General features: G+C 48.4%; 3 protein-coding genes and 1 non-coding gene across 4 annotated transcripts; 1 reads left to right on the top strand and 3 right to left on the bottom strand.

Annotated features, from left to right (window-relative positions):
* Positions 1-18,082: 18,082 nt before the first annotated feature.
* Positions 18,083-53,551, top strand: LOC135815995 (uncharacterized). Its single transcript, XM_065329351.1, has 28 exons — positions 18,083-18,444; positions 19,003-19,193; positions 19,547-19,749; positions 20,114-20,229; positions 20,799-20,857; positions 21,281-21,377; positions 21,809-21,931; positions 22,628-22,711; positions 35,052-35,240; positions 35,799-35,943; positions 36,394-36,515; positions 37,181-37,321; positions 38,065-38,159; positions 38,461-38,543; positions 39,057-39,109; positions 39,439-39,558; positions 39,964-40,066; positions 40,294-40,337; positions 40,998-41,070; positions 43,214-43,311; positions 44,214-44,296; positions 44,445-44,514; positions 45,679-45,813; positions 46,051-46,188; positions 51,060-51,131; positions 51,549-51,627; positions 52,275-52,354; positions 52,831-53,551. The coding sequence occupies exons 1-28, from the start codon at positions 18,232-18,234 to the stop codon at positions 52,948-52,950; spliced, it is 3,129 nt and encodes a 1,042-aa protein (XP_065185423.1). The 5' UTR covers positions 18,083-18,231; the 3' UTR covers positions 52,951-53,551.
* Positions 23,305-23,376, bottom strand: Trnae-cuc (transfer RNA glutamic acid (anticodon CUC)). The gene has a single exon. It is a non-coding gene; the product is annotated as a tRNA-Glu (tRNA).
* LOC135813327 (uncharacterized) lies at positions 47,500-48,915 on the bottom strand. Its single transcript, XM_065326427.1, has 3 exons — positions 48,528-48,915; positions 47,973-48,263; positions 47,500-47,825 (listed from the first exon to the last, which is right to left on the bottom strand). The coding sequence occupies exons 1-3, from the start codon at positions 48,643-48,645 to the stop codon at positions 47,500-47,502; spliced, it is 735 nt and encodes a 244-aa protein (XP_065182499.1). The 5' UTR covers positions 48,646-48,915.
* Positions 53,552-54,710: 1,159 nt separating the features above from the next.
* LOC135815994 (mucin-5AC-like) lies at positions 54,711-58,954 on the bottom strand. Its single transcript, XM_065329350.1, has one exon. It carries the CDS (start codon positions 57,384-57,386, stop codon positions 55,449-55,451), a length of 1,938 nt encoding a protein of 645 aa, XP_065185422.1. The 5' UTR covers positions 57,387-58,954; the 3' UTR covers positions 54,711-55,448.
* Between the last annotated feature and the right edge of the window lie 13,135 nt (positions 58,955-72,089).

Raw genomic sequence — 72,089 nt, 5'->3', positions numbered from 1 at the left:
CTAGTGAGGGAATGCTGCAATGGAATAGGCCAGCATATGAATAATGAAGGCGGTTACATTGAACATAGGTGACATTGGTCTAGAAATGATGGGCCAATTCTCTTCCGCAAATAGACGCGCTGCAACCACGGAGGCACGTGATTGACCACCTCTGCAAAACAAATGCAATTTTGTAGCGCAGCTGCGCCATCACTACAGCGTACTGGAGGTCACTATGCTTGTTAACCACCAGCTGGACAATGTTCTTCAATGCACGGGAGCATTCCGTGCCACATATGCCGTTTGTCGAAAATACGAGTGGAGTAAATGACCCCCTCTCGACATCGATTACACGCTGAAGATAGGTACAGGTTCCTGCACGAGTACGAGGCCAGTACCGCGGAATCCAGCCCGCGCCGCGATAGCGGCAAGGGCTGGATGAACAGCGGTACTGGCCGAGTATGAGTGACTGGAACGTGTTTCCCGTGTGCACCCAAGCCAAATAAAGAGATACATGACAGACACACCTGCATTGTGTTTTGTGATTGTTTTCTGGTACAGTTTTTTGTAGTAGTCCATAGTGCTTTTTTTCTCGCGCGGCCATTGACATTGTCGACTGGGCATCGGGCATTCTGGCTGTTCTGTTCCTACGGATTTTTCCCACTACACGTCTTGATCGGAAACCTCGGCAAATTGCGCGGATCCTGCAGGTTGCTGAGCATTGCGCGCTTTGGTTGAGGCTCATCCGGCTCGTCCAAGATCTCCTTCGCGAGCGACTCCGCAATAAAAGTTTCAGTCTCTTCCTCAACTTTTCGGAGGAGCTCATTCGCATCGCCAATATCGTTCAACAAAGGGGCTTCTTTTCTCCCAGTTCCAGATCAAATGTTGGAGCGCCATGATGACAGTTGTGGTTGCAAACAGTCGCTCTTCTGCTTTAGTTATTTTATTAGTAACCAATGAAACTTGAAAGACCTTGAAGTAGAGTCAGTCCAGTGGCTACTGCCCGGCGACGGCCAGTTGAATCCGTTCCTGCCCGTCGTCAAGTGACGACGAGCAGTGGAATCCGTTCCTGCCCGTCGTCACTTGACGACGGGCAGTGGAATCCGTTCCTGCCCGTCGTCACTTGACGACGGGCAGTGGAATCCGTTCCTGCCCGTCGTCACTTGACGACGGGCAGTGGATCCAGTTCCATCACCTTTGAGCAGGCAGGACCGCGCTTTCCAGCCCGCGCTGTTTGATCTGTCATTGGTCAACTCCAAGGCGACAATCACGTGACATACGGGAAGCCCGCTTCTTCTCATGTTCATTCCGGGAAATCTATGCAAGGACTTCTTGTCGCGACAGCAAGGACGCCGAGGGGTGAGTAACCCTCACATCAAAGACTGCATCTTGCTGTGGCGACCAAAAGTCCCTTGCACGGATATCCAAGCGAGCCTCTGCAGCGCGATTAGCGGTAGCGCTGTGAAGTTGTTCACCATCCGGGATATCCAACGGCAAAAGCGGTGGCTCCATTGCAACATCCGGGATATCCAACGGCAAAAGCGGTGGCTCCATTGCAACATCCGGGATAGCAGAAGTCACCTCCAAAACACATCACGCAACTCATTTGTGTCGCAGACTTGGGTAGCCCCCCCCCTGTAGGGCATGCCAATGAAATTGAAGCTAGCACTTGTAGTAAGGTGCGACAGCAGTACAGCTGTCTAGAACTAGGGCAGGACTACCAGGAAGTGTAAAATACGTCAAATACGTTTTATTGAATGGAAACAAGGAAAACGGCAGGGCACAAGTTATGCGTTAAAGTTCACCAACTAAACCAAGTTTTGAACAGTCATACGTGCACAGGGTAGCACCACACTGACAAGGAGTACTGAGACATTCCACGGCAAGGAAGTGAGCTTAAGCACTGCTCGATAGCGCTAACCAACGGATTTCCAACTTGGAAGGTTCATGGATACTAGTGATAATTCCAAAGAGGGAAAGGTGAGCGTCATCAAGCCGTGGAATGTCTCAGTACTCCTTGTCAGTCTGGTGCTACCTTGTGCACGTCAGGCTGTTCAAAATCTGGTTTAGTTGGTGGACTCTAACGCAAAACTTGTGCCCTGCCGTTTTCCTTCTTATGTCCGCCTGGATTATTGTTTGTTGCTGTCTCCGTGTCGCCTACATGTTAAAAAAAAAGGATTATCTCTTTCCCTCAAAAAACCAGTTAATATTATCTCTGATAATATTCTTAAAATAGGTTACCGTGGGCTTGTGGCAGGTTCCCAGTATAATGTATCCTCGAGTTCATTGCCATATTTGTTCATGGCACTACATTCAGGTGCATTTCAATTGTACAAAGTAGCAGCAAACGAGCCTTCTGCCACTCTGTGTGACAATTGTGCATGTACATGAAGGACTATGGCGAGTCTTTGAAGTGGAATATTTCAAGTCATGCAGGCCGGCGGCCATGGCAAGCAAGGGCACGCATTGTATGGGCTGACAGAAATACGACAATGGCCGTAAATGTGCATGTACAATCACAACAGACTACTGCAATAAGTTCACTAAGCACTGAGCAGTAACAGTAACATTCCTGGTCTGACAAAATGGAGCTGATCATACTCTGGTGATGTCTGCGAACGAGGAATCCGTCTTATCTCTGTACTGTATCTTGCATTGCCTTTTTGAGACTGACACGTTGACAAGAACTTGAAGAACGTTGGTTTAACTCGCAAGTTTTGGAAAGTTCTTCTTGTCAACCGTTCAGATGTTTATAAACAAAAATGTCCAGGGGGACTGGGAAGGAGCATGGCTAAATATGTACATGTAGGCGTGTACAGGTACATGTACATGCTCCACTATCAGTGGCTGTTATGAACCCTGCAAGATTCTCTAAATTGTCAGGATCGTACGACCACACGGCACGAGGACAACTCTTTTCCTTTACACAGTATATTTCACTTCATCTGATAATTAAAAAATGAACACTAATAACACCAGCTATTTATAGCATGCAAAAACAGCGTACATGCAAAACATAAGCAGATAAAACTGGACATAACAGCGTATACAGCAAAACGCACACAAAGCATATAGCGTATGCCATGCAGCAACATCAGCGGTACGGCGGAGTCGAAATACAACCTTTCAACGAATACAATGCCATAAGCGCGAAGGCCTTTCCCAATTGAGAACTGGTGGTTTACAACATTCTCCCCACCAAAGGGCTTCTCACCGCCGTACAACAATGCACACAAGTCAAAAACGATCCGGGGCTCTGACTACGCGCCCAGAACGCGTTATCTCCTGCTGCCGTGGTGGTGGTAACGGTGCTGACGGTTCATACGCTGGCTGCTGAGGGACGATAGCAGGTTGAGCGGTATCTGCAAGCCTAGGAGCCACGTCCTGTGACGATACTTCTAACGGCACTAACCTTTGGATCGGCCTCAACAGGGTACTGGTACTCAACTTAACCTTGGCAACACGACGCTTACCATCTCGACCAGGGAATAACTCGATGATCCGTCCCAAACGCCAGAACTGTTTGCGCTTGGTATCATCGAGAACAAAGACAACATCACCCACAGCTAAAGGGCGCGACATGGTCTGTTGGTGTTTGTTCAGCTGACTTAGGTACTCCACCTCCCAACGATTCTTGACATGCTCCAGTGTCCGACTGAGGTAACGCAATCTCGATGACATCTGCGCAGCGTCCAGGGTACCTGCTGGCTTCTCTGACGACATCCAGATGTCACCCATCATCATTGCAGGGGTTACTGGTGGCTCATCCAGGCTATCAGACACATAAGTTAGCGGACGACTATTCACCACTGCTTCAACCTCATACAAGAGGGTCTCAAGCTCCTGGACCTTCAGAAACGCTGTTCCCATTACCTTTTTCAAGGCACTCTTCACTGTACCAACCATTCGCTCATAGAAGCCTCCATGCCATGGTGCAGCTGGAGGATTGAACATCCATGGCACACCCAGTTTGTCAGATGCCGCCTTGAACGTTGTAGCGTTGTCAGACCTGATTCGAGACGGCAAACTACGTCTCGCGACAAACTTCCGAAATGCCATCAAGAATGACTCGGTACTTAAACTATCGACCACCTCCAAGTGAACTGCTCTGGTGGTGGCACACACAAACAATGCTATCCATACCTTCGGAGATGACTCACCACGGCGCACGTACAACGGACCAGCATAGTCGATGCCGGTAGTTGCGAACGGCCTCTCGTGAACAACTCGGTCTTCCGGCAGCGGCGGGCAGACTTCTGAGGCAGCCTTAGCCTTGTAGCGGCGGCATGTAACACATCGCTGAGTAATGTTGCGTAGCGCCCGTCGACCACCGATAATCCAGAATTTCTGACGGATGAACGACAAGACTCCTTCCACACCTTGGTGCATCCTTTCAACATGCATTTTCTCCAACAGCAACTCGGTCAGATGATGTTTGCCTAACAGGACTGGGTGCTTGGCTCCATACGCCAACTCGCTGTGCTGAAGTCGTCCCCCGGCTCTGAGCACTCCATGCTCATCCAGAAACGGTGCAAGCTGATACACCTTCGACCCAGGCTTCACTGGTTGACCTTGCTTGATCAGCTCAAGATCCTCAGCGAAACATGCGGCTTGAACGATGCGGTACAATACGTTGTCTGCTGCAAAATAGAATTCAGCACGAGGCTCAGTGTGCTTCCACTGCAACATCCGAGTCACCATGCCCTGTGCCCTCGACCATTTACTGAATCGGAGCCACCATTCCTTATCAGATTCTCGACTACAGGTGGTGGCTGACACTCGTACTTCTACACTGGACTCATCTGTAGCTGCGGTTGAGGATGCGGTGGGCCAGTCATTGGGCTCCGTGATCCAGGTTGGTCCGCCCCTCCAGAACGGACTACGGATCTGCTGTGCACTACTCCCACGCGACGGTAAATCTGCTGGGTTGTGAAGGCCTGGGCAATGGTTCCACACAATGCCGACCTTCTTCGATATCTCTTGGACTTGACTGACGCGGTTAGCCACAAATGTTTTCCATTTGTACGATGGATTACTGATCCAATGAACGGTAGTGAGACTGTCAGTCCAGCCATAGACTTGCGTGACGGTCACACGCAGCTCCTTCACCACAAACTCAGCGTAGCGAGCCGCTAGACATACTGCTTGTAACTCAAGGCGGGCTAACGTGGGTGGAGACACGGGTACCACTTTGGCCTTGGCAAATACCAAGTGCGACTGTCCATTGACGACTGCATACAAACAACATCCAAACGCTTTCTCACTGGCGTCGCCGAAGGCATGAAGCGCAATAGGCGTGTCAAGATTGCAGCAAATCCAACGTGGTATGTCAATGCTCACCACTTCGGCCAACTCTCCCCACCATTGCGCGCATGCGGCTGCGATGCCATCAGGCAACTTATCATCCCAGTCGCCTCCGACTTTCCAGGCTTGCTGTAGCAGTATCTTTCCGGGCACAACTGCCGGTGCTGCTAGACCTAGCGGATCAAACACTGACGCAACACACTTGAGGAGGGATCGCCGGGTCCAAACAGACGGCCTATCGGACTCGCTTAGCGCTGCTATGCTGAGCAAGTCATCACTGGTTTTCCATTTCAGACCGAGAACTTTATCTCCGGCCTCTGGATCGCACGGGATTTCGTTGCCTCGCCACTTGCGTAACTCCATGCCAGCATCCGTAAGCACACGCACGCTGAACTCTTGCATCTCCTTAGCTTCCGAGGCATTTGAGACACTAGAGACCAAATCGTCAACGTAGAAACTCGTGAGCAAGAGATCAATACGATCTCGCTCTTTGGGTGCAGACAACGCCCGTAGCTCCTTCAAGTGATGCTGAATCACCGCAGTAAGCATGTATGGCGAGCAGTTTACGCCAAATGGCAGTTTCGTTAGCCTCCAGGTTAACAGTTCATTGCTGTCGCTTCGACCGGGCCACAAGAAACGCAGGTACGGACGGTCTTCGGGATTAACCGCGACCATGAAGAAAGCCTTGCGGATGTCCGCTTGCAGCGCGCTCTTATATTCACGGAACCGTAATAGCATACCTGCGAGACTCGGCAATAGCGACGGTCCAGGGTCAACCATGTCGTTCAACGACTTGCCATCTGGCGCCGTCGCCGAGGCATTGAACACCACTCTTAACTTCGTGGTTGCAGCGTGCTCGCGGAACACACCATGATGCGGTACATAGTACCCGGCATCGCTCTCACATGGCTCCAGCTCAATTGCTCCAAGCTCGCGGTACTCCCTGATCAGCACATCATCATAGAGCGCACGCTTCCCATTCCTCTTCAGCTTTTCAAGAAGCCGCGTTGCGATGACTCTAGCTTGAGCAAAGTTATCCGTTGGCCGACGCTCATTTCGCCACAAGAGACCCACTTGGTACCCGCTGCCCTGGCGACATAGCGGGAAAGATGGCAGGTGCTGATGTTGTTCTGGAGGTTCATCCAACTGCCATAGTTTGTCGATGTGGGCTGTGACACATGACACGGTCACCGGCTGACTGTTTCGACTTGGTGCAGACGCTGGACCAGATAATACATTACCTATCTCTGTGTTCCACACCGTCTCACCATTAACTTCCTTCTTGCTGTGCAGTACCGCGTTGATATAGTCTGCACCAATCAGCATATGTATTTCGTCTGATGTCCCTTGTTGAGGCTTGTCACTCAGCTCTACTCCCCAACTGTGCCACTGCGCAATGGTCTGCGGACTTGCGCACTTCAGGTCCAGCTCAAGCGTTGGTTTCACGAACGCGCGTACCCGAATGCTAGCGGAGCTACCCTGGATCGTGATGGCGTACTTATCCATGCGCTGTTGGGTTGGTTCCGCGCCGAACGGCTTCACCTCTACATTTTCAACCCCAACGTGTTCTGCATCGATTGCTGACACCAACGCTGCAGTCACGAATGACGCCTCAGCACCCGAGTCCAGGAACACGCGAACCTTCGCGTTTCGAGTTCTTCCCTCAACTCGTGCCACTCCGGTCATCAGCCGCACACTTGGCGAGTGTAGACAGCACGACCCAACATTCTTCTCCGTAACTATCTCAGTCGGTTTCTCCCGGCTGTAACCTGCTCTATCCAACACATCATGTATTAGCAGGTGGTGTTTCCTCTGGCATTTCGTGCATCTCGAGCCTGACCGACATTCTCTGGCCATATGGCCATACTTAAGGCAGTTCCAGCAGAGTCTCTCTCGCTGCAGAAAACCCTTTCTCCCTTCCTGTGGCAGCGACTTTAGCTGCTTCTCTGCATCTGCGACCGATATCGCCATGCACTGTGCCGACGCCGTGGGCCTTGGCACGGATCGTTCTACTGGCTTCCTGGCAGTATCACCCTGTCGTCCGTGCGCGACCTGGTAAGACGCGCCGTGCTCCTGTACCTGGCGCAGTGACATCCCGTAGCACTGCCGTTCGACCAGGTACGTCTTCATCTCAGGTCCGCATTGCTCCAAGATTACCTGCTTTGCCATTGCTTGCAGCACCGGGGACATTTTTCCTATATCGGCGCTATACTTGGTGTCCACCTCGCCATCTTCTGTCATAGCGAGTGTGGCCCACACCTCTACCTCTCGGCAAACACGGACAACGTATTGATGAAACGACTCATCTGACCGCTGCTTGCCTGTCAGCAATGTCTTCCACGCTTTATCCGGAGTCTTTCCGAGCGAGGCAAGCAACTCTCGTTTTGCTTCCTCGTAATTATTGCATCCAATACATATCCTCTCCGCTTTGCTACCCGCTAGCGCAATGCGCAGTCGCAGCAGCCATTCGCTTTCTTCGAACTCGTTCTTGGAACAGATGTCCTCGAACAGGTCAAGATAACGCTCCAATGGCTGCGTTCCATCATATGAGGGGATTTTCATCACCGGTTGACGCCCACCGCTGTGACTGGGAGATTCCTCTGTACCTCCCATCGTGGCTTTACCCTCACCCTCCTGCGCATTGGCGATGCGCTCGTTAATCTCCTTTAGTGTTTTGGCAAACTCGGTGCGGAGCGCCTCCTCTCGCCGTCTGGCACTGCGCTCCTCACGCTCCGCGTACTGTTGGAGCCTCTGCTCCACATGTACCTTCAACAACTCGCCTTCTAATCCTAACCGCTCTCCATTGTCGATAAAGCTGGCTTCCAAATTGTTCCATAGTTCCTCTGCCATGCTCGCTCCTATCCTGGCGTGGTCGCCAAATGTTATGAACCCTGCAAGATTCTCTAAATTGTCAGGATCGTACGACCACACGGCACGAGGACAACTCTTTTCCTTTACACAGTATATTTCACTTCATCTGATAATTAAAAAATGAACACTAATAACACCAGCTATTTATAGCATGCAAAAACAGCGTACATGCAAAACATAAGCAGATAAAACTGGACATAACAGCGTATACAGCAAAACGCACACAACGCATATAGCGTATGCCATGCAGCAACATCAGCGGTACGGCGGAGTCGAAATACAACCTTTCAACGAATACAATGCCATAAGCGCGAAGGCCTTTCCCAATTGAGAACTGGTGGTTTACAACAGTGGCTGTCATACAAACCCCACTGACATGCTACAGTACCAGGGTAACTTCTTTCAAAGGCAAAGACGTTTTAAAGGGGAAGTTAAGGCAAAAATAAAAAATTTCACCAGTTGTAGTCTTCGGGGTGCTGAGTCGAATGGTCGTGGTCCGAGGAAGCTGAGACGCTCCCTTCCTACTTGAATCCCAATCGAACTCGCGCACTTCCACCGAAACTGGGTGACTGCGCCCTACTAGATGGGGATTTGTATGCAAAATGTCACTAAAAGCGCCATTTCGTTCTTATAAAAGCACGGATGACCGCGATTGGCCCATATGTTGTAGACTTTTGGACGCTGAGTCGACTGGTTTTGGTCCGAAAAGGCTGCGATACAGCGTTCCTCCTTTATTCCCAATCGAACATGCTTGAACAAGCGGTCACGTGCTCCTGGGTGCCCAAATCACCTGGTCACCACGCCAGCAGGCGACAACTTTCACACCAAGGTTCAACTCGAGTTCAACTCGAGTGACAGGACTGCACCCAAAAAAGGTCAAACAAGCTAGTAAGTTGTACCCTGCAGGCACGGTGACCAGGTGACTGGCGTACGCAGGAGCACGTGACCGCTTGTTCAAGCATGTTCGATTGGGAATAAAGGAGGAACGCTGCATCGCAGCCTTTTCGGACCTAGACCAGTCGACGCAGCGTCCAAAAGACTACAACATATGAGCCAATCGCGGTCATCCGTGCTTTTATAAGAACGAAATGGCGCTTTTAGTGACATTTTGCATACAAATCCCCATGTTATGAACCCTCTAAGATTCTCTAAATTGTCAGGATCGTACGACCACACGGCACGAGGACAACTGTTTTCCTTTACACAGTATATTTCACTTCATCTGATAATTAACAATGAACACTAATAACACCAGCTATTTATAGCATGCAAAAACAGCGTACATGCAAAACATAAGCATATAAAACTGGACATAACAGCGTATACAGCAAAAACACACACAGCGCATATAGCGTATGCCATGCAGCAACATCAGCGGTACGGCGGAGTCGAAAGACAACATTGCGACGAATACAACGCCATAAGCGCGAAGGCCTTTCCCAATTGAGAACTGGTGGTTTGCAACATTCTCCCCACCAAAGGGCTTCTCACCGCCGTACAACAATGCACACAAGTCAAAAACGATCCGGGGCTCTCACTACGCGCCCAGAACGCGTCATCTCCTGCTGCCGTGGTGGTGGTAACGGTGCTGACGGTTCATACGCTGGCTGCTGAGGGACGATAACAGGTTGAGCGGTATCTGCAAGCCCAGGAGCCACGTCCTGTGACGATACTTCTAACGGCACTAACCTTTGGATCGGCCTCAACAGGGTACTGGTACTCAACTTAACCTTGGCAACACGACGCTTACCATCTCGACCAGGGAATAACTCGATGATCCGTCCCAAACGCCAGAACTGTTTGCGCTTGGTATCATCGAGAACAAAGACAACATCACCCACAGCTAAAGGGCGCGACATGGTCTGTTGGTGTTTGTTCAGCTGACTTAGGTACTCCACCTCCCAACGATTCTTGACATGCTCCAGTGTCCGACTGAGGTAACGCAATCTCGATGACATCTGCGCAGCGTCCAGGGCACCTGCTGGCTTCTCTGACGACATCCAGATGTCACCCATCATCATTGCAGGGGTTACTGGTGGCTCATCCAGGCTATCAGACACATAAGTTAGCGGACGACTATTCACCACTGCTTCAACCTCATACAAGAGGGTCTCAAGCTCCTGGACCTTCAGAAACGCTGTTCCCATTACCTTTTTCAAGGCACTCTTCACTGTACCAACCATTCTCTCATAGAAGCCTCCATGCCATGGTGCAGCTGGAGGATTGAACATCCATGGCACACTCAGTTTGTCAGATGCCGCCTTGAACGTTGTAGCGTTGTCAGACCTGATCCGAGACGGCAAACTACGTCTCGCGACAAACTTCCGAAATGCTATCAAGAATGACTCAGTACTTAAACTATCGACCACCTCCAAGTGAACTGCTCTGGTGGTGGCACACACAAACAATGCTATCCATACCTTCGGAGATGACTCACCACGGCGCACGTACAACGGACCAGCATAGTCGATGCCGGTAGTTGCGAACGGCCTCTCGTGAACAACTCGGTCTTCCGGCAGCGGCGGGCAGACTTCTGAGGCAGCCTTAGCCTTGTAGCGGCGGCATGTAACACATCGCTGAGTCATGTTGCGTAGCGCCCGTCGACCACCGATAATCCAGAATTTCTGACGGATGAACGACAAGACTCCTTCTACACCTTGGTGCATCCTTTCAACATGCATTTTCTCCAACAGCAACTCGGTCAGATGATGTTTGCCTAACAGGACTGGGTGCTTGGCTCCATACGCCAACTCGCTGTGCTGAAGTCGTCCCCCGGCTCTGAGCACTCCATGCTCATCCAGAATAGGCCTTGACGGATTATGCTAGCATAATTTTTCGCATAATTCCTACCAAAATCGAATAATCGCATAATTCGAGGCAAATTGCATACAAATTGCATAAATAATGGAATAATCCGCCTGTTTGCATCAAATTCCATAGAGTTGTACATGTTCTACAAGTACAAGTACAAGTAGATGCACTAGGAAGTCATACATGTAGGTTTACGACTCCCTTGATAACATGTCCAGTCCACTACAATCAGTGCCGGTCGTAGCTACAATTGTAGGTCGGACGGTGCATAGACCCCGTTGAACTTTTGATACTACAGTACAACGCCCTATACAAAAATCCCTGTTATTTTGCACAGAACCATCATTATACATGTACATTAGCAGCATATGTGAGCATAATGCGGCATAATATGATAACTTTTAGCATAAAAATAGCATAATTCTGCAATTTTTTCAGCAATGCGAAAAGCATAATTTCACGAAAATATTAGCATAATCCGTCAAGGCCTAATCCAGAAACGGTGCAAGCTGATACACCTTCGACCCAGGCTTCACTGGTTGACCTTGCTTGATCAGCTCAAGATCCTCAGCGAAACATGCGGCTTGAACGATGCGGCACAATACGTTGTCTGCTGCAAAATAGAGTTCAGCACGAGGCTCAATGTGCTTCCACTGCAACATCCGAGTCACCATGCCCTGTGCCCTCGACCATTTACTGAATCGGAGCCACCATTCCTTATCAGATTCTCGACTACAGGTGGTGGCTGACACTCGTACTTCTACACTGGACTCATCTGTAGCTGCAGTTGAGGATGCGGTGGGCCAGTCATTGGGCTCCGTGATCCAGGTTGGTCCGCCCCTCCAGAACGGACTACGGATCTGCTGTGCACTACTCCCACGCGACGGTAAATCTGCTGGGTTGTGAAGGCCTGGACAATGGTTCCACACAATGCCGACCTTCTTCGATATCTCTTGGACTTGACTGACGCGGTTAGCCACAAATGTTTTCCATTTGTACGATGGATTACTGATCCAATGAACGGTAGTGAGACTGTCAGTCCAGCCATAGACTTGCGTGACGGTCACACGCAGCTCCTTCACCACAAACTCAGCGTAGCGAGCCGCTAGACATACTGCTTGTAACTCAAGGCGGGCTAACGTGGGTGGAGACACGGGTACCACTTTGGCCTTGGCAAATACCAAGTGCGACTGTCCATTGACGACTGCATACAAACAACATCCAAACGCTTTCTCACTGGCATCGGCGAAGGCATGAAGCGCAATCGGCGTGTCAAGATTGCAGCAAATCCAACGTGGTATGTCAATGCTCACCACTTCGGCCAACTCTCCCCACCATTGCGCGCATGCGGCTGCGATGCCATCAGGCAACTTATCATCCCAGTCGCCTCCGACTTTCCAGGCTTGCTGTAGCAGTATCTTTCCGGGCACAACTGCCGGTGCTGCTAGACCTAGCGGATCAAACACTGACGAAACACACTTGAGGAGGGATCGCCGGGTCCAAACAGACGGCCTATCGGACTCGCCTAGCGCTGCTATGCTGAGCAAGTCATCACTGGTTTTCCATTTCAGACCGAGAACTTTATCTCCGGCCTCTGGATCGCACGGGATTTCGTTGCCTCGCCACTTGCGTAACTCCATGCCAGCATCCGTAAGCACACGCACGCTGAACTCTTGCATCTCCTTAGCTTCCGAGGCATTTGAGACACTAGAGACCAAATCGTCAACGTAGAAACTCGTGAGCAAGAGATCAATACGATCTCGCTCTTTGGGTGCAGACAACGCCCGTAGCTCCTTCAAGTGATGCTGAATCACCGCAGTAAGCATGTATGGCGAGCAGTTTACGCCAAATGGCAGTTTCGTTAGCCTCCAGGTTAACAGTTCATCGCTGTCGCTTCGACCGGGCCACAAGAAACGCAGGTACGGACGGTCTTCGGGATTAACCGCGACCATGAAGAAAGCCTTGCGGATGTCCGCTTGCAGCGCGCTCTTATATTCACGGAACCGTAATAGCATACCTGCGAGACTCGGCAATAGCGACGGTCCAGGGTCAACCATGTCGTTCAACGACTTGCCATCTGGCGCCGTCGCCGAGGCATTGAACACCACTCTTAACTTCGTGGTTGCAGCGTGCTCGCGGAACACACCATGATGCGGTACATAGTACCCGGCATCGCTCTCACATGGCTCCAGCTCAATTGCTCCAAGCTCGCGGTACTCCCTGATCAGCACATCATCATAGAGCGCACGCTTCCCATTCCTCTTCAGCTTTTCAAGAAGCCGCGTTGCGATGACTCTAGCTTGAGCAAAGTTATCCGTTGGCCGACGCTCATTTCGCCACAAGAGACCCACTTGGTACCCGCTGCCCTGGCGACATAGCGGGAAAGATGGCAGGTGCTGATGTTGTTCTGGAGGTTCATCCAACTGCCATAGTTTGTCGATGTGGGCTGTGACACATGACACGGTCACCGGCTGACTGTTTCGACTTGGTGCAGACGCTGGACCAGATAATACATTACCTATCTCTGTGTTCCACACCGTCTCACCATTAACTTCCTTCTTGCTGTGCAGTACCGCGTTGATATAGTCTGCACCAATCAGCATATGTATTTCGTCTGATGTCCCTTGTTGAGGCTTGTCACTCAGCTCTACTCCCCAACTGTGCCACTGCGCAATGGTCTGCGGACTTGCGCACTTCAGGTCCAGCTCAAGCGTTGGTTTCTCGAACGCGCGTACCCGAATGCTAGCGGAGCTACCCTGGATCGTGATGGCGTACTTATCCATGCGCTGTTGGGTTGGTTCCGCGCCGAACGGCTTCACCTCTACATTTTCAACCCCAACGTGTTCTGCATCGATTGCTGACACCAACGCTGCAGTCACGAATGACGCCTCAGCACCCGAGTCCAGGAACACGCGAACCTTCGCGTTTCGAGTTCTTCCCTCAACTCGTGCCACTCCGGTCATCAGCCGCACACTTGGCGAGTGTAGACAGCACGACCCAACATTCTTCTCCGTAACTATCTCAGTCGGTTTCTCCCGGCTGTAACCTGCTCTATCCAACACATCATGTATTAGCAGGTGGTGTTTCCTCTGGCATTTCGTGCATCTCGAGCCTGACCGACATTCTCTGGCCATATGGCCATACTTAAGGCAGTTCCAGCAGAGTCTCTCTCGCTGCAGAAAACCCTTTCTCCCTTCCTGTGGCAGCGACTTTAGCTGCTTCTCTGCATCTGCGACCGATATCGCCATGCACTGTGCCGACGCCGTGGGCCTTGGCACGGATCGTTCTACTGGCTTCCTGGCAGTATCACCCTGTCGTCCGTGCGCGACCTGGTAAGACGCGCCGTGCTCCTGTACCTGGCGCAGTGACATCCCGTAGCACTGCCGTTCGACCAGGTACGTCTTCATCTCAGGTCCGCATTGCTCCAAGATTACCTGCTTTGCCATTGCTTGCAGCACCGGGGACATTTTTCCTATATCGGCGCTATACTTGGTGTCCACCTCGCCATCTTCTGTCATAGCGAGTGTGGCCCACACCTCTACCTCTCGGCAAACACGGACAACGTATTGATGAAACGACTCATCTGACCGCTGCTTGCCTGTCAGCAATGTCTTCCACGCTTTATCCGGAGTCTTTCCGAGCGAGGCAAGCAACTCTCGCTTTGCTTCCTCGTAATTGTTGCATCCAATACATATCCTCTCCGCTTTGCTACCCGCTAGCGCAATGCGCAGTCGCAGCAGCCATTCGCTTTCTTCGAACTCGTTCTTGGAACAGATGTCCTCGAACAGGTCAAGATAACGCTCCAATGGCTGCGTTCCATCATATGAGGGGATTTTCATCACCGGTTGACGCCCACCGCTGTGACTGGGAGATTCCTCTGTACCTCCCATCGTGGCTTTACCCTCACCCTCCTGCGCATTGGCGATGCGCTCGTTAATCTCCTTTAGTGTTTTGGCAAACTCGGTGCGGAGCGCCTCCTCTCGCCGTCTGGCACTGCGCTCCTCACGCTCCGCGTACTGTTGGAGCCTCTGCTCCACATGTACCTTCAACAACTCGCCTTCTAATCCTAACCGCTCTCCATTGTCGATAAAGCTGGCTTCCAAATTGTTCCATAGTTCCTCTGCCATGCTCGCTCCTATCCTGGCGTGGTCGCCAAATGTTATGAACCCTCTAAGATTCTCTAAATTGTCAGGATCGTACGACCACACGGCACGAGGACAACTGGTTTCCTTTACACAGTATATTTCACTTCATCTGATAATTAACAATGAACACTAATAACACCAGCTCTTTATAGCATGCAAAAACAGCGTACATGCAAAACATAAGCATATAAAACTGGACATAACAGCGTATACAGCAAAAACACACACAGCGCATATAGCGTATGCCATGCAGCAACATCAGCGGTACGGCGGAGTCGAAAGACAACATTGCGACGAATACAACGCCATAAGCGCGAAGGCCTTTCCCAATTGAGAACTGGTGGTTTGCAACACCCCATCTAGTAGGGCGCAGTCACCCAGTTTCGGTGGAAGTGCGCGAGTTCGATTGGGATTCAAGTAGGAAGGGAGCGTCTCAGGTTCCTCGGACCACGAGTCCACGACCATTCGACTCAGCACCCCGAAGACTACAACTGGTGAAATTTTTATTTTTGCCTTAACTTCCCCTTTAATAGTTACCTGCCAATACTTCATGCACTGTATGTGCATCATGCCTTCAGAGGGGGGGGGGGGCATTAATTGCCTTTATTTATTTATTTATTACAACATCTCAAGACTCAGTGGAAACACCGGCCAATGTTAAAGGGGAAGTTAAGGCAAAAATTAAAATTTCACCAGTTGTAGTCTTCGGGGTGCTGAGTCGAATGGTCGTGGTCCGAGGAAGCTGAAACGCTCCCTTCCTACTTGAATCCCAATCGAACTCGCGCACTTCCACCGAAACTGGGTGACTGCGCCCTACGAGATGGGGATTTGTATGCAAAATGTCACTAAAAGCGCCATTTCGTTCTTATAAAAGCACGGATGACCGCGATTGGCCCATATGTTGTAGTCTTTTGGACGCTGAGTCGACTGGTTTTGGTCCGAAAAGGCTGCGATGCAGCGTTCCTCCCTTATTCCCAATCGAACATGGTTGAACAAGCGGTCACGTGCTCCTGCGTACACCAGTCACCTGGTCACCGTGCCTGCAGGGTACAACTTACAGCCTGTTTTGACCTTTTTTGGGTGCAGTCCTGTCACTCGAGTTGAACCTTGGTGTGAAAGTTGTCGCCTGCTGGCGTGGTGACCAGGTGATTTTGGCACCCAGGAGCACGTGACCGCTTCTTCAACCATGTTCGATTGGGAATAAGGGAGGAACGCTGCATCGCAGCCTTTTCGGACCAAAACCAGTCGATTCAGCGTCCAAAAGACTACAACATATGGGCCAATCGCGGTCATCCGTGCTTTTATAAGAACGAAATGGCGCTTTTAGTGACATTTTGCATACAAATCCCCATCTCGTAGGGCGCAGTCACCCAGTTTCGGTGGAAGTGCGCGAGTTCGATTGGGATTCAAGTAGGAAGGGAGCGTCTCAGCTTTCTCGGACCAAGACCATTCGACTCAGCACCCCGAAGACTACAACTGGTGAAATTTTAATTTTTGCCTTAACTTCCCCTTTAAGAGAGTGGGTGATTGCCAATAAAATCATATTTCACGGTTCGCGTGAGACTCGGCCAAAGGCCCAGTTTTCCGCATCCGCAGGAACGCCACCACCCTCTTGGATCAAGGCGCAGATGCAGCTCCTAAGCGGTGGGAGGTGAGTAGATCAGACCCACCACAAAGTGGTCAAAGACCGAAATCCCATTTACTGCATCCATGTTTCCCTCGTGCCAGGCCACGAGTTCCCAATTAACTGTGGGTCGCAGCACGGCTGGAAAAAATCCTTCCGCTTCTTTTTTAGGACTTGAACCTGGTACCCTCTGTTTCTCAATCATGGTCTTAGACCATCCCACCATGCCTGCCTGCCAACCACGGCGATAAATAAAAGTAAGGGGAGGGAAAAGAAAGAGTAGCAAAATGAACAGCAACAACAACTCCGTAAAGAAAGATAATGTCAAATAAAAACAGTGAAAAACATAGAGACGCAAAGGACATGTGAATAATGCCTTCGGGGGGGGGGGGGGGGGGGGGGGTACATGTAGATGTAAACAGTCTTGGTGCTATGTAAATCTACTAGCAAGTACTGAGTATTTAGGGCTGACCAAAGCTAGCTCATCCACCACGCTCATTCACTTTCCTGGTGTCGAGATCAGGCTAGTCATCGCAAGGCCAGTGACAACGTCAACGGTGCAGGCTGCCAGTGGGCTCCACACAATGATATTACGGCATGATGCATGTCCTAGACCTCTACATATGTCATGCTATGTATGGAAATAAGTCAGGTGTAACTCCACAACTACTTACAAAGACTGAGAGAGAAAGAGAGAGAGAGAGAGAGAGAGAGAGAGAGAGAGAGACTTCAAGTTGGTGTTCCAGTACTTCTTAGTTCTACTGGGTCATCAAGGTCATGCATGGTGTGATGACCAAGTGCTACGAAATCTATGGATAGACATCCAGTAGTCTGCCAGTAGAAGCCAGGGTGTTTACACCAAGACCAGGGTTCAAAGGTTATACGCCCCTAGTCATGTCGAGGTCGCAACAGAGTCAGTCATGCATGACACCATGCATGTAAACTTCCGGATCATGGCCATCAGGTCTCGTGTTACGATGGCATGATCCAGAAGTAACCCACCAAACTCCTTGCCTGAAGTAACTTAGTTTCTTGCGTGGACTTGGTAGTAGATGTACTGTACGACTCTCTGCTGTACAGGCATGTAGACCTACACTATTTGTACTGGTTATGTGTCTCCTCTTTGCTATCTCTGCGAAAATGGTGTGCTTAGCCAATTGGTGAAATACATACCCTTTTGAGACGGTTTTGACACATTGTACTGGCAGTTGTAGTTCTACATCACGCGAGTCTGTGATGACTCCTGTCAAAGTAAATGACCCTGGTTCGAAATCTTCCATCCCTCTGCTGTCACGAAGAAGCAGACAACAAAATACCAAAGAAATCGTCACTTACTTCGACTGACTCTATCACCTTTTTTTATAATCTTCTTCTGCTATTGTCGTCCCTTCCTCGCCAGCGTTGGATCTAGTCAACATTCAGGACATTGGATCCTTCGAGCGTGTGCCGCAGAGGCAATAACCGTTGGCAACTGTGGCCATTCCCATCCGCGCAGTGATGCGTCCTGGGGTCAGTGTCCGACCAGCATGGCTGGCGAGCATGTTGCCATTGTTGGTGATGGCTCTATGGCTCGACGGCCACTGCAGCGTGCAGGCTAGCGCTCTGCACATGGAAAAGCTGCAGGAGAGCGCACAGGAACTGGGTGGGGGCGGTGGTGTGGCGAAGACGGTGTGCTGCGGACACGAAGACCATCGCTTCGCCTGCATGGAGGTACGATGGCTGTACGAGCACAGTGGAGTTTGTTTGAACTTTGACTTGACTCGGGAGCAATCATTGAATTCATTGGGCTATATTCTTGCCTGCTGTTATGTTCTGGGATGAATATGGGCTGCGGTGGATATGTGGTGAAATTAATTTGTAGTGCGATAGTCGAATCACAAGAGTGCCATTGAGTCAATCTTCAATCTAGAGCTGACAACTGGACGTGAACATGGTGTCAAAGAGTGACCAATGGTAGAACCACATGATTACAATCGTCCAATTCAATACAGGGACCCGCGTTCACCCATTCCTTTGCATGTACATGTACAGGATTGCATGTACATGTGCCACATTGCCATGTTCAGTCATTCAGTCACCACATACAGTAACAGTACTATCAGAGAGATTAGTGTGATGCTGTGGTATCTCCCCAGTACCCAATGCAAACGGCGTGTGTGTTCATTCTCACCCGGGCGGTGTTCTGGTGGTGGTGCTGCTGCTGCTGTTGTTGTTGCTGCTGTTGACCAATTGTTGCTGCTGCTGCTCTCACCGCGTCTGTTGTGGCAGATGGTTCGATATCTATACCTAAGCAGTGGATACTTACCTGGTCTAGAGATGATGTCATCAGGTGTGGATGATGACATCATAGGTCTGGGACTGGGAGATGTGAGGAGCCGTGAGGACAGTGTCTGGGCAATGCCTGAGCTATGTAAGCATGATGCTGTTGTGCTGCTGGACAAGACTCATCCATACGTCAAGTAAGAGCACTGGTGTTTGTGTGCCATTGTGTGCACATGTATATGTGGGGGGGGGGGTGCGGGCGCGTGTGCGGGCGTGTATTTGTGTGAGAAGGAGGAACTGCATTGATCAACACATGATCTGAATGAAACCACGAGCGTATACATGTACCTGGAGTGGACACACTTCTACATCACCTCACCTGTCATTGCCATCGTTGTCCCTTCTCTCATAACAAAATTGCTTTCATAGCAGCACCCTTATCTAGCAAAGCGAGACATAAGTCTGTGTGTGTGTGTGTGTTTGTGTGTGTGTGTGTGTGTGTGTGTGTGTGTGTGTGTGTGTGTGTGTGTGTGTGCATGTGTGTTTGCAGGCACCTAGAAGATGTGCGAGACGATATCAAGGGACTGGGAAAGGAGTCACACCACACACGTCGGACACAATGGGCACAGCTAGAAGACCACCACGAGCCAGGTTCAAATGACATCTTGACTGTGATCGGTGGTGGCCATGAGGGTGTTAAGCATGGAGCTTATGAACTGCTGGAGCGATACGGTGTTCATTTCAGAATTGAAGGTGATCAACAAGTGTTTGCACGGCCATTCAATGTTTTTATAACAAACATTCTGATGTACAGTGAAACCTGCCCTGACCGGACACCCTTGATGAAGCGGAAACCGTCCTGATATGACAGGACTCCGCTGGATCCATGGTGGCATGGATGCAAGTTTGATGCACAGCACTTTGGTGCATGACAATTTGTCCAGTCAATACAGGATTCCGCTTGTTACAGGGTCCGGAAACACATGTTTTACGGCACCAGTACAAGGCAAGAGAAATCATGCCTTTGACCGAGACATCATTACTGGCCAGAGTATTCTGCGAAAGGCTTTCCGAGCAGGCAGTTGTGTGTGATGTGCTCTGTGCCTGTGACCTGCAGGTGACATTCTGCCAAGCAGAACAAGCTGGAGTCGACAGCCGCATCAGCTGCTGAATGTTAGAACGACTGGCACGCCAACATTCGACATTCGCGGTCTCCAGCCCTTCCATGACTTTGTATGTGCCATGTCTACAGCAGTGCAGTAGAGGAATACACTCATACCTCGGTTGTCCGGACTCCAAAGTAGTAGTTACGGCCACTTCGGTCTACCGGGCACCCTTCGGGCGAGTTTCAGTGGAAACATTACTACTCTTCTGTCACTTTTTGTGGAAACAGTGACGTCATATACCATATCTATGGCCTTTCCCAATCAAAATGTATGTGATTTGGAGTTACGGACTTTTCAAAGTTACGGGCAGTGCCCGGTCCCGGATCGCCCGGATAAACAAGATATCAGTGTAGGTGTTTTCAGCTGTTTTGCATCATTCCCAATCCATGTTTATAGTAGCTGATACCCTATACACTGAGTGCCTTTCAAATGTTGCCGCCCCAATGTTGGTCAGTCAAACCATGTACTTTACTGTGGTGTTGCCTAGTTTGGAGGTGGGGGGGGGGGGGGGGGGGATCACCCAACAATGCTACAAATGTCTGGTGTCTATACATGATGGCAGAGCCGCTGAGCTCCTACCTAGTGGTTCAGTTCATTAATGTATTCTGTTCTTCTGCGTATGATGATGGTGTGCAGCCGGAAGGTCCGGACTGGTGGGGTGAAAGCATGTACAAGGCAATCTTCTCTCAGCTCAGGTAAGGACAATCCAATACCGGCCAATTTGGTGTGTTGCCTTCTCCCCCCCCCCCCCCCCCCCCCACACACACAAACACACACACACACAAACACACACACACACACTACCCGAGGAGTGATCTTCAGTCGATACTGCGTATCTTCGTTTAGCTGACTTAATTATGACATTCGGAGTTTCAGCGAACTTCTCCTCTGTCCTTGCTCTATGGAGCTCCATCCAGTTGCGACAAGAATTCATATCACAGTTGAGAGACGTTCCGCCGTGTGGTTCTTTTTCACCTTACCGGGTTAAAGCCCTCTCTTGAAGCCCTCTGGGAAGCCTTCTGTTGAAAACAGCCTCCCTTGAAGGACTAGGCTGTTGAGGTTAGATCAGGAAGCCCTGTTCCACTAACTGGCTGTTGTCTTGTGTTGTGCATCTGCAGCAAGATGAGAATGAACTTCTTAGGCCTTCACACCTACCCTTACTCAACCACACCGGGAACAGGCAGGGATGAACCAACAGTGTGGGTTGGCCTCAAGGTAAGAATCGGTGCCTGGAGTGGGTTGTTTTCACAATGCACCTCACTACCTGGAATGGGTTGCTTTCACAATGCATCTCGCTACCTACGACGGAGCCAGACAACAGAGTAGGAGGCGGATACTGTTTTGTATTCTAAGTTAGTACATGTTGACAAGCATTACATGCTCAAAAGTATTACATGATTGACCAAGATCCAACCAGAACCGTGATGTAGAAACGTGGTAGAAATCTGCCAGTACTTGACGTGTTTTGCTACGCCTGGTTGCCAGGAAAGTACATGTTTGATCTTCTTTCGTAGCACTCCTGCGCGTACGTTGAAGCGCTCACATTCATGGTCTTTCGCTTTCCATGTGATGTACTTGCAAGTGACCTCAAACATATTCCTATCAGTGTGGTGTAATCAATCGGCTGCCTTTCGCTCCTCTAACAGGAAGATGTCAATGAAGATGGAACTGTAAAAGCAAGCTACCCAACCAGCTATGCCAACACAATGAGAAACCAATGGGGAGACTCATCCCTGCCAACCGGGAACTATCACTATGGAGCCAAGGATGTGAGTTACTCAACTCTGAGACTCTCTACTGCCTCGTATGTGTACATGTCGAGTGGTGGTTGTAACTTGTAAGTGAAATCCAGCCTCAGTGACTACAGCAGAGCCACGTTTGCGGCGTTAGGGTTGCTCAGCCCCTGGGCTGTTATAACCACGAGGCTGGATTTCATCATCAGCTCACCGCTACTGTACTGCACCGTGAGGTGTGCTTGATGGAAAGAATTCACATGTGTTGTGTGGAAGTCAGCCAGTCGGACTAACCTTTCCTCATCCATAGGAATACCATCACCCTCCAGGATAAAAAAAAACAGATGCAGCTCCTAAGCAGTGGGTGGCCCCTGGTGTATGATGCTTTTGAACGGTCCCTTCAAGTATACCCATACTTAAAGAGGGTAATTTCCCTTATTAATTTTGAGTCACGGGACGGCAGTTACGTTTCAGCTTCAAGTTATTCTTCATGACAAGTTTTTGCTACACTGAAGAATGGTTTCACCTGCCTGAGCAACAACACTTCAAAGCATGGTCCATCACTATCAGTGTGCAATCAAGTGGATATGTTCTTATTGCACAGCATTCCTTACCATTGCTCTTGACAATCAAAGAAAGAGTGCTGAAAATACATCTTGAATGGATGCCACTGAAGATGCTCTTGATGTATCTACTGCTCTATTCTGTTTTCATTGCCTCTTCCATGGACAGATGTATCAAACTGATTGCTTTGGCAGTGAAGTTCAGGTTGGAAACTGCCCAATACCCAACACAACAGAAGGCAACAATGAAGTGGTAAGTGCGCAGCATCTCAGAGTGTAAAGCCTGCTTGCTCTGTAGCAACTTTGCTCACTGAAACAACCCCAAAAAGAATACTTTAAAAAAATGTAAAACAATATATATTGTAAATAAGTGATGCGGCGACAATAGTTTTAGAATTGCAATAAACAGAACGAGCTGAACAGTCATTTCACAAAGGCTTTATTGTGTGTACTTTCTTTGCTGGCCTTATCCTTGCTGAACGGTTGCCGTCAGCTTTTGCAGCGACTTTGAAAACGTCCAATTGATCTCGGAACAGGACCTGAATTGAATGGCTGGTGTTTGTCACTTGGGCTTCTCATTGCATCTTAGAAAACTTACTTTTGCCTTCAGAATTATTGATATGCGTTCCTGGTTTTGGAAATACGGCCCTGGCAAACTGAGTTTCTAAGAACTCTGCTTGTAAAAAGTAAGTTTGCTGAGGCATGAAACACAACTCCTGACCACCAGTCGGTAAAAGCATTGACGCCAGGAAACAAACTCTGCCATGAGGCTGACAGACCGGCATGGCACACTCCGTCTGCTTCATGCACTCTTCTTTCTTCTGTGGGTAGAAAAAAAAAGAAATGTTCCCACACCGGGAATCGAACCCGGGCCGCGGCGGTGAGAGCGCCGAATCCTAACCACTAGACCATATGGGACTCACAGTAATCAAAGCAGCAAACTGCATAGGTAAGGCACTACAAAACCGGCAAGAAAACCCCTGTGGAATCCATTGGCGGTAATTGGTTGGTTTGGTTTGGTTGGTATTATTTCAGTTCGTTGCCTCAACAGTACTGTTACGGAGGTAGCCTCAATTGAAGTATTATTCGTTCTCGTTCTGCTTTTTTGAATGTTGCTGAACAGTTTTCCTCTCCATGCTCTGCTAAATCGTTGCCTGTACGCGCCACGTCTAGCGCCTTGTTTCTACGCTAGCACTTAGCACCTTATTCGTCATCACGCGCTCTTCTTACATCTAGCGCCTTGTTTCTACGCTAGCACTTAGCACCTTATTCGTCATCACGCGCTCTTCTTATCTACATGCATGTGCTAAGTGTTGGTGTAGAGGCAGGGTGTTAGATGTGGCCGTCGCTCTTGCTATATGAGTTCATCGGAGCGTAGGCACAGTTGTTGTTTTCCAGAGTTCTGCTTGTGATGGTATTCTTCTGAATGGTCATCGAAGTAAATCTGAGTATGGTTCAAGACAGTTAGTTGCCTTTCGAGAATATCTCTGGGTTTATGAGCCACATTATTTGGTAGCAGAGGATGGTTTGAATGTTAACCATGGCGGAAACAAAGAGTTCTTTGTCAGTGGCAAGTGACGAGAGTCTGCAAGGAACGGACCAAGTCGGGGCGGACGTAGGTTTGGCGGACGAACAGCAGGTCCCCCGTAGTGGCGGTTCAAGCAGCATTCAGCAGTCAGAGTGAAGGATTTTGGAGTTTCCGATATTGATGACGAAGAACAAGAATATGATGATGAAGAACCGGCGTTCAGCGAAGAATGCCTGAGAACGATGAAGATCAATGCCAAGGCCAATTTCACCAACATTCGAAGACGTTTGCTGACTCGGATAGTGAACGGGGAGGGGATTGGTGATGACGACCTTGGATATCTGGAACACGCGTACTCTGGTGCAGCAGGCGTCGTGGGCGATCTCCTGGGACTGTGCTCTGGAGACGGAGACTTGTCGAAACGGAGGAAGCTGGTTGCGGAGCTGGAAGAGCTTGAGGAGAAGTACAGCGCAGCTGTGAACAGAGCACTGGAAGAAGCCACGTACAGCGCTAGTGTTGGTGGGCGGTTTGGAGCTGGTCATGGTTTGGGATACAGCCAGTACTCGACGGCGAGGTACTCAGCTCCAATGATGACGCCAGATCACTTGACGGAGGTGGGTGCGGAGCGGTCTGACTTTGGCCAGTTGGGGGCCAGGTCAATGCTGTACTCTGGGTCTGCTGGATCTGGGCTGGTGGAATCTGGCATGAAGACTTCTCCTAGTAGCCTAAGTGCCTTGGCCTTTCATGAGAGTCAAGGTGTCACAAGTCCACTCCGGGTTCCAACACCATCTACTGCCAGTACCTCTAGTGCTGATCAGACCAGCAATGGCAGTGCATCAGCGCCAGTGACCGGTTCCGGTGGTAGCAGTGTGTCAGTGGCCAGTGCTAATGATGGTACTGCCAGTAGTACTATGCCAGGCGCAGTCAGTCAGCCAACCAAGAGGAGCAGCGTCAGCAACACCACACTGGGAACGGCCCAGCTGACCAAGAAGTCTGTTCAGTTTAGTCAGAGCCACCAGTCCACTGCCAGCACTCAGTCCAGATTGAGACCAGCAGTGAGTGTGTTATTACCCCCTAGAACGGTCCCTGCAGCTGGAGGTGCAGCTGGAAGTGCATCAACGGTCGTCCCCGCTGTGACAGTCCCCAACACATCCATGGCTCCCCAACCGACTGGGTCCTCGAGCAGCCATATGTATCAGCCTCCACTGACGGGTGAACGACCACTAGCAGCCGACATCGGGCCATGGGCGAGTATGAAGAAAATCACAATACCCACATTCGATGGCGATAAACGGCGCTTCGAGTCCTGGTGGGCAGCGTTTTCCACCTGTGTGGACAAGGCACCGCTAACCGCGGAATGCAAGATGCTTCGACTAAGACAGTATGTCCAGGGTGAGCCGTTGAAAGCCATCGACCGATTCGGGTACACCATCGCTGCGTATGATGCAGCCAAGGCCCTATTGCACCGAAAATATGGCGGAGAGAGGCGCCGAGTTGCCATCCATCTGGAAGAAATTGAGGCCCTCAAACCCGTGCGGAAGGAGCACCCGAGAGACCTGGAGCGGTTCTCGGAACTGCTGGCAGTCGCTGTCATTAACTTGAAGGACTCGGGCCGAGCTACTGAGCTGGCGGCCGGAACCTTCTACCTGACTCTTCTCAAGAAGCTGGATGAGCAGCTGATCACCCGCTACCACCGGTGGCGGCATGAACAAGCTAAGGCTGAGTCGGTAGAGGAGCTGCTTGAGTACTGTACCCAGGAAGCAGAGTTCATGGTCTCCGCTGCGGAGACGAAAGCTGGCTTGATTCCCGTGAGTAAGGCAGAGCCGTCACAGCCAACAAAGGTCCACCGGTCGCCTCGACCAAGCACGTTCGTGACCAGCAGCCAGCCGGCAGCCAAATCACAAAAGTGCATCGTGTGCCAAGGTGAACACAAGCTGTGGCAGTGCCTATCCTTCAAAGCTGCGACAGTGAACAAGCGATGGCGCATTGCCAAGGATTCAGGTGTGTGTTTCCGCTGCCTGGATGTCGGCCACAATGGATGCGACTGCACGCGGAGTCGGCCATGTGGTTTGGACGGGTGCACGAAGCTCCATCATCGCTTTCTGCACGCCACACAGAGCAGAGGCCCTGTGTTTAGCAGCGTGACACGCCCGTCCACACAGGCACCAGCAGCGAACTCTGTCTCAGGGCGTCGGGCAGGACGCGCTATGCCAAACACAGCTAGCACCCAACAGTCGTCCAGCCAAACAGAGCAGCAGACATTCTGCTCCGTCGTCACGGAGGGTTCTCCGTCCACGGAAGAGGAGTGCTACGCCTCCCAGAGCACCCACGTGACCATCAGCCTGAGGACGATACCGGTCACCATCAAGCACGGCGACACAAGCATTCACGTCAATGCACTGTTGGACGATGGCAGCACCATGAGCTACATCAGTGAGGGCGTAGCACACGAACTTGGTCTGCACGGGGAGTTGCAGAGCATCACGGTCAACACGTTGGACGGAACACCGAGTACATTTCAGTCGGTGCATGTGTCTTGCAGCGTAGCAAGTGTCAACGGCATGTTCAGCACAGACCTCCATGCTTGGACAGTGCGGCACCCAACAGGACGCCTGAAGCCAGTCAACTGGCACCGCGGCGCATCGACATGGCCACATCTCAAAGGGATACGTTTCCCTCCCACCGCCAAGCCTGATCGAGTCAACGTTCTGCTCGGCCTGGACTGTGTCGCAGCGCACCAGTCCTTGCACGAGGTGACTGGTAAGCCGGGTGAACCAGTCGCACGGCTCACCCCGCTAGGATGGACCTGTGTGGGGCCGGTACGGGCGAGCCCAGGCAGTTCGCGTATGGGGCATGCGTACCATGCGCAGCTGCAGCTCGGCGGCAATGAGATCAGTCAGCTACTGCGTCGCTTCTGGGACGTCGAGGAGCTAGCCGTACCCGACTTGCCACACTTGTCACCGGCGGAGGAGAAACTGCTCACAAAGACACGGGAATCCCTGGCGTTCAGCGACGGTCGATATCATGTGGGCCTTCCGTGGAAGACAACACCACCGGTCCTGCCCGACAACTTCGCCATGGCACGCAAACGACTGATTGGCACCGAGCGGAAGCTGCTCCTAACGGACGGTCTGGGTACCAAGTACAGCGCCATCATCCAAGAGTACTTGGCAAAGGGCTATATCCGCCGTGTGCCGAAGGAGGAACCACGACCACACAGCATCTGGTACCTGCCTCACTTTCCGGTGGTCCGTCTGGACAAGCAGACAACGAAAGTGAGGATTGTGTTTGATGGGTCGGCGCAGTTCCAAGGCGTCGGAGTGAACGACTTCCTCAACAAGGGGCCGAAGCTGCAACGGGACATCTGCGACGTGCTCCTGCGGTTCCGCAAGCATCCTGTTGCTATTGCCTGTGACATCAAGCAGATGTACCTGCAGATTGGTGTGCACAAATCCGACCGGCCATACCAACGATTCCTATGGCGCAACTGTGATTCCGATGCGCAGCCTGCAGTGTATGAGTTCCAGCGTGTGGTATTCGGACTCGCCTCATCACCATTCCTCGCTCAGTTCGTCTCCCAGGAGCATGCGAGGGTGCTCACCAGTACGGATGAACGTGCGGCTGAAGCAGTCAACAAGTCCACATACATGGACGACACGCTTGATTCCGTGCCAACCGTCGCTGATGGCATCGCACTCTACAAGTCTCTTGTGAAGGTGTGGGAGTCGGCCGGCATGCACCCGACGAAGTGGCTCTCAAACTCGACCGAGCTTCTGGCAGTGATACCTGAGTCAGAACATGGACGCTCCATCGACCTGTCACCAGGGGAGCTGCCAAGAGTGAAGACGCTAGGCATCTCGTGGTCCGCTGCTAGCGACGCTTTCAGTTTTGCCATCCCACCGGATTCCGGCCAGGAGTTCAGCAAGCGGAGAGTGCTACAACGGGTAGCATCCGTCTTTGACCCGCTGGGTCTGCTGGCGCCGTACATCATTCGAGGCAAGATGCTCATCCAGGAACTGTGGCTGCGAGGCTCGACCTGGGACGACCCACTGGAGCCCTCTGTGGACAAGCTGGTGAAGGAGTGGATTGCTGATGCGCGGGATCTGCAGACGCTACGCATTCCAAGACCACTCATGGCAGCTGACGGTGTGTCGTCGCTGCACGTATTCGCAGATGCCTCCGAGAAGGCAATGGGTGCTGTCGCCTACATCATTTCCAAGGACCCCAGTGGAGCTACATGCCGGCTGGTTGCAGCTAAGTCTAAAGTCGCCCCGCTGGAAGCGGTGAGCATCCCACGACTAGAGTTGATAGCTGCCGTCATGGCAGCCCGTTTGGCAGCCGTCGTCAGCCTTGCTCTCGAGATGCAGGATATCTATCTGTGGTCTGACAGCATGAACGTCCTCTGGTGGATCCATGGTCACAGTCGGCAGTTCAAGACATTCGTGGCCAATCGCGTCTCTGAGATTCGTCGTCTCACACAGCCAGAGCAATGGCGGCATGTGACCACTGACCAGAACCCCGCAGATCTGGTCTCTCGTGGGTGTACTGCAGCAGTGCTGACATCATCGGACCTATGGTGGACTGGGCCCGCATTCCTGTCAACCGACGAGCCATGGCCTGCCAGCCCTACGCTTCAGCCCAGCTCCGGCGCTCGGCAGGAGGTAAAAGGTTTGCCACGCAACCGCTCGCAGGACATGCAAACGTATCATGCAGACGTCCAAAGTGCCAACGATGCACCACCCGAGCAGGATTGGATCATTGACCCAGCAAAGTGGCTAGACTGGCAGAAGACCATTCGTACGCTCACATGGGTCCGGCGGTTCATCTCGAACTGCCGTGCAGCGGCAGAGGATCGCCTGGCAGGAGAGCTCACCCCGATTGAGTTGGCTGACGCAGAGCTGTACGTCGTTCGGAACACGCAGCGTGATGCGTTCGCTGCTGAGATAGTCCTCCTGAGGAAACGCAAAGCAGTGCATGCTACCAGTAAGCTGGCCAAGCTGTGTCCATTTCTTGACGACGATGGTGTTCTACGCTGTGAAGGGCGCTTGCAGTATGCGGAGTTCCTGCCACGAGACGCTGTCCATCCGATCATCCTGCCGCGGAAGCATGCCGTGACCAAGATGCTAATCAGGTTCCAACACGAGAAGGGAAAGCACGCTGCGGGGACGAACGCAACATTGTCTGCGCTCGCCGCCCGCTATTGGGTCATCGCCGCACGGGAGGCCGTCCACGAGTGGGAACAGGAATGCGCAGTCTGTCGCCGGTACCGGAGCAAGCCAGCTGGGCAACGAATGGCACCGCTGCCGGTCAGTCGGATCGTGCCCTCTCATCGTGCGTTCAGCCGCGTGGGCGTCGACTACGCCGGCCCCTTCCTCACCATGCAGGGACGCGGTCGGGCCAGAACCAAACGCTATCTGTGTGTATTCACGTGTCTGGAGACGCGCGCTGTACATCTGGAGCTCGCATTCTCACTCGACACATCTAGTTTCATCAACTGTTTCTTCCGGTTCGTGAGCCGGCGCGGCCTTCCCAATCAAGTCATATCGGACAATGGCACAAACTTTGTTGGTGCAGTTCGGGAGCTGAAGGACCTCATTCGCAACATCGACCAAACCAAAATCCAGACGGGCACCGCACATCATGGTGTGTCCTGGTCGTTCAACCCTCCAGCAGCACCTCATTTCGGTGGTGTGTTCGAGATTATGGTGAAGGCAGCCAAACGTGCTATTTACCACATTCTGTCTGGCAGTGACATCACCGACAAGGATCTGCTGACCGCCTTTGCCGGAGCAGAGGATCTGATCAACTCTCGCCCGATCACTGCCATATCAGTCAACCCCAACGACAATTTGCCCCTCACCCCGAATCATTTTCTGAACGGGAGACTTGGAGAAGTCGTCCTACCGGAGTCTGATCATCCGCGTCAGCGATGGCAACGCATTCAGGAGCTGCTTGGGCATGTCTGGCGTCGCTGGATCCAGGAGTGGCTGCCTCAGCTCAGCAAGCGGGTCAAATGGACGGCAGACCAACGCAACGTGAAGGTTGGTGATGTCATGCTGTTGCTGTCTCCAGACACCGCTAGGCGTAAATGGCCCTTGGCTCGGGTTCTGGAAGTCTACCCCGGGAAGGATGAACGAGTACGTGTTGCCAAGGTGCAGGTGGGTGATCGTACTCTTGTGCGACCCATCAACCGCTTGTGCCCACTGGAGTATGCGTCAGAGTGATGGACTGATGTGGACAGCTTTTCTGCTGTCTGTCTTCTGAAAATCATTGCATGTCCTCTATCTTCTTATTATTATTAGTCAGCGGTATTGCTATATCTTTACCCTGCTGCGGACCTGCTGTCTAGCCACCTGGACTTGCTTTGCTAAGAGCACGATGTTGGGTTCTTAGTGGTGGAGCTAGTAAGGTACTATTTATTTTGTTTTATTTCGATCTGGTCACGTTGTCTCATATCGAGGAAGAGGAGAATGTTACGGAGGTAGCCTCAATTGAAGTATTATTCGTTCTCGTTCTGCTTTTTTGAATGTTGCTGAACAGTTTTCCTCTCCATGCTCTGCTAAATCGTTGCCTGTACGCGCCACGTCTAGCGCCTTGTTTCTACGCTAGCACTTAGCACCTTATTCGTCATCACGCGCTCTTCTTACATCTAGCGCCTTGTTTCTACGCTAGCACTTAGCACCTTATTCGTCATCACGCGCTCTTCTTATCTACATGCATGTGCTAAGTGTTGGTGTAGAGGCAGGGTGTTAGATGTGGCCGTCGCTCTTGCTATATAAGTTCATCGGAGCGTAGGCACAGTTGTTGTTTTCCAGAGTTCTGCTTGTGATGGTATTCTTCTGAATGGTCATCGAAGTAAATCTGAGTATGGTTCAAGACAGTTAGTTGCCTTTCGAGAATATCTCTGGGTTTATGAGCCACAAGTACAAAGTACAAATATCACTGACCAGGCTGAATCTGAACAATGAGTAAACCAACACCTCAACTTGACCCTAACGCAACACCCTTCTATCCTTCAACGCCCCTAGCCTCCTTTCCCGTAGCCTGTATCAATGCACGTTCCCTTAGAAACAAATCTGCTGAGCTATCCGACTTTCTCACGACCAGCTGTCCCCTTGTTGTTTGCATAACTGAAACCTGGTTGTGTCCACAAATTTCCCTCTCCTTCCCAGGCTATGAATGTTTTCGAAGGGATCGACCCACCTCCGAGAATAAAATTAACACCAACGACTTCCTGGCCTATGGCGGTGTTGCTATCTTAGTAAAATCAAGTGCATTTGGTCCTATTACCCACCGTACAGACCTACATCTTCCGCAATTCGAAGCTACCTGGGTAGAGATATCGCCATCCACTGGAACCTCTGCTTGCCCCACGCGCCAGCAGCCCATCCAAATTGCGGCTGTCTACCGCCCACCGTCCACCGACCCGTCGGTGATAGATAACTTTTACGCCTCGTTTCAAAGCTGCTTGACTAAAATACGGACCCCTGGCTCGCCAGTCCTCATCATGGGAGATTTCAATGCTAAATGTTCCACCTGGTATGGAACAACAACAGACACTGCAGGCCACCACCTTTCATGTCTTCTTGACATGTTTGCCTTGCAGCAGCACGTCACATTCTCGACCCACCGCTCCCACAAAGGCAATGAGGCTGCTCTGGACCTGATGATCACTGACACTGCAGCCAGCATCTGCGATCCGCGCCCCTCAGCCCCTCTCGGTCAGTCGGACCACTCAATTGTTCTCGGCCGTTTGTGCATCCCGACATGTACCGCATCACCACCTGCACCCAACACTACACTGCCCTCCCATTCCTTCCAGATACCTGACTTCAGTCAGTTTGACATCTCCTCCATTCTTCCCACTCACCTAGTTGCTCTAAATGAATCCATTGCTAATTTGAACTGGCATGCTGCTCTCCAGTTGAAGCTTGGAGATCCAAACCGTACTGCTCCAGCATTTTATGACATCCTTCATGGTCTATGCTCCGCTTTCCTACCCACCCGGTCGCGCTCTTCAGCGCCTAGACGACGTACACCAAGTCCCCCGTGGCTGACACGTGCTGTTAAAGCTCAGCTGAAGAGGAAGCGAGACTCGTACAGCTTGTATCGCAAGTATCCTACCCCTAGCAATCACGAGCATTACAAGTGCGAACGTAACAGAGCACGAATCCTATCTAGAGAGGCTCACCGCCAGTATGTGTCCTCCATTAGCACTAACCCCTCATCCATTATTGCATCCACCCCTAGTTTGTTCAAGTTTGTTAAGCAGCTTCGTTCGCCGACCCCTGTTGGAACCCTATCATCACTGAACTCCATGAAAATAACACAGTACACAACGACCCTACCCAGATTGCCAATGCTCTGAATCGCCAATTCATCAGCTTTGGAACACCGGATGATCCTGCATGGTCTCTCCCTGGTATTCCACACCACGGGCTCCCAGCACTACCCTCTTTTAGCACTACTCCCACCGCCATTGCCCAACACATCCGTCGCCTAAAGCCCAAGAAGGCGGCAGGTGCAGATGGCATATCCCATGAACTGCTAAAAGCCCTGTCTCCTAGTATAGCTATCCCTCTCAGCCTAGTTTTCAACCAGTCCTTCGCCACCGGAATCTTCCCTGATGTCTGGAAGGCAGCTGTGGTTGTGCCTATTTACAAGAATAAAGGCAATAAACTGTCTGCATCCAATTACCGGCCGATTTCACTCCTTTCCACCATTTCAAAGCTCTGTGAACGTGTGGCATTTGGCCACTTATACCAACATGTGAACCCGGTCCTTGACCCGTCACAGTCTGGATTTCGGCGAGGCGATTCGACCGCCTGGCAGTTGCTGAGGCTTGTGCAGAAGCTATATGAATGCAAGGATCAGAAGCAATTTAGCCTCCTATGTTTTTTCGACCTCAGCAAAGCATTTGACACTGTCTGGACAAGGGGTCTCCTCCATAAGTTAGCAGCGTTTGGCGTAGCCGGGACGTGTCTGCAGTGGCTCACCAGCTATCTCACTGAACGTCGACAGAGTGTCCGAATTGGACATGCCCTGTCCGCCCCTCTAACAGTCCACTCTGGAGTGCCCCAGGGCTCTATCTTGGGGCCTCTATTGTTCATCGTATACGTTAATGATTTGGCAGGTTTGGATCATACCTCACTCTACGCGGACGATACAGCGCTCCATATAACCGAGCCAGGCTTATTGCAAGCCTGCGACTCGCTACAGTATCACATTAATCAAGTTGTGCGCTGGATGTCGAAGTGGAAACTCCGCCCCAATGTGTCGAAAACGGCAATCCTTTGTATCCCCCCACGACCCTCCAGTGACCTCACCCTCCTTACGACTCGGCTTTTTACTTTCCCTGATGATCCCATTGCTATCAACATTGTTAAAAATCACAAACACCTTGGTATATTTCTTGATGAACACTTGTCCTGGGATTCGCACGTAACCTATATTGAAAAGCGAGTTTGCTCCGCGATAGGCTGCATTTCTCCTCACATCTCCCATCTACACCATGGTTGTCGAATACAAATTTATCACTCTTATGTTCTTCCTTTGTTTGATTACTGCTCTCTCGTTTGGTCCTCCGGTCTATCCTCCGCTCTTATGCATCGGTTAGAAGTCACCCACCGTAAATTACTTCGATTAATATTTCGCATGCCCCCTCTGACCTCCTCTCAGACGCTATACATTTTGGCTTCCTCTTCCCCTCTCTCAGAACGCTTTCCCCACTCGGCATGCAAATTCATTCACCGTATTAAGCTTCAACTTGCTCCTCCTCATGCACTTGCGCATTTAAGCTGGTTCAATAATAGCTCGCGTACTAGATGTTCTCTCCATTTCCCACTTGCCAGGTCATCGATCCTTTTAAAATCCCCTCTGTTCAAGTCCTATTCTCATTGGTCTCGGCTTCCGCAGGAGGTAAAGTCTCATGACACCTTCGCTGCATTTTGTTCCATTCTGCCCGCGCCTAAGTTGAATTGAATTGAATTCGTTGTTTTCTATTGCTAGCCTAATCTTCATACTGCTCTCTCCAGGTTCCTATAGTACTTCTTTTGTTTTGTTTTCTTTTCTCTTTTTCTTCTCCTTCTTTTTCTCAGTTGTCCCCACCATGGCTGGTTAAAATCGCCCGCATCACATGCTTATTGGCACTATGTCATCGTGATTGTGAAATAATAATAATAATAATAATAATCAAGAGGGACGAACGAAAAGAGAAAGTAAAACAGAGCAGAAAGGAAGATGCAACTGAAAGGAAAGAAAAACGGAGAGAAACGGAGAAGGAATGTGGACTGGGCGGATTCATGAACCATTACTAGAGCGGGGCGAGACATGAACAGAAGGGGCAAGTCCGTCGATATTCATGTTTAAAAAATTCCAAGCCTTATTTTCAAGAAATATAAATATAAAGAAAAGAGAGAGAAGGAAAAAGAAAAGGTCAATTGAATAGGACTATTGAAGTGCTGAAAGCTGGGCAAGAAAGTCTGTGAGGCATGAAATGAGCTAAATGGCATGAGCAAGAAAGAGCTATGTCGAGAAATCAAGAAACAGAGGCGAATTAGGCAGTTGGGCTGGACTGTGGGTAGGATCAGTGAACTACGTGTTCTGTGGCTAGAGGAGTCAGAGAACCAGTTCTAACAGTAAGTGGATGCACCGTCTATGCAACAATAGGGTGGTCTGGACCAGAGCGTACAGCTCAGTGGAAGGGGTCAAGCGGGGTTGGCGGCAAAGGAGCTTTACATGGACACCCAATGGGGCTAGTCCAAACTGTTCACACCTTAAAAATGTCCTCATTTTCTAGGTTAAGGTGTGTGGATATGTATCTCCAAAGGACCTCTGAACGGTGTCCCAATTTTTCCGATGTCCTCTAGGGCAGGTTCCACTGTACTGACTTGTTGGTGAGTCTAAAATTTACTACTTTCTCGTTTTTGTTACCTACAACTTACAAGATCACCATTCTGATCTCCATGTTGCTGTGACATCATGGATTAGGTGTTACACCCTTGCTGTCTTTGCCAATCATAACATTCAGTGTGTGTTCTGTTCTCTTTGAACCTGACCTGCATAGTTTGACAGGACTGGAGCAATGCTGAAGTCAGCATTCCAGCATGCCCAGAGGATTTCCGTGAAGACGTGTGTCGGTACAGAGACACCGTTAAGCATGCCTTCACCAGCTGTTGGTAACAAGACAGGTAATGGTCCGCTGAACCTCTACTACAGTGCATCCAGGAAAGACCACTTCCTCACGACAACACAGGCAAGTGTCATGTCTTCAACTAGTACTCACTACGTCATGCCTGCTGAAACTGTCACGGTTGTTGTGCAGCGTATGGTATTGCCGACCCTGTCATTTCCGCTTGTCTCCCATCTTCAAAGAAATTGTAGACAATTAGACATGTGTAGCTTCAAAAAGTGCCAAGAGGTTATGGAAGTGGTGCAGTAGGTGGCAGTGGTGGTTGTAACGCAAGGGTTTCAACAAGTCCGTTAAATACTTCCAGTATCTAAACAGAATTCAGCCGCCTAATCTGCTTCATGCCAGACCCTGTACAGCCCTGGCAACGTGATTCATGTTACGTAAACTGCAGCAACATTAAAATAATGGGACCAGATGTTTTTGAGCACGCTGTAGTCTTTTGTTGTCAGCCCGGGCCAGTTTGGTGTGTGGCTATTAGCTGGTGTGTGAATATCATGCATGCAACCACTCAGTGGGCTCCATTTCTAATCCTTCATTACTGGTCTTCTCTGTGTGCGTGTGTGCGTGTGTGTGTGTATATGTGTGTGTGTATGTCTGTGTGTATGTGTATGTCACCTGCAGTGTGCAGAGTGTGAGGGCGTGTACGTGTTTGTCGGCGTTCAGGGATACATCAGTCTCGTTCCACAACCGGGCTTGATTCCCGTCAACACGTACTACAATGGACAGAAGTTCGACAACGTCCTGAGCACAAAGCCCATCGGCCCAGGTGAGAGCACTCCAGGAAACCCATAGTGACATTCAAATAGCTTGCATGTTATCATGGCAACTTGTACCTTTGTGTGTGCGGCAAGTCGTGGCTTGGTACATTGTAATTTCCCCCTAGGATTGTCCATTCATACCTGGCTTGACAGTACGGAGCAATGTACGTTTTCAAAGAGTATACCGGCGATGCGGACAGTGTTTAAAAAAACGCTAAAGCAGCAAAAATCACTCCATATCAAGTTTGAAGTTCATACACATCTGCATGAAAAAGGTCAGAGCTGGAATTTTAGGCTGCATCCTATTTTGAGCCAATGATTGCTTCATGTCGCCACCTATATAGATATAGCTACTGACCGAGTCGTGCTCCATGAAATGAACCATCTCCAGCACTGGCTCCTGCTCCTAAAGCCGGAGCCTGCAACTGCTAACCTCTATCTTTAACCTCGTTCTGCAGGGTATGGTTTGGTCCGAACGGAAGGCTACATCAACGCAACCCTTCTGAAATCTAGCAATGGTGATGAGGACATCACCAGTGGTCTAGACATGACAAGTCTTCAGGTGTACTATAACGAACAGGTATGTCACGGTATGGGGCACCATTGTCAAGTTGACATCATCTGTTGCTGGCAGTTGTTCTGATACGCTATCACATAATTGTGAGCTTGTGATATCTCATCCGTAGAATAACATGTCCACCTACTAATGCATACATGTAGTAAGATCAGGCAGCAGCCGTGTAAGTTATACAGACCTTGAGATACGAACTTAGAACTTCAACTTCAAGACCTTGAGATGGTCTTAAAAAAGACAGGTGTTCTTGTATTGGGGAAAGATCCCAAAAACAAACTACAAGCAGTACAGAATACCAGATGTGCACTCCTCTACCTACCCTCATTCCGCAGGGGCTTCGGAAGGTATTTTAGTGTGGTACGGTCAGCCATCTGAAGTACAATTTACTCGTGGGGGAGTGGTGGCTGAGCTGAAAATTTTGGAATTTTAGATCCCAGATCAGTATATTTTGTTGATTCATGGGGTATCTGGGGCAAAAGTGGTACGGTCAATACTGTAGTGACCGCACCGTGTGTGACGCCCCTGTTCCGAGGGTCTTCTGTATGCCACTCAGTGTCAGGGCCCAACAAGACAGCTGGACACCGTCTAGCCAACGCCTGCACAAACTACAAACCATGTTGTATGCATCATTGCCGACTGTGTGTTCCCTGTTTTCATTGTGCGGCATGCAGATGGTCGATCATTTGGTGGCGGGTAGTGATGCTGCCAAGAAGTACGCACTGGCCAATGGATACGTGCTGCAGTCAACGCTAGGAATGGTCATCGCCAACTTCACTGCACCACCAATACCACAGGCCTATGACTACTATGAGGTTGGTGATGGCAACTGGAAATTCGGTCTATAACTCGACCAAAGGTTTCCTATGCTTCGTAGTAGGGCTGAAACGATTATACCAATAACGGTAATCGATCGATAATTCCTTTTATTAACAATCAACTAATCGTTACGTTATAGATTATTCATTAGGGCTTTTGAGATGTTCTGAGGTTCAATTGACTTCAAAACTGCCAGGTTTCGGAGCTACCCTTTCCCTAATGCAGATTTGTTTGGTATTATGAAGACATGGCTTGTGGAAACAGAGTAGTCTGGCACAAAATTCTGACACTATTTGCTTACGATTATAATCGATAAATCGATCGTTAAGCTAAAGAGTAATCGATAGGTGAAAATCCAAGATCGTTTCAGCCGTACTCCATAGTTCGTTTTGAGCGGAATGGCTTCATAAAATAAATGCATGTTTGAGAAACGCATTTCCAAACTGGAACCCGAAACCTATGCTGCACCCTTTTCCCACCAGAACCAGGCGATGATTTTTGTTGTTGAATGTTTTCTGATTGGTGGTGCACAAATTGCGAATACACCCTACAAATTTCCCGTTGCTGGTAGCTATGCACTATCCTGTGAACTATACTCAGCCTGTGATGGTGGCTGTTGCATGGCCTAGCGTAAATAATGTTCATGGTAGATGGTGTTCCCTACCCACTAGTATCTGCGTCTTGTGTGTCGTTGTCTATGGCTAATGGTGTTGGTGTGTTGGTGCGTTGGCGTTACCAGGGGATCTTCACACGGATCATGAAGCTACAGCTACCAATCGACTATTACTGGATCTGGACACCGGAAGGTTGGGAATGGGGAAAAATGAATGAGAAGTAAGACACATTGTAGTACTTTTTGATTGTCACATTAATTATTTCCAGGAAAACTGGTGGGCGTCCTGTATCACCTTAAAATGGATGAATCACATTCACTGCAATTTGATGGTGTTTTTAACGGTATAGGGTTTCATCATTCCAACGTTGATGATTGTGTAGGGAATAACTTTAAAAATGATGGGGGTGGGTAAACTCATTTCTAGCTCAAGATTATGGGCCCCTAGGATAATGACATAATTGCATGCTGAACTCTGTGGTGCAAGATACACTGTTATGTGTACACTGTCTTGCGTTCCAGTAACACCGTTTTCCAGAAAGCTGTCGGCGATCTTAAGTCAGCTTTAGCGGCACGAGATGACCTGAAAGCACCGTTTGAGCTAGGTACGTTGTTTCTAGATGCTTGAATATCCACACAAAGAAGATGGAACGAGGTTTGCCTGCCATTATGCCCATTTATGGTATTGAAACTGCACTGTGTGGACAAAGGAGGAATTCTACTGTGCATGAATCTTTACGTAGGGAGCAACACACAGTTTCGCATGAATCTTTGCACAGAAAATTTGACTCAATGGAGACATTTCAGTGATGACCTTGCAATATTGCAACAACAAAAAACTTTTCCTGCTGTTGTGCAGTATGATAGGAAGTGTACGCTTCTCGTTGGCTGAATATTTGAAATAAACAAGAAGCATTGTTCTTCCGAATGACGAATATCTGCGATGCGTGCTTTTTGTGTTGGTGTTCTTTGTCTTGCAATATGGCTGTCCGCAGCAACCCATGCACTAGTTATGGTTGATTTGAGGTGTGAGAAAGAAGAGCAAAGAGCTCTGAGTCGATCGAAGTTTGTTACTGAAATAGAGTTGTCCGGTGTGTGTACTTCTTCTGGATTGCTAGCTTCATGCGGTTGGGTTGTAGGACCACTTCCTGACAGGAGTATTTTTGACAAGGTGTGTACCATGCTAAGCTAGTATGATGGACCAGGAGTGGTGAATCGCCAGCCACTTGTAATCCACATTATCCCACTAATAGCTATTGCCATGACTGACCATTATCCTCTCTGAGATCACATAGAAATGTCTTACTCCAGTGCATACCCGGCCGACGAGTGATGTCATAACTAATGCAGTGCATACTTGATGATGTCATTACCTCACTATCCAGTGTATTCTCAAATGCTTTTGATCCTGGCTACTTTTATACATACACGGTGATGCTATGCCATGTACAATGCACTCATGTGCCTATATCTACATGACTGTGTGTGTTGGAATACTAGGTTCTACCAAGCGGCTATGATGCGATCACGTCCATTGACATGGCAGTTGGCAATACACCGGTAGACAAGGCGTACATGAACATTACACATCACAAGAAGTGGGCCATTCCATGGATGGAGGTACGGTGTACATGCTGACTTCCCTCATTCTCAATCCATATTCCCACAGGATGATTCTCCTTGCTTGTTTGCTCCTATCTCGCATCGTAAGAATTTCTTTCGAGTAGGATAGGCTTGTCCGTGGCATACTAGTACAGTAGTCTGTTCAGCAACAAACCATACCATGTGAACCGTACCATGGGAGGTATTCATCTAAGATGGCCGTCACCTTTGGGGGGGGGGGGCAAGTTACCCCATACTTGGCAGGTACAACCCGTTATAGTACATTTAGGAGTATGACCTCACAAAGTCCATGACCTTTTATGCAGAGCTGGCATCAAGGTGTACGGTTGTAGTGGATGTGCCCCGCAAAACCTAATAGCGGGATACGTGCCATTGTGAATGGTCCTTTTTTCTGTTTGGTAGGATGATCCTGGTCTGACGGCACCTGAGCTATGGGTGAATCGCACGCTGATGCACATGGAAGATGCTGCAACATACGGCTGCAACGGATTACTGGGAATTCACTGTAAGGCTGTGTAGAATGTGTAAAGAGCATCGATACGGCCTGGGAAGTCAACCAACTGAATGGTTCTTTTTGAATTGCCAGCAAACAGAGTGATGCTGGAATTACTGGATATGTTCAATAATGCCACACAGCAGTATTATTTTAGTATTAGTACATACCACTGACTAAATAATACCATGATGGTAGACTGTGTGCTGTTCTGTTGCTTGCAATCTTCATTGTTTCAGGGAGAACTAAAGCTGTATCGCCACAAATACTTGCAATGGGAATGGTAAGAAAACGCATGTGACGTGCATGTCAGCAATATCACAACGATTACAGTCAACACCACTTAAGGATTAACTCCCACGTAACAAATTTCCTGATACAGCTGTATAGCCAACCATTGTCCACATGCACGGTTTGAATTCATACAAAATGGACCCTGTTGTAGCAAACTGTTTTGGATATAGTGAATCACACTATTGTAGGGGAGCATGTTAACCCAAGTGTACTCCTGCAGTCCCGGGTCATATGCTAGGCATGATCACGGTATTGTTCATATGGTGTGGGTGCGTTTCTGTTGTGAAGAGCTTCAGCTTTAAAGAACCAGTGCTCCCTGCACAGTGGTGTTTGTGATATCGGGAGTAGACTTTACTGTACATGGAGCTATAACTTAATGACTTTACTGTACATGGAGCTATAACTTAATGACTTTACTGTCACATGGAGCTTTAACTTAATGCAGCACTCGGGTTGGTCTTCAAAATGGTTCACTGACTTGATGTGAATAGTGCTGCACGATAGTCTCCAATTTAGGGGCGTCTGAATTGTTCACTATCTACTTTAAAAGTCGTGGAGTCATCGCATTGTTGACTGGAGAGTACAGTGGTAGAAAGTGAAAGTGAAATGTTGTGTAGAATCTCAACACCTCTTTCTTCCAAAAATACAGAAATCCTGGGATCCTACGCTGACGTCAGATACTTTCTGGACACAGTGGAGCAAGACTGAGTTTGGCATTGAAGGTAAGTGGTTGAAGCACATTGGAAAAGCGTTTTGAAAGTAAGGTGGCCATAATTATGTGTGCTAAGAAACTTCCCTTGATAGCATGTTCATTTGCGTTCTTCAACAACAACTACATTGCAACTCGGTATTCCCTACAGCATGTCCTGATATTGGACACCAACAGGTATTTTAATGAAGCATCTCCTGGGCATGAAGTCACATTGAAACACCTACATCCATAGCGGTTGTGTTGTATACATTGCATGCATCATAAGAGTCATGTGTCATATCATGTTTCTCATGCTATTCATCCCTGCACGCGCTAGACTCAGGGGCGTACACCGCTCGCCTCTAGGAGTGGTTCCCATGCAAACTGATCAACCAACATAATTCCACACGGCTAGTGCTCTTATACGTATCCGATGGAGTTTCTGCATAAACGGCTGGATAATGTCACTGCTACGCATATTTGATTCAAAAAGACTGAACTTTGCCAAGGCATTTTTTATGGATGTTTTGTTCAGCAGGACGATTTCATGTTATGCCGTGAAACGAGTCGCTGAAGCACATCCACACGCTCAGTCTTGAATCGGGTTATATTCTCGGGAGGACTGCGGTAAAGCTGCCCAAACTTCGAATCACCTGGAGCAAACATTACACAGGGCAAGCAGAAGCCACCATGGCACGCCGGTCAAAAGACTACCCAGGGAAACTCCTCCAACCAGGATAGTTGAAAGCGGCGCTGTTTGCCACCCGTCTGGACACGCACAGGAAACGAAATCCTTTGCCTTCAGTGCAGCTAGTGGCGCACAATGATTGTCAATGACCGAAATCTTTTCCATGTATGGCAAATTTCGGAGGAATCAGGGATTCCACCGTGGAGGTACACTTTCAGAATATCCTTTCCAACACACTCCAATGTCACTGAAGTAAGTCTTGGATGATCCAGCAGCTTCCAACAACGGTCGCTCTACAGCTTCGCCGACGATTCCGTCCTCTGTGCTGCTCGTTGCAGACTCCACTTGGAAGTCAGGTGCGTCCGCAATCTCATCTATCGCTTGACCTTCGTCACTGGCTACACGCTTTGCCTCCTGCTCAAAATAGCTCTGAATATAGCGCTGGCCCTCTGGATGTCGACTCTTCATTTTTCTTTTCCACAAAGCGAAAGCGTCGTCAAAAACGTAACCAACTTTGTCGAAACAAACTGCAAAGGAAATGACTCTGAGATCGAGGAATCGCTGTAACTCGTATGTAGAGACTTCGTTGCACCCAGTAAGTTCAGTAGATCTACGCTGTGTCACAAAAATGCCTCAGCAGCACTTTTACACCTTGCCTTGTCACCGTCCTCGGACGGTCAGGCGGACTGCAGGCGACTACGCCGCCTTGGCATGCATGCACTGCATGCACGCTGGGCCGTGATCAAAACATTCTCCGTAGATCTACCCACATCGAAATTATTTTACTGGTTCCCGGGCATCCCGGGAACCGCCCTATGTACGCCCCTGCGACTAGACGTCTGCGTAGGGGCAGTTTGCTGGTGTGCTGCATGCATTCATTGCTAGTTCCATACATAGTTCTTTGCCCTACTGTGGCGGGAAGGTTGTCCCGTGCAGCCGCAATGATCAGCTGCGCTGCCGAAGTTCAGTTTCGGTAAACATGCGTGCGGATTTGCATTTTGCTGCTTGGTTTTTGATGTATTTGTAGTTAGTGCAAGGAAAGAGCTTGCTGGTGCAATTGTTGTTTGGTTTTGGTTTTGAGTTTAGTTTGCTCTTTGTTGTTACCTGCTTTGAACGATCGCCTTTTGTGGAATCGTTACGCTCCTTGTGGTACAATAATACAGTCTTCAGAAATATCGAATACAGGTTGTGTTAATGACATCACTGTATATGCTCATTGAATATGCTTTGTATGGAATGACAAACCAGAACTTGTGATTCTGTACCCGCGGCTCTTGTTATCGTTTTGAAGGCTCTAAAGCAAGGCAAACTACACTCCCGATGTTCAAATACGCAGCCAGGGTTCGAACTGCACAGCAATGGTGACCTATTCAATAGGAAAACGGATTACAAAGTTCTTTCCATTCGGGAATTCTTACCATGCACTGTGTGTTTTCCGACCAGGTTACAACAGGTGATGCAATGTACAATTCCGTATTCCCTTCAGATCCAGCTGCCATCTTTATTAGCATCGATAGTTTCCACCTACCCAGGCCTGTTGCGTGGAGTGGTGGCCCCGGAGGATGGAAAGCAGACCTCAAAGAAGTAAGCATTCCCAGCAACTTCACACATACACTACAAGTAGAGAGAGAGAGAGAGAGAGAGAGAGAGAGAGAGAGAGAGAGAGAGAGAGAGAGAGAGAGAGAGAGAGAGAGAGAGAGAGAGAGAGAGAGAGAGAGAGAGAAGAGAGAGAGAGGACCTGCCAAGGATGGCTACCTGACGAGATGGATACTAAATCTCTAGGACGCTAGCTGCTTCAACCATGCTAAGCGTCCTCACCAGAGATCAGACTGTACCGGTGTGGGTACACCAGGCTGCATTTGGCAGTCAGAACTATTTGCCACGTGTGACTGGACTTCTGTGAATACATACTTCTAAGGTTATACATCCCTGTGCACTGTACACTACTCTACGCTCTAGGATAAATAAAAAAGACACAGGCACACACACACACACACACACACACACACACACACACACACACACACACACACACACACCAGGTGTGGAAGCCATTAAAGTCCTCTTTACCATTGATCCAGCAAATCGGATCTGAAATCAGCTCACTCTTATGATGATCCTGACATTAGTTCACATGTTGCTGTGCGTCACACATGTATCTTGCAGTGTGCATGCTCCATATGCGGAATGTGGTATTTTACTACTCCCTGCTCCATATGCTGAATGTGGTATTTTGGCTATAAAAACTCTTCAGGGTTGTTGTTGTTCATTGCTCTTTGTTCATGATGACAATATAGACCGTTCCTTGTTTCGTTGATGAGCGATTTTGGAGTACGGGAGTCCGGGGTAGTAGATTCAATACAGCCACCTCTACTCCATACATTCCCCACCTGACTACACATGCGTGTACATGTACACTAATCACTGTGACAACGTGTCTTCATGCCCACGCACACAATTTCTTTCCTCTCTAAACATGCGCCCAGTGTGGACAGGCAAAAACCTACGCGTTTGTGGATGAGCTGGTAGCCATGAAGACAAAGGTCCAGGGATTGGCAAACATTGAGCGGTACGTAGAGGAGTTTTTGTGTAGCGGCCAACAGAACTGTGGCACATGTGCCCGCACTGCTTCTTACTTGAACAGATAATGGATGAACTGTATAGTCGAGTTACAGGCATCTAAACCGTTCTCGTTGCCTTTTGTGTCCTTTTTTCAGATTTGACTACTGGCTCAATTCTTTCCTGTACATGCGAGGCATATCGGCAACGGAATGTGCTTGGGGTGGTGTGAGTACCCACATGTTACGGCACTAGTGTGCCCACAATACAGGACAATCATGGTTGCTGTGTTGTGGATGATAACAGCATAGGCCTGGAGGAGGGGGAGGGGAGGGGAGGGGGAGATGAGGGGGAAGGGGGAGGGAGGGGAGGGGAGGGGAAGGGGAGGGTGGGGAGGGAAGGACAGGAGGAGGGAAGGCGAGGCATTATTACAAGTACATGCATGTATCAGGCGCGTGCCCCGTATGGGTTCCTGGGTGCCCGGAATCCCCCTTTTTTTGCTCAAAATGCAGGATTTTGCTTCATTTTTTGAAAATTTTCCCGGGGAGCCCCCCCCCCCCGAAGGGCACCGGCGCACGCGCCTGTGTATGTTTACGGTCTACCTATGTAAATGCAGAACTATACAGCAGCTACTGCTATGTCTGTGCATTGTACCATGCTCATGTAGTTGCAATATTATGACCACTCTTTTGCTTATCTCTCATGCTATGCATGCGTAAGAACAACATGGTCTTTTGCCATTGCCAGTATTGGTGAATCTTGAGTAAACTCGTTGATGCGAGCACAACAAAAGGTAAAAAAGATGCTTTAGAATCTGTTAGTACTCCGATGGTGAACCAAGGAAAATATCCCTCTTTGGAATTATCACGAATATACATGAACCTTCCAAGTTGGAAGGCTGCTGGTTAGCGCTATCGAGCAGTGCTCAAACTCACTTCCTTGCCGTGGAATGCCTCAGTACTCCTTGTCAGTCTGGTGCTACCTTGTACAAGTCTGACTGTTCAAAATCTGGTTTAGTTGTGACGGACTCTAACGCACAACGTATGCCCCACCGTTTTCCATGTTTCCATAGAATCTGTTAAGTATTGATTCACACTACTGGACCTTACTGGCTAGAATGATCACAACAGCTGTTACTTCGAAGTACATAGTAGTTTGTCTGAAAGTCAATGTCAGTACAACTTGCAATGACCCAATCAATCATACATGTTCACACAAAACATCATGCCCTTGTGCCGTTGTGGTGCGGTTGTATCAACTTTCCTGGCACTTGCTAATAGTGTACGTGTATAGTGTGAATTCAATACAGTGCGGGCATTCTCCCTGCTATCACTCTATGCCAAGGTGTTCTGGGCTCTGTGTGTTTTCATTGTGCTTGTATCCACTGTGAAGTACGATGCTGAGGTAGCAAAGGCAAACAAGATCACCGACGCTACTCAAAGGGCTACCTACGCCAGGGATAATGTGCTGCCGATGAGAGTGCAACTGGTTGCCAATGCTTCACAGACTATCACATACTTGCTACAGGTATGTGGATAGCAGCAGACTGTACAACAGGATTGAGTTGATCAGGCATGTGTATGGGGTGGGGGTACAGTTCTATCTTCGCGATGTATTGTAGGTCATTACCTTCATCATACTGTTGACAGCAGAGCTACTCGATGTCAGTGTGTTTCACCTTGTGTTGTACTGGCTGCTGGTTATGTTCCACCCACCGTCGGGCATGATTCTACAGATGCTGTTCTTGCTGCTGTGCTGTTGCAGACCGTGATAAGCCCAGGTGAAATGGGCACAGTGATGAATGTACTGTCGCATTCGCTTGTCCATGCCATCGATGAGCAAACAGCAGCACTGGAGGCAATGCTCAAGCCTGTCATGGCATCGCTACCGCCCAATGCTATCGTAAGATCCTTGGCAGTATAATATATTTGAGGCAACATTACTCATATAAATAGAAAGACCGAAACAGCTGTCAGAAGGAACAATATTTTAGAACTCCGAAGGAACCTCATGGTGCTGGCTGTGGGAAGTGTATGTGATCGGACACAGAGCATAACAGTGGCGGTGGTGGTGATGAAGTCAACCAGGGAGTCGTAAAATACCGGGAGGCGACACGCCACACATTTCACGATCCGAGGATTGCCGCACTCGACCCGCGAAATTTGAAGCGTGATTGAAACGTCGTCGTCATCTTCTTTTTCTCAATTGTTTTTGCTATATGCTTCGAGGCTATTCTGGATCTCCAGAGCGAAAGCTGGTTGTTTCTGATATGTACCACGCATTACCTTAGGTTGAGCCGTGGCTTTTAATTTTTTTTTTGGAAGTTCACTGCTTTGGAGACGACGGAATGTCAAGGTAAGTTATTCACGAAATGTACTCAAATTTGAATTGAGTCAATGCGAATGACACCCTGTTTTCGGAATAGTTCTCCACTAAACACACCATGCCCATGGCCCCTTCATGTTGTCCAAGTTCCATTCTAGGTTTGTGTGAAGTTTCGAGATGAAGTTCGACGATGTACTCACCTTTCCATGGAAGGGAAAAAAAGTAGCATATCAAACAGAATCCATGCAGTATTTGATGCCACTATCCTCATTCTTCTGCATTCAAAGTGTTTCACATCTATATGGCCCATGAACTGCAAACAATATTTGTCATTTCTTAACTGTTCATAGCTGTTCATAACTGTTCTGAACACATTGCCTTCAGGAAACGTAAGGCCGAGTCGCCTCACCGACTGAGCAAAGTTCTCTGCGACGAAAGTCACACTATCGGCGAATGCACTCAAGGTGAATACCCGTCAATATCCTGTATACTGCTTGTACCGCTTATCACAGTAGCATACACACAAGCACACATACACACACACACACACACACACACACACACACACACACACACACACACACACACACATGCATGCTCGTGCACACACAAGCGCAAAATTCACATATCACTGGTTCAGTTGTTTTTATCTGTGTCGTATTTTGTCTTATACAGAGCTTCCGAGCCACGCCGAGTCACCTGACCAACTGAAGAAGGTTCTGTGCGACGAAAGTCACACTATCGGCGAATGCACTCAAGGTGAATACCCTGTGAACTGCTTATACCACTTATCACAGAAGCACACACACACACACACACACACACACACACAAGCGCAAAATTCACATATCACTGGTTCAGTTGTTTTTATCTGTGACGTATGGTGTCTTATACAGAGCTTCCGAGCCACGCCGGGCCACCTGAATTCTCCAAACAAGGCTGAAGGCTTGTCACGGCATCCTTGCCAAATAAAGGTATAAGCTGCAGCAAGTTGTCGTTGCGACACCTTGCTCCTTCCAGCTCACGTCGCACGGCCACCAAGCACCAACCACCATGGTACTTTTCAGCAAGGTGAGACAAATTGTCAATCACCGGTTCGGGGATGGCTTCAGCAGCTTTGGATGGTGCTATTGACGCTTTCCTGATAGCAGCGGCAGCCGTGGCATGCAGGTAGCTTATCAGATTCGCTAGCACTGCAGATGTAACTTCCAAATCTGAAGAAGAGAAAAGAAAAAGACAACATATAAGGACTGGTGGTTGCAGAGACTGTACTAGTATTCAAAAGCCAGCGTTTGCATACCTAGTCTGCATACCTAGTCAGAAGCCAATTTTTTTCCAACATGCATGCAAAACGCACTGACCTTCACAATTGATTTTCACTTCGGGAATAGCTGTTGCGATGACGGACAGCATTTGTTGCCATGCTTGCGAAATATCAGCACCCTTGCATGCCTTCAGCTGGCACACTTCCTGGCGTAGCAGATTCGCAGTACCTGATGCCTTGTGTAACCGTGTCATAATAACATGCAGGAATGACTCCGTCGCCTCAGTAACACTCGCCTGTCTCATTGTCAGCAGTTTGCAAATTCCATGGATCACTGCACCTTCCATAGGCCTGTACACCATGATGGCACTACCACTCTTACATCGATCTGCACATAGACAAAGTATGGTTTGAGGATGGAGGTTTACATCATCTACGGTGATGATACATACTAGGTACACACGTAAATTTTCAGGACTTCAATAAATATCCTGTCACAGTGAACAGACAATGCATCGTGGGCAGACTAGGATGAAAAGGATGGTGTCGACCACCTAATTTATCGGGTCAGTTCGGGCACTTAGGTATGCTACAGATTATACATTCGTGTCCACAAGGAAGAGACAAAAACATGCAAACGAAAGAATCTCACCTGTAGCCCACAGCTGAACATCCCCACAACTCAGGTCACCAAGTGAATACGTGGCGTCATCTACATCTTCCACGGTGGACTCATCACTTTGGCAGTCATCTCTGTCAAGCTCCATCATCCTTTACTTCGAAGGCCAAGGCACAAAGTATTATTACTTAGAAAAACAAAACGAACTGCTGACACTGGATTCGTTGTGTGCAGGATAATTTTATTGAGTTTTCAAATTTTTTGGACCAAACAGCGAACGCGTCCTTTTGCATGACCTGCGCCGCTTTGACCTCATGGGAAGTCCCTCGCCATGCAGCGCGTGAGGTCTCAGCACTCGTGCCCGAGCTGAGGCAATCATCCGACGCGGTTGTGCATCTCGTGTCGCCTCCCGGTATTTTACGACTCCCTGAAGTCAACGCATACACTCATCCATCAGTTATCTGGATACCGGCGTTATGGGACGTCGGTCTACCGGGAACCCTCAAGATGGGTGTAGTAGATATATTTTGTATTTTTTTTAACTTGACCTCATTTTTGCTGATACGGTGATACCATGTGGCATATTGTTGGTCTAGAAGACCGTCAACTGTGTCTTCTAGTGATGGGTTATATCAGACTTCACAACTCAGTCAGTGATAGTTGAATAGGTTTTATTTGTGTTACGATACACTAAGACAATCGATCATAGCGATGTCATTCTGGAATATGTAAATCTACGACTTAACCTGTTGCTAAAACTACTGAGGAAGAACATCTCGAGGAGATTAGTCAACCTTCTACGACCGAGGTAAAACTAAGACTAACACTAGCAGGTGAATTCGTAAGCTAGCACAGAGTAACAGCGGCGAACGGCAATACGGTGTTGTACGGTATAACGTATGTCGTATAGCACGTCATACAGCAGTACATGTACGATGAAATCAAGATACGACAATCGAGCGGAAAAGAAGAGAAATGCAACGAAGTCTAAACCTCAAGATATTATCATAGAAGACTGTCAAGTTATGTAATGTGTTTTACAGACAATTATGCATTTATCTGTCAACCGAGTAGCGCACCACATCTTACAGTTGGGATCCCTGCACCAATACGTATGGGATTTGGAGTTACAGACACTATGAACCAATATGGAGAGTGTCTGCCCCTGGAGTGCCCGGATCAACAAATTAAACAGTAACTGTTGTTTTGTTATTGCAATGAACAAGCCAATTAAACACAATGTGTACAGCTGTAGCTCATCCCATGTTGGAAAACGAGAGAGCTTGGAAGCTCAGGGCCCTACGCTATGCTTTTTTGCCTTGATGTTTAGACAAAAAAAAGCATAGGGATGTTATAAATTCTTTAAAAAATTCCTATTTTTTAAGACATAACCTGGGATTCGAACCCGCACTATCGCGCCCTGCATGCATCCCCCGATAAACTTCGCATACATACTAATTCTTCCAAGTTGCTTCACATTATGATCTTGCATTTGAAAGCCCTATTTGAGGCTGCGTTTACACAACAACGATTGAAAACGATTTGCGTTTACACGACAACGAAGTAGGACCTAAACGGAACGAAATCATTGCGTTTACTACTATCGTTTACACGACAACGCCCGAAAACGATACCTAAACGGAACGAAATGGAAACGCACTTCAAAGTGTTTTGAAACGTTTTCGTTCTCGTGTAAACGGTGAAAACAGTGAAAACGATTGGAAACGGAGCGCGGTCATGGAAACCATTCCGCGCGGGACTGTATTTCGCGGGAAATACCTGACCTTTGCGACCACCAGCACGTACCAACTCCAACTAACGTGTTACTTCCCGCCCTTGCGCCAAGTCAGCACGTGCTAACTCCAGCCTGATCGCCCGTTGTCCGTTTTCGTGTGAACAGTTCAAAACGATTTGCCGTTCTCGTGTAAACGGTTTGAAAACGATTCGAGGCCAGCCCGTTTTCGTTCCGTTTCGTTCCGTTTCGTTTCGTTTCGTCTCCGTGTAAACGCAGCCTGAATATGCATTGTGGCCAGCCGTCTTTGATGGTACGGTACGGTAGGGATAGGTACGGGACAGGTACGATCGAGGGTAATACGACACCGTCTCCCGTACCGTACCATCAAACACAGCTGCCCACATACAGCTGCCCGCTATATTCAAATAGGGCTTTCAGACGCAAGATCATAAAGTGAAGCAACTTGGAAGAATGGGTATGAATGCGAAGTGCATGGGGGAATGCATGTAGGGCGATAGTGCGGGTTCGAATCCCAGGATATGCCTGAAAAAATAGGAGAATTGAAAAATTTATAACATCCCTATGATTTTTTTGCCGTCAGATACGGGATAGCGCCAGGCGTGACACAAACAAACAAACAAACACACAAACAAATACCAAATTAAAGCTGTGTGGACCCTGGCTAGCGCCAGACGTTACTGAAGTAACATCTTCTGCATAGCTACGGGAATAAAATCGATACTTGGCACTGACAAGTGCTTCTATCCCACAGCACAGCTTCAAATCCCAGCCTGTCGATATATTTCCCGTATTGTTTTCCAATTCTCCAGCCATCAGATGAATACACCGGACCGAGCCGTCTAATTGTCCCAGCAGTACGAACACACCTCACTGGTGGAGAGGTAAGCTGTATGAACCGGCTTAGGTGACATCAAGCGGTTACACTGATGCCATAACATGGACTAATCTTCCTTAGCAGTTACGACATTTGGCAATGTGATGATGTGGCTATTTCAGACGGCTATTTCAGACGGCTATTTCAGACGGCTATTTCAGAGTGACTATCACTACCTACTTTATACTTCACATACTTCACATTCTACACTATCTTATAGTGGCTATCCCGGCAAGTGCATGGCGGTGTTGTCATGGTGATAACATCCAGTAGGAAGCCAATCACCACATCAAGAGTTCCCAACAGAGTAGGTTACATGGAATGCATGTATGATGATGGGCTGTATTCAAAGCTGTGCTGACACCCCCCCCCCCTCTCTCTCTCTCCCTCTGTCTATCCCTCTCTTACCATGGTGTTTTTGCAGCCATTGGCTGTTTCGGCCATGTTACTCCTGACAGGCAGTCCTGCACAGACATGCAATGTGACACTGAACTGGAAGGCCGGTAAGCTAATGATCAACTCACTGCCGGGTTTCATGTGTTACCGCCATGTCCTGTACCCGTGTCCTACCCTTCTCAACAGTCCCACTGTGGTGAGATTAGGGGTCAGTGTGCACAACCCGGCTATATATGGACAAAGGCTTGGTGATGGAGAGGGCCGAATAGCGTTGTCGCTTAGCCGGTTTGGATACGCATGGTTACAGTGCGGTTGGTTTAGCCAAGGTTAATGACATTGGATATGCTACTTGTAGGCTTTGTTGGGGTAAGTACAGATCGTTTGCAATTTATCACCTGCCGCACCGCATTAAGCTATGACGGGGCAGTATTCCGCAGTGAGTAAGCACACACTGAGCTGCAGATTTTTATGAACACAAAACCAAACTCTCCCTCAGAACTGTTTAGATGCTGGCCAATGTGTTCCTATGGATTTGACTTCCCTCGCAGAAGCTGCACTGACTACTGAGAAGGCACAAACAGGTTTAAAAAAGTCATGGTTCGCGTGGGCCTCAGTTAGGCCGTGTTTTCCAGTGACATCCGTAAGAACACCATCACCCTCTAGGATCAAGGCAAACAACCAATTAATGACTATGTACATATAGCACATGTACTAAATTGGTCGCTTTCTTGCATGCCATTGCTGGGTTCTGTAGTGACTGGACAAGCATACGAGACGGTCGCCATGACAAACGTTGGTCGCCAGGTCTACCAAGGATCAGCAACCATATCAACGGTAAGACGGTGAACGTTACGGGGACATATATCCTGGTAGGCACGACGTTGTTGCAAGAGTGCTCGAAGCACAAACATGCAGAGCTGTTTTAAGTGTCGACACGCTTTGGACAAAATGTATCAAGCCCTTTGTTCTGACTTTCAATTTTTCACCGAACAGTTCATCACACGATGTCCAAAGTGTACACAGATTTCCAGTGGTTGTTGTGAACCTGGTTTTACTCGAGGAACCTCTTCATGAATACATGTAGCTTTGCTCACATTCACTAAATACACCAGCCATACCCAAAAACCATTGCAGTTTTCTAGCTGGGGGGATGCAGGTAAACCCATGGTAGATCTATCAGTCAAATAAATTTGGTAGCTGCTTAGAGTTCTGGTGGTGGAAGTCAATTTTCATAGCTCGCTTTCTTCATTCCCTGAGACTATTGAACATTCAAGTAACTGTGGGAGTGTATGCGTTGCTATGGTTTTCAGGCGCCGACATCGTCCACACCATATGATTACTACATCTCTGCAAAGTGTCCGTCCATCGGCACCCCACTCTACTGGCCTGTGACTGCACCGGTGGAACCGCAGACCCTTCTTGTCGGATAATGATGCTTGCATGGCTGGGTGGTCTTTGTTGTGTATCAGATGCGCATTGTGTTAGGTCCCTTCCAGATCTGGTGAAAGAGAATCAGTAATTTTGTCTGCTTGTGTTTGAAACATTGCCATGGTCAATTGCCTATGGTTTGTTGGCCTCCAAACATTCTAGTTTGGAGATTGTGCAACACAACTCAACACATTTTTCCCAAGTTTTCCACACTTGACGGACCCATTAATCGTTTTTCAAGTTGCAATCTTTGTGCTCATATGTGCAGGGCCTAGGGTTGTCATTGCACACACTACATGTGCTGTTTTATGTATCCTTTCCATCGTTACTGTTTGTAACCCGATCACAGATTTGTGAGCACTTTCACAGCGCTCAGCACACGCTGAGTAAGCAGCCCCACATGATCCGATGCCTGCCGGGCCGTTTGCCACATACACGTACGCATACACTAGTAGATGCAGATGAACACAAGCACGAACCATGCTGATCATTGTGCTATCAAGAACAGGCCGGACGTTGTCAATAGACAGGAACATCAAGACTGTTATTGTAACTACAGGATTTATTTATTTATTTATTTATTCAACATCTCATGGCTTCCGATGGCAGCCAAAACGGGAAGATGTGGGTGATAGCCAACCATGGTAAAAGAAGGAGAAGATTATATACATGAAAAGGAAACAGCCGAAAAGCTATATTGATTAGTTTTTACTTGCAAGTATTATTATTATTATGGTGCACTCAGTCATCAGCAGGCCCTCAGATTCACTTTAAATTCTTTCAATGATGCAGAAGTCTTCACTGAGTCGGGAAGTTGTAGCCATGCACAGTAGCCCTGGAAGAATGGCGATCTTGTGAATTGCGTTGACTTGGCCTTGGGAAGAGACACTTTGTTTCTGGTTGAGCGGCCCGAAACAAACCAGTTATAAGGCTTTATATGTCCAGGAACACAACCCAAGAGCATTCGATGAACCAATATACAGAGGCAAGTTAGTCGGCGTTGCTCTAACGGAGTAGTCTGAGCTAATAAGTACAACTCATTGGAGGGAAAGGTTTCTTCGAGAACAAAATTTTTAGAACTTTCTTATGATGAACTTCAATGGAATCGGATAAGACCTTAGCTAGGCCACACCAGGCTGTGGCAGCATATTCAAACAATGGAAGGAGATAAATTTTATATATAGCGGAACGGCACGGAATAGAGAGATGTTTACAATGACTTTTAATATAGCCAAGTGCACGGCTGACTTTATTACAAAATTTAATGTAATCTACATGAGCCGACCAGGACATGGATGAATCGAACATTACCCCTAGGTGTTTGTGCTCCTTTACCGTCTGAATTTCTGTGGGTGAATTGGGAAAGGTGAACTTAAACATTGAGGCAGAATCTGTTAGAAACAGTACTCAGGCTGGTTTTTGAAACGTTTGCCTGAAGCCTCCAACTGGACATCCAGGTGACAATCATATTTATCGCGTCTTGCAACTCCGCTAGGCTGACTCAAGCTGTTTGACAGTTTTACAGTGGCGCAAAGCAGCTATATCGTCAGCAAACAATGACATTCCAGAAACATGACTTTGTACATGTAGATCATTTTCAAAACATACAAAACAAAAAGCAGGATCATGTAGATCCCATCATGCAACAACAGCCAAATTTTCTTCGGCAACCCCCCCCCCCCCCCCCCCTCCCAATTTTGCAGCAAATCTGCCCTCGCTTTTGCCAATGTGTTCACATCTAGGAAGTCCGGGACACAACGACTAGTGCAAGTACTAGTTATCATTCTTTGGATTTGGACTGGATTGATGAGTATGTGTACTTTTAACTTTTTAAGTACCGGTAAATTAGAAAAAGGAAATGTTAGCGTCATAAAGCAGGCGCCATGGTCAATGAGCACCATGATCAGGAAAGAGAAAGACACGAAACTGAGCGTGATCAACACTGCTTAGAGTTGCGTCAACGCAAAACACTGAGCGAGCAATTCAAATGGGATTACCGTTGGTAAATGATCAGCAACACACCACATGCACTTATGGCAGGTAGGTATCTTTAATCTAGTGCAGTACAAGATCGTATATTCTGCGTTATGTGTTAGAGAAATTCAAGAATGTAGTGTGAGAATATTCACGCATTACACTACATCAAAGCTGCCCAGCAGAGTCAAATTCAACTTAATCTTACAGACTTCTCTTCTCTTCACGAAATAAACTCAATAATCTTAGAACATGGCTCCTCGTATTGGAGGATGTATGGAAATCTCGATTCGCGTCCTCCGGTTAAAGTTCACTCTTAAAACCAACATGCAGAGTAACACCATAACAATGTACACAGCTGCTGGTTATGTAATACGCACACTTGGATGTACACACACACGCGCGCGCGTGCACGTGCATGTTCATACACACTGTGCATGAAGTTTTGTTGGCTGCTTCCTATCAGAGGTCAAGCCGTACGGCAATTCTATGCATACACAAGGTTTGGTCAACAACGCAAATGCGCTCACTCTTGGCTGGAGAGTTGATGCGAGTTGGCTGGAATGGATGGCTGTAGGAAGATTGGATAAGGATGAGGCGTGTAATACGTGGTAGAGGCAGGGGCAGGCGCACCTTCAGTGGCTGGATGTGAGTATGTTGGCTGGTAGTTGAACATGACTGGTAGCGTTGTGACGTTGGAAGCAGGGATGGTACCGGGCGGAGCGACAGCAGCGGCGGCATTACTAGCAGAATAATGCTGCATGCCTGGCGCCGGTACCAAGTATACACCGCCACCGTTGCCAGGCAACGGTGCAGCCGCGGTCGGCACAGTCGGCAATGCAGATGGCGCAAACGATGGAGTTGACGAGTGCGCCGTGTTGACCGTTTCCGAAGACCGGTGCTGAACGGCCGCGGAGTCAACATAGCAGATCTGCGGGTGCATGACCGGCTCTGTATCCGTAGAGGATCTATCCGTATTGGCACCGCCGTGTTCACTCCCCAGCTCTTGATTGATCAGATTGGGAATGCTGAAAGCCTTGGCGTTGGCGGAGAGCGGCTCGGTGTGGAGTGGGCTGAACGGACGATTGCGCGTACGCTTTGCGCCAGCCGAGTACGGCCGGCCGCGTGTTCGCACAGGGCCCGCTGATGACGATGACGGTGGCGGCGAACTGTTGTGTGTTGGAACACACATGTAGTCGAGCGGCCTGTCTTCATCCAGGTCTAACGTATTGGTGTGCAAGGGACTGAACGCTCGGCTGCGGCTTCGCTTTGAACCAGCGGAGTATGGGCGCTCGCGCACTCGTGGCACGGGCCGCGTGGCCGAGGGTGGTGAACTGCCATTGCCAGTAACATCCATATAGTCCATCTGTTCGTCTTCATCTAGATCCAGTGTCTCGCCAGCGTTTGCCATGTCTGTCTTTACTGACATACAATCTTCATCGCTTCTGTCTGCCCATTGCATTGACGTTGCTCCTGCTCCTGCTGCTGCTGCTGCCGCTGCTGCCGTGGGTTGTGGTTGATAACTAGACTGTGCACCAAGGACTGTTGGTGGAGAATGTCCGGCATAACCATGCTGCATGTGGTCCTCATTCACAGCCATGGCTGTCGGTGATGCACATGGCACAGGTGACGAGTTGGAGGGTGCACCAGCAATACCTGCACCGGCAGTAGTCACCACCGCACTGGACTGAGCTTGGTGCGGCTGCTGTTGCTGTTGCTGCTGACCGCCATTACCGATGGCTTGCAGCACGCTCTCATGATGCTCCTGTGTGGTCCAGTAGCTACCTTTCCCTGGATCATTGGACTGGCGAGGCACCTTCACAAAGCGCTTGTTCAGCGACAGGTTGTGACGGATGCTGTTCTGCCAGCCTGGTCGCTTGCTCGGCTGATTGTAGTATGGAAATTTCGTCTCAATGAACTCATAGATTCCGCTGAGAGGGAGTTTTCTGTCTGGCGACTGTTCAATAGACATCGTAATGAGGTCAATATAGGTCAGAGGTGGTTTCGACAGTGGTGGAACAGCAGCTGCCCCTGCGCCTTGGATGCCGGGTAGGCCGACACCGGCATGAACAGCACCAGTACCGACTGAATTGCTGGCTGCCTTGGCGGATTCCTCTTTCTGCCTTACCATGCTCACTGCTGAGAGGACATCCAGGCCTGACGCAGCCAGTATATCACCACCCAGGGCTGAGGACAGGCTGAGCCCAGTCGTTGCCACCGCCGCCGAAGAGCCGCCTCCATTCAGCGCCACCGGGTGTGCTCGCGGTGCTTGTGAAGCGCAGGTGACTGGCGAGATGGGCTGGAAGAAGTGACCGGGCGGTGATGATCCCGCAGAGGTCACGCTCACTGCTTGTGGTGAAGACGAAGACGACGTGCATGTCTGCATCATAGCAAACTTGCCACCGAGTCGGACGACTTCGGAGCAATCCGCCGTGCGGTCATCGCTAGTGTTTCCAGTCATCATCGACAAATCCTTTACCTCCAGCGTGGAAGAGCAACACGATATGTACGTTGAAGGTAACCACGAGCCCAAACGCCTCCTACGCCACAGCAGGCAGGATACACGAAACGACTGTGTCTGCTCCACACAGCTCACTCAAGCCTCTAACGACGGACTCTGCTATATACACGCGACCCTCTCTGGTGCCTCTGAGACGAATCCCTGGCAGCTCGAGTGCCTCCCTTCGTGTTTTTCTTCGTTCGATTGTTGATCCAGAATGCCCGCCCGCCTGCCTGCTAGATAGCTCAGCGCGATCTCTATCCACGGTATACAGCCCAACAGTTCTAGCTGAACACAATTGCTCTCAAGTGGTGCATGTCAATTTAGCCGCCACAGTGGCAATAGGGCAGAATACGTCGTGATCTACTCGCTGGAGAGCCGGGATTCAAGCTAGCGATGCTGCGACCAGGCAGTCAGTCCGGTGTTTTTCCGTCAAGCAGACAGGACTGGAATAGTTCTTGCTATACCAAAGCCAAAGGCTCTTGGTCTTAGCCAGCACTACTACTAGTACCAGTACAGTGCGAGTGGTGCGCGTAGATCTACTGTTTGCCTGCTGTCTAAGGGATCTAGCCTGGAAGGGTTGCTTCTGCTCGCCGTCGACCTAGGTAAACACTGACACAACAAACAGTTCTCAGTCAATCCGGGCTCTGCGGACTGAGGGCATACAACAATAAAAGTGCCTTGCCGTGGTGCACCGAGCAAGAAAGGAGAGAACCCATGACCGCTGACAAATCGACAAGAGGAGGCCACCCATGCACCGGACCACCCTGAAGCCCAATTAGGCCTGCGACCTGACAGACGGCCGTTTGTCGTCTCTAACTCGTCTGTTTGTTCTGCCATTGTGCGTCGCCTGGATGGACGTGCATGACACTGACGCAAACTACGCAGGACATGGGTATTGTGTAAGATGCCAGTAGGCGATATCATCGCATGGTAACCAACATAGACATCTTCTTAGTCTGTGTTGACCCGCACGGGCACACGTCAGTCGACTGCCATTCGCCTCACCACAAAATACCATTAGCTAGCTGCAGTCACTGAACCTGGCCACCCCGAAGCTGCAGTCGTCGACAAACGTTCAAGCAAGTTAGCAGTGATAACATAGCCAGCGTGGCACGTTTTCTCTCCTCTCAACACTCAGTGCAGCTTAGGGACAGAGACCTGCTGTTCCAGGCTGCTGTTTACACAATCATGATATTCCCAATGATCCGTTATCCCAATGACATCGACGGTGCTCACTCGCCGTTGGTCCTCGAATCGTGATTGTCCTTGGGAAAAGATCTCGGACTTGCTCGGGCCATCACGCCATGCCTAGTATGCCCAGAGTGACCAATAGAAGTCTTGAACCCCAGTACATGTACATGCCATTGCCGCATGCCGCAAGTCACGCAGTAAACAGAGCAAGACAGGAGAGATCGTCACATTCATACTCAAAAGGGCACGGAGAAAGCAGGTCCGAGTGAGTGTTGACAGTTTTACACTCTGACCGTCATTCAGAAAGACAGGGATAGGAAGGCAGGCTAAATACCAACATACACCATCAACAAGAACCATGACTGTTCAGGGTCCCAGGCTGAACACCAAACCCTCACATGGTAGACCCACAGAGTCAGTGCACAATCGACAGTCATGTTACTTACTTCTCACTGTGCATACTTGCTGATCTAAAGGTCAGCAGTCATAATCATGCCTCATGAGTCATGGATGTTTTGGCCTATCATGTAGAACCTGGAGTGCTTTTTAAATACAGTCATTGACATTGTGTGTCCTGCTCAACAAATGCCTCACTCGGTGTCTAGCCAATACTACGTAGCCGGCGTCGTTGTCTCAGTGTTCAAACCTAATTCTCCATGTTGATAAACCCGTTCGCTGTGACATTCTAGCCCACCCCTAGCAAAACCCGTGGCCGGACTGGAGTTACTGATACCAGTGATGGTGCAGTTTCATCACTCATCATGTTCGAGTGCTCTCCTTAGGATGAGAAAGCAAAAGCAGTGACTCAACAAAGATTTAAGTCCATGGCCAGACTTGCTGCGCACACAGTGACAGCCACTTCACTCAATGCTCCAGGTTATACATGTACTACGCTGGAGTGTGGCAGAATGTAGTGTAGTATGACTTGGTGTATGGGACCTCTATTGTCCTCATCTTCTCTGACGTCTGTTTACAAAACAACATGATCAACACGCTGCTGTACCACGCACGGACGCACAGACTCAGTCCACATACTGTAACTCCATACTCTACGGCTGATATGGACTGATCGTAATCCACAAAGCAGTCATTGAATCATTGTTATCAACCTACATAATCCGTCAACTGGTATGCATGCCTCACAGAACGAAGCCGCTCACATAATACACATTCAGCTATCAGGGTATCAGGGTATCAGGGCATGATGTGCTGAATTCTGTTGTCAACAGTTACAGGCTAAAGTTGTGGCAGCGCAGGGATAAAGGGAAGCGATAATCACAGCGCATTCCTGGAAAACAAGCGTCATCCGACCATGTTTGGGCCAAAGTTGCTGACAATCGCTAAAGTTAGCTGACGACCGTGTCCTTGCACAATCACATCTTTATGACTGATGCGGCTCTGTACCGTCCGCATGACCTGACCCAACAGTGCACATCACTCACCCTGTCATCGTGTCTCGACCTCGGCTACCGCAGACCACACACATCAGCATCATCCTTCGCCACATTCCTACACCTCAGCAGAAAATGATAGCGATTCCGGGGTGGACAATACGTCGGGTAGCCGAGGGATGCAATAAGTATAGAGCCGCACACATCCTTCGCCTGGACATGCACTGTGTATTTTGTTGTGGAGCAAGTCCATACTGCGTTTGGCAGTCAAAACAACGTCGATTGCACGCTTAGCCTGCAGGTTAGCTTTATTTGTTTACACCAGAGAGCACATGGCGCCAATTCATCGGATTAATCCAAAAGTATACTAGTATGCCGACGGCACCACACAGTACGATGCATCCGCAGCAGCCAGACTGATTCAACAGGGGCTCGTGAACGACTTCATGCTTGATATAATCACATCATCATCACCCTGGCCGGTGTTGCATGATAGACTTTAGTGTACTACTACTAGCACACAGTATGTGTTGCCAGCTCTATCGTTGCACATCAAAGTATCAATTAATTATTTCTGCTTCTTTGAAGTATGTAAAGGCATCACTTGACTTCTACTGTATTTCTTTCCACACACATGTATGATAATAGTATTATAATGGATGAGATGATGAACAAATAATGAGAAAGGTAAGAGCATAATAAGCGTTCTGGAGCTTTTAAAATAACATTCTCTTAAATAGGAGCAAAAGGGACGAATATAATGCACCATCGTCCATTCAAATCTACATGTACATGATTGTACAGTTTCATGGAGCAAAGCACTGGAAACAGGATGATGGGATTACCAGATTACAGGGGCAGTGCATACAGTCATGTATTGCATTGTATGTCATGATGTCATGATGTCATGTACCAGTGTGTGTATGAAATCTAACAGTAGCGGTGTGTGGGTATTAGTAAAGCTCAGAAACACACTGTGGTGTGCGGATGCACTGTTATGACGTCATGTGCATTCGGACTCGATGCTATATTTCCAGGGAATATCCATTGGCAAGAACAAGAAACCGCTGATATGGAAAGACAATGCAATGTCGACTTAGCAATGTAGTGACCATCAGCGCGTTAACAATACCGCAAGCCACGCTTTATAACATACGTGGAAGGTGACACACGGATAATGCTACAATGTTGAGATTGGGAGAGAGATTCAGTGAGTGTTATAACCAGTGAGTAGTACAATAATACGCGTGTATGTGTCTATGTCATAGTATGTGTGTGCATGTGCATGTATATGTATGTCTGTGTGTGTACATGTACATGTACGTGTGCATGGCAAATACAGTCATGTACATGACGTGTAAACAGTGCCAACTCGACGCACCCAGTACATAGTGTACTTAAAAACGAACTTCCCAGCTCCACACCTTCGGGAAATGTTAGTACGGATAACTGGCGACCGGATATTAAAGGGACATTCGACTGTACTATTGTTTACCTCGGCAGTGTACATCACATGCAGAGTCAGATAGTGACCCTTGGGGAGCATTGTGCTTACTCTGCCACTCAAGTTGCTTGGCTGCGTGAAACCTGGAAAGGCGTGCAAACCAAATCACTTGGCAAGTGCATACTTGCTATGCACGAGTAGGATCCACAATCCAGGAATGTAACATACATGTACATGTATATTGTTGACACCAATTCTCAAGTGACATGAATTATACTCAGATAGGTGATTCATCCCATCCTCACTAATCGATAATATAATCCCTCAACAAGAAGAGCTCCCACTCTCCCACTCTCCCACAACGCACTCCGTTTGCCCACTCACACACACACAGACACACACCAGTTGATGCGGGTTGATAAGGACATTTCAAAGCCCCCAAGCAAACATCAAAGGGAAATATCCTATTTCCTTTTCGATGCGTGGGGCCTCGTTGCTGTCAGAGTGCTCAATATTTACTTCTGCCTCATAATTGCTTTCAGGGGTGAAACTACTTGGAGTCACATCAAAATAACGTGCTCCAATCAATTACTTCGAAGTAATATTTTACGATAACGGCATGTCACGTGGCACAAGGTTTTACCAGTGGAGTAAGTGTGGTAAGCGTGAATCTGGCGTCTTGCACTCTACTACTGCTGGCATAACCATCACAGTGCTGGGTGCGGTAGTCTGGTAGTAGTGCAGCTCAATCAGGACGCATACACACTTGACAACAATAACAATATCAGTATACACCCAGTGACATTAATTGTTACTGTGATTGAACATACAATTACATGTACATGTACATGACAGCATAAACAGTATCACTGTACATTGTAAACGCCGAGTCACAGTTCATCCCTTGTAATTCAAGTGTATCTTTGGTGTTCCTCCTTCTTTCCATGTCGTATTGTTTGAATACACCCGTTTTGAGTACATTGTAAACGCCATCTCAAGTAGCTTTGAAAACTAATACAATGCATGTACCTTTAGTAATATTTATTATGCCATTCATCCACATGTGCTCCTACACGAGGCAGTAGATGATCTACACCATAATACTATTGGCACTGCCAATAATTATTTAAGACTGAGTTGGAGGGTTTGACGGGTATACATTTAGAGGTACAGCTGCACATCACAATCGTCATCCGCCACTACTGGCACTAGTGCACTGAGAGTGAGACCAGAGCAGAGGGCAACAAACAGCTTGCACTGGGCACACTGTCAATGGTCTGTTAGTGTTACAAGCCTGAGAGTACATAACCCCAGTGTACTCTTGGTGTTACTGTGCCTTTCCGGTGGACAATAGTGGGCAGGACGAGCAGCTAGTGCCGCCATTCCTCCACCTTCACAAAGACATAATGGAGTGATAACTGTCACGAAGGTGTACCTCATAACACAATCAGAGTGATGGGGAGCAATCCAGACAATCGATCCTGGCATTCATACGCACGGGGGATTGCGAAATAACCACGGGTGTGCATCCGCTGTGAAAGTGATGGTTACATTGTAGGTGTGTGTGTGAGTATGCAATGGGCGTTACTACCAACACACACTGTCCAACGTACCATCCCCACCTTCTTACTTGTTTTACTTGTACTTACTTGAAAAGCACATAACCACCAGGTAAGCTGACAAAGAAAAGAGAGAAGACAAGATGATAGAGATCAAGAGGGAGGGAGAGAGAGAGAGAGAGAGAGAGAGAGAGAGAGAGAGAGAGAGAGAGAGAGAGAGAGAGAGAGAGAGAGAGAGAGAGAGAGAGAGAGAGAGAGAGAGAGAGAGAGAGAGAGAGAGAGAGAGAGAGAGAGAGAGAGAGAGAGAGAGAGAGAGAGAGAGAGAGAGAGAGAGAGAGAGAGAGAGAGAGAGAGAGAGAGAGAGAGAGAGAGAGAGAGAGAGAGGGAGGGAGGAAGGGAGGGAGGAAGTGAGAGCGAGAGAGAGAGAGATAACTCTGAACCATGATATGCGTATACCGGTACATTGTATGATACGAGATAACAGTAATACAAGTAGTATTGTCGTTGTATGCATTATGCCGGTGTGAGCGCTGCTAGCCTGCTTTGGTGCAGTGGTGTGTATGTTTACTACAGTACAACCTGTCAAGGCGACCACTAGGATAAGGTGACTACCTGTCCCAGAAGACCACCGTAACTAGGACCGATGGACCCAATTTCCAGTAAAAAGACCCTGGATAGGATGACGACCTGGTAACAGAGACCACCCTTTGAAGGTACCTTGAGCAACCGTCTTAGACAGGTCTCACTGTACACTGTATTTCGAAGCAGCAACTACCGATACTGGCTTGTGGAGCTGTTCAAGACTTAGTAAGTGATGCTTGCAAGGAACTACAGGAAAACTTCAGTGTAATGAATTTTTCAGTATAACGAACTTTCAAGGGAAATACAAATGGATACATTATAGGCGACTGTCATGTACACTTACATCCAAGGTCAAATAACTGGAATACCATTACGTCATTACGTCAAGAGTAAATGGGAGCCTACATGTACAATGTATGATTGTACTGTTGATCACGCAAGGCTCTCCAAAATAGTTTTCTTTTAAAATGATTCCATAGTCTACTGGACAGTTTCTGTTCAATAAATTCCATAGTATGTTACAACCAGGGTTCATTGTACTTAATACTGAAGTTCCCATTGTACAACTCCACAATACCACAGGATTGTAACAGTTAGTAGTCGGCTGTTGACGATGACAATGTCATGTGCTGCAAGGGTCATCATGTCATTGGCTTGAGTGACTTTGTTAGCGCAGGGCATACGCAGGCACTCACACAATAGCAAGGAGGAGTGGGCTGAACAGTGACCTGCTCTAATAATTATAATCACATTAGTGGCCTACACACGTGCAAGCCCACCAGGCTACTACTAGTCCTGTACATCAGTACATGTCCCCACAGAGATAGCTACACTATAGCACTAGGAACCAACAGTGTCTTTGTCAGGACTCTGCTGGACAATGTGAGATGACCAGCCAATTAGGAAGCCTAATTCAATATAAACAAATTAGCTGCTGGCAGCATTGATTTGGATGACAATGCAACTGCTGCTGTCACTCGATTACAAAAGGAATTGTGGCCACTTTGAGCTGAAAGGAGCAGAGTCCTTACAAAAGAAAGAATCCTCATTACACAGCATGCAGTCATGAACACACTCAGCATGCTGTCCGAGTCCCCATCACACATACCAGTACATGTATCTGTATGCACAGACAAACATGTGGTTGCTGATCCGTAAGGCACATGTACCTGGTTGAGTAGTGCCAAGAACTACGTTTGTATGGCCATCCATGTAGAGTAACTGTATACAATGGCTCCCAGTAAATATATCACTTTCACCTCTTGGAGGAGGAGAAGGAGCAGGGGTAGATTCGACGGAAGGAACGACTTCTGCTACACATGCAGTAGACACTCTACACAGCCCAACAAACTCACTCACTCAATCCTGTAGTCTAACAACAGACTCACTCAATCATGTAGTCTAACAACAGACGGGCATTCATGCTAGCTACATGTACATGTACCAGTATACTGAAACAAGTAAGTTTAGCTAAAGAAGTGTCCAGCGACTTTGTACCTCGCTGGGTTTCCACTGAAATTAGGTGAGGTGTAGAAGCTGCCAAGTTTCCTATCAAACATAGCTGTCCTTTGATTATAAGTTCTTCGCCCCTTCAAGTAAGAGTGCTCAGAGGGCATAGTCATGTAATTATGCAGTTGCAAACAGTATGCTAGCCCACCAAGCATTTGATGTGCCTCACAAACTGACAAATTAGCTGTTACCAAGAGTATTATTGCTGTTACTAGACGTGCGTTGTTGATTAAATCAATATTATACATCGAAACAATGCCTAGATTAGTAGCATTACGGACAAACTAGGGCAGCTAAGGTCCCCCTGGTTAGCTGGTATACTACTACAGACACATGCTATCGCATACCGTTGAAGCATACTATTATCACAGACTGCATTGATGCTACAATACAGTGCAATCACGATTGAAACTCCAAACAGAAATGTAGCGATCTCAGTCACAACAGACCCCGAATGGGATGGACCGGAGCTACAACAGTAAATCGCCTCCCTCCTCACTTTTCGCCGGATTGTGCGTGGCGACATAATGCACATGCACATACCAATGTAACCATGCACATACCAATGTAACCATGCATATGCATGAATACGGGCAAGTGTAAGCACATGTACAATGTTACAACAGTGGCAACTACATTGTAATTCAACTGCTTCTTTTCCTGAATACCCAATGATAACGAGCGGAAAAGCAACCTGTAATCCGGAACTAGAGAGTAACAGTTCACCATGTAACACACTAGCACTACACATGCAACAGCTGACAGACATGTACAGGTACATATACCATGAACACCGGACCGGAAAAGGCAGCGAAGAAAGGTGGAATGACTTGTAAGGCTTGTGATTGATGACAGATGTTGAGATGTTTACAAAACTGACGTGCCCATTGTTATGATGGCGTAGACTGCACATGGTCGTATAACGTGTTTCAAAGCTATTATTATTTTTTTTATAAAGTTTGGGTTGCCGCAAACGTACTCGTATACTGTTGAGATTGAGAATCGAAGTAAGAAGATGGGCTGCTCCGGCCTTGTCACAGGAGCTTGCCTATCCTCGGTGCTCGTCGCGGAGCGACCCAGTGCCCAGCCTTTTCTCCGATATGTACTAGTACATGCATGGTTGCGACACAATGGCATGGACTCCTCATAACAACAAGGGCGTATCCATGCTGATCACAAAAACAAAATTTGATCTCAGTACATCATGAGGTTTCGAGTATCACATCCTCAGGACCTGGATGGCTTACCTCTCACATCACACGTAACTAACGGTCCTGTGTGCTGCTGGACCATCTCAGTATCCATGGTATCTGTCCTAGCAAAGGAGACAGCAGTGTCACTGTCAGTTGCCAGGACTACAGCTCTGTGGACCAACAACAACATGTTGCATGGCCATCATTCCCAGGGAAGCCACGTCATCAAGTACCTGTACATTGTAGGTCAGCGAGCGTGTACAGCTCTGTTCTTCACAAATCAGCTGAAGTGGGGCAACAACCTCTCTCTTTTTACCCAGGTCTTTATGACAGGTAGGATGAAGTCACAGCAGAGCTAAACAAGGTTAATCTTGTGTCAAGACACAGCCCAAAGTATTGTGATGGAAATACTTCATGAAGCCATGCATACAGCTGGCGAGATGGCAATTACTTCGCAAGTACTCCTTCCGTCCTGTCCATCCACATACCTATTGCCATCTTGTCTCTATGGAAATAACTGGAAGGCGTTACAATAGGGCTCATACAGCAGGTATTTCGCGTGTCCATGCTTCTTACCAGAAAAGTGGAATTTCTGTAGCTCCATGGGTTGACCATGGCTCTCTAAAACTCTATGCTACTAGTATACGTACATGTACATGTACAGTCAACTTCGCTTATAACGACACTCGGCGGGGCATCAGAAAAGTGTCCTTATTCGCGAAGTGTCGTTATACCCGAAGTCTCATTATATGTATTACACTAGGATGGGACTTTGCTCTGGGCATGGGAATTCTGTCGTTATTCGCGAATTGTCGTTATATCCGAAGTCGTTATTAGCGAAGTTAACTGTACATAACAAGGTTTATCTGATACCATACATGGAGATGTAGACGACATGTCTGTGATGTGATCCTAACATTAATTCGATAAAAACGCTCTCTCTCTCCCTCCCCCCCCCCCCCTCTCTCTCCCTCCCCCCCCCCCCTCTCCCCCCCCTCTCTCTCTCCCTCCCCCCCCCCCCCTCCCTCCCTCCCCCCCCCCCTCTCTCTCCTTGACTGTAACTTACATTGTACATGCAGAGCTCCAATCTGCTGACGGTACATGTGGCAGGCATTATACATGTATGTACATGTACGCATACAACGGAGGCGAAAAGCTGTGTAGCTGTATAAACTTCAAGTTTCACGCATTTCAGCGATCATCGGTCAGCAGCATTTGGCATTCACTCCGGTAAATTTACATCTACATCTATGTGATACCGAATTACTGAGGTGCACGGATCTCCAACAAAGTCCAAGCCCAAGGTTACAATCCCTCTTGCAGTCTTGGCACCTTGCACTGGATTACAGTGGTTCCTGTGCTTTCCAAGCACACCGTGTGGCTTGGTGCTCTACTCCCTGCCATTAGAGTTGCCATGTATCTGCTCACGTAAAAGATCAAAATACTGTCTGCTGGTACCTGGTTTTCTAGGATGATCAAATCATCATTGCTCCATAGCTGCATGACTACCTACTGACGTCCAGTACCAGTAATAAGTGCCAGTATTACAATCATGTATTCCAGGGTGTGTTTGGAGAGGGAGGGGGGGGGGGGTAATATGGATAACCCATGACACTGGCCACTTGAGCCACCACTAACAGTTATACTACACGTACTGAGAAGTATGCCTTTATTTTGCCTTTATTTTGTCTTTATTTTGATAACAAACAGGGTGATACCCAGGATTAGGAGCTCACACAAGCAGGAAAAGAAAATTATTTGTACTACTACTAGTACCACAATAGCTACATTGCGGATTTGTAGGCATGCTAGGCAATTTAAATATTATCCTGTAAAGTATTTTGTAGGTGCGTGACTACGCCATGTACTACAATTGGTACATGACTTAATAATAGCCGTCTGGCATGGTACAATAACCTTTTCTAAGTGTTTTTATTTTTATTTTTTATTAATGGCTTTCTCTTTTACCTGGAATGGTTTATTATTATTATTATTATTATTTATTCATATTTTAATAGGGCAGTCCCCACAGACTCAAGGTCTTCTTACGGGGTACCCTAAGATCTTACGGGATACCCTAAGAAGTTTACAACCTACACTGTCGTCCCAGATCTCACATCAGCAGAGTGCTGGGTCAGCTAGCTATGACGTAGTGTTGGAATCACTTGTTTCCATCTTGTATGTATACTGATCCTCTCTTCTCAATGACTGTAGGATTTCTACAGTATGTCTACATACGTGAGCCTTGAGGCAATACCATGTGATGGTGCCATTGCCAGTGCCTGGCACATGATCTATGCCACTATGGTACCAGTACAGTACATGTATGCAGACAGGTGTCTGTTGCCACAAGCTATTACCTGTTCATATACTTCAAGGTATGCCTGATCTGGGCTGGGGTATCCAGTGTGCAGTGCATTCACCCAAACCTGTACACACAAACTGTGTGCTATGACTATGACTATGACTATGAGTATGAAGGGCAGTAAGTCAGTTGAAGTGGTTCCCAAAATACAGACTCATCAGCACAAACACTGCACCAGGCTAAAATAGTTAATTAAAACTATTTCACACTTACCCAGCCCAAGTGCAGACCACAGAGACAGGTTAAGTGGGAAATGTCCCGCCTGTACCACTGCCCCACGGGCACAGGTAGCAACACAAACACACTGAGGTACAGGCACAGCTACATTAGCATCCATGCATCAGCCTGGAGTCCTACAAACAATCTCCCAGTTACCAGCATGCTACAGTCACACGTACATCAACACATCAACATGCCACAATTGCAGACTCACAATACCTGTACCTGTACTACAGTCAACTTCGCTAATAACGACATCGGATATAACGACAATTCGCGAATAACGACATAATTTTCATGCCCAGAGCAAAGTCCCATCCAACTGTGACACATAGAATGAGACTTCGGGTATAACGACACTTCGCGAATAAGGACACCTTTTTGATGCCCCGCCGAGTGTCGTTATAAGCGAAGTTGACTGTACATGCAGTAGTCTTCCAGCTCCAGACTGACAGTAATGCTATGCATGCGCTTACCCTGCTTGTGCACAGACTAAGCACACTCTTTGTGTGCACAGACTAAGCACACTCTTTGCTTGAATAAAGAAAACATGTACTACTACTAGCAAACAACAAAGAAGAAACAGGACAACAACACTTTAACCGTGTTAATCACACTGCACCACACCACAATGCCAACCAGTCATATGCATTGTAACTATTTGCAGTCACTATCTACTGCAGTGAGTGCTATTGCAAATGAGGCAGTGCTCACAGTCATGCAGGTGGGCACTGATCATCTACTAGTAGTAGTACTAGTAGTAGTTCAGCAGCTCCAGCTGAAAAAAAGCTAGATGACACTTTTCATGAAGACGAATTACAGGTGAGTGTTGTTGTTGTTTGTTGTTTTCTTTATTCGAATTCGCTAAAACCAAACGGACAGAACTGTCCACTAGTGGTAGTCTTAGATCAACACATTCAACGTGTCACCAGCCAGTCTCCTGCCACAAAACTCTCCTACACCTTACATACATGTACATGATTGTACAGGTACCTGCTGGATCATCAGAAGGGCAACACACAATGCCTTAGTTTACGATTTTCTCACTGGCAAAAACTCATGTACATATGCACACAGACAGTACACTGTGAATTGCATTCAGTACCACCAAGGTCCAGGCAGTGTTTACAGGGTTTCTAATCAACTGTAATGCCAGTGGCTGCTGACTGGCTACCCCATGCTGCTCATGGCACCAGTGAGTTGTTTATATTGGGAAAACAAACTAACGTTACTTCAAGTCTTCACCATGTACCAGCCAGCTATCCACTTAAAGTCGTTCAATGCTCATCATCAGCTACACTCCCTGGGGCAACTCTATCCCAGTTCCATCATAGCTGTGACGAAAATCACAGATCATAGAACACATGCCCATGGGGTGACAGTTCTTAGTGGGGCCAATTACCTGCTGGGGACTAGGTCCTGGTGCTGCACTGCAGAGAGTGCTGCATGTACAGACAGTGCACAGCCCAGTGCCCTGTCTGTACTAGTCTATGATTAGCCACTACAGTACTAGTACTTGCTGTTCACTGTGTGCTGGGCACAGTGCAGTGTACAAGACAGGTACAGTACTAGGTATTCTTCTCCAGTGTATGCTGTATTGCATTTTAATCCACTGTGTTAATGTTTGCCCATGAAAGAGGCTTGTGTACTACTACTAGGTATGTACAGTCAGGCTTGTGAACAACTCCTGAATAGCAACACTGCTTTTCTCATGCACCATCCAGGGTCAGTATTATCCTTTCAATGTTCTAATCGTTCAAGTGACGTTTCCTTTTCTATCTGGACGCCTCCTTGTTTTCCCTTTTCTCTCTAGCTCCTCTCTTGTACCTTCTTGCTATTATTCACTTTTAAAACTGAGTGTGGGGCTTTGAATAAAACAAGTTGATCCAGGGTCAGTATTGGGCCTATTGGCAAGGTTCACTGTATGATTGTACTACTATGTAGAGACACCTGCTGGACCCTGCAGCTGGGTATGAGGCCACTGGGCACTGCCTCCAGCTGGCAAAGAGTGCAGCAAATGACTATGATTGACTGTGGCCTACTACTTCACTTTACCATTACAAACACTACTACAGGCTATCACTATCTGCATCTCTGTAGTCTGTGGCACCTTTTCTCTGCTCAGCTCAGCACTACTTGAACTGCTGAGCACGAAAGCAGTATAGGGGTGTAGTGATTGGCTGCAGCTGCTGATGGAAATTCATGCTGCAACTGAGCAGAAACAATGAAAGCCCTTCAGTCCAGCAAAGACTTCAAGTGGTCCTGGATATACACTGAAGAACAAGACACATCCTGCACTGATCATCCACTGAGCCAGCTCCATACTCGTACTCACTACTCACTCAATGCTGGGCTCTTGCATGGCCGGATGTTACAGGCCACTACAGCTGTACCGACCTTGGGCATTCGGGCAACATGTCCCTAAAGTGGAGCTACATCAGGGAGTGCCTAAGATAATAATTATATCCATACATGTACATGGCAATGGCCAAAAGGAGAGACAGTGCCTGCAACAGCAAGCAGGCCCAGCACTATGCTGATAAGAAAGTCACTGGGCATGGTGATATAGAGCAGGGTTATTACAGCTACTCATAAGTTCACAACTACTGTACAACTCTGGCAGCACGACATACCTGCTTTGCCTTAGGTTCAACTATCCAAGAAGCACTGGCTGCTGGAAATAGCCGTGCAGCCTCCATGGTGCCAGCAGAAAACAACACAGTTTCACACCAATTGCTGTACATGCACTTCAGTACCTGACTCTTCGAAGGAATCTTCAAAGCAACACCAGTTTACAACTAACTTGACTGATTAGTGATTACACCAGTAATGGTTGACCTGTCCCGGTATACTAGTAGTAACTAGATATAAACCAAGGTGATGGCGATGTGATGCATACAAACGGGTATCTGAAACTGCTGGGTGGTGGGTCTCTGCCGGCTTCATTTCCAATTCTGCTCCAACAAGTACAATGTACATGTATGGACAGGCATTCTAATGGCCAATCAGGAGAAACTTCATGGCTGGTTCTCGAAACGATTGGGATGAGTAATTTCGGACACGTGCAGTGAACGTCAACACAGTGTGACAAATGAACTAAGAATTCAGATCACCTGGGAAAGGGAGAAGACCTTCGCTGATACCTGCTGAGACCTTTAAATTGCTAATGGCGGAGACTTGTACATATTATGACAACTCAGCGCCGGGTCAT

The sequence above is a fragment of the Sycon ciliatum genome, chromosome 4 (genome assembly GCF_964019385.1).
Source record: "Sycon ciliatum chromosome 4, ocSycCili1.1, whole genome shotgun sequence".
Taxonomy (NCBI): Eukaryota; Metazoa; Porifera; class Calcarea; order Leucosolenida; family Sycettidae; genus Sycon; species Sycon ciliatum.
This window is presented reverse-complemented; position numbering and strand designations above follow the sequence as displayed.

What these genes read in the sequence shown, in the direction of transcription:
- LOC135815995 (XM_065329351.1), top strand. Translation starts at nt 18,232, where the DNA reads ATGCGTCCTGGGGTCAGTGTCCGACCAGCATGGCTGGCGAGCATGTTG. An exon ending in ATCGCTTCGCCTGCATGGAG is followed by an intron (nt 18,445 to 19,002) that starts GTACGATGGCTG and finishes CTGTTGTGGCAG; the next exon opens with ATGGTTCGATATCTATACCT. An exon ending in TGGGGAAAAATGAATGAGAA is followed by an intron (nt 38,160 to 38,460) that starts GTAAGACACATT and finishes CTTGCGTTCCAG; the next exon opens with TAACACCGTTTTCCAGAAAG.
- LOC135813327 (XM_065326427.1), bottom strand. Translation starts at nt 48,645, where the DNA reads ATGATGGAGCTTGACAGAGATGACTGCCAAAGTGATGAGTCCACCGTG. An exon ending in TGTTCAGCTGTGGGCTACAG is followed by an intron (nt 48,264 to 48,527) that starts GTGAGATTCTTT and finishes GTCTATGTGCAG; the next exon opens with ATCGATGTAAGAGTGGTAGT. An exon ending in AGTGAAAATCAATTGTGAAG is followed by an intron (nt 47,826 to 47,972) that starts GTCAGTGCGTTT and finishes TCTCTTCTTCAG; the next exon opens with ATTTGGAAGTTACATCTGCA.
- LOC135815994 (XM_065329350.1), bottom strand. Translation starts at nt 57,386, where the DNA reads ATGATGACTGGAAACACTAGCGATGACCGCACGGCGGATTGCTCCGAA.